The sequence below is a fragment of the Oncorhynchus kisutch genome, linkage group LG20, assembly GCF_002021735.2.
Source record: "Oncorhynchus kisutch isolate 150728-3 linkage group LG20, Okis_V2, whole genome shotgun sequence".
Taxonomy (NCBI): Eukaryota; Metazoa; Chordata; class Actinopteri; order Salmoniformes; family Salmonidae; genus Oncorhynchus; species Oncorhynchus kisutch.
Genome location: NC_034193.2, coordinates 14,720,720 through 14,789,100, shown reverse-complemented (window position 1 = coordinate 14,789,100; position 68,381 = coordinate 14,720,720). Strand labels below are relative to the sequence as shown.

The 68,381-nt window shown below is 42.3% G+C and overlaps 1 protein-coding gene across 4 annotated transcripts; it reads right to left on the bottom strand.

Moving 5' to 3' along the window:
- Positions 1-31,092: 31,092 nt before the first annotated feature.
- On the bottom strand, positions 31,093-67,285 carry LOC109865865 (probable E3 ubiquitin-protein ligase HECTD2). 4 transcript variants are annotated; one of them, XM_020454345.2, is made up of 21 exons: positions 66,785-67,285; positions 65,980-66,112; positions 64,617-64,767; positions 64,432-64,534; positions 61,620-61,709; positions 61,460-61,524; positions 61,249-61,297; positions 59,652-59,761; positions 59,232-59,380; positions 57,842-57,965; positions 57,442-57,538; positions 56,869-56,976; positions 54,464-54,596; positions 53,948-54,036; positions 49,676-49,834; positions 43,550-43,624; positions 43,335-43,422; positions 43,085-43,191; positions 33,029-33,144; positions 32,677-32,820; positions 31,093-32,507 (listed from the first exon to the last, which is right to left on the bottom strand). In XM_020454345.2, the coding sequence occupies exons 1-21, from the start codon at positions 66,878-66,880 to the stop codon at positions 32,387-32,389; spliced, it is 2,307 nt and encodes a 768-aa protein (XP_020309934.1). In that variant the 5' UTR covers positions 66,881-67,285; the 3' UTR covers positions 31,093-32,386. The 4 variants fall into 4 exon arrangements, with proteins under 4 accessions (XP_020309934.1, XP_020309935.1, XP_020309936.1 ...); XM_020454346.2 differs by having other exon boundaries at positions 61,249-61,294; XM_020454347.2 differs by having other exon boundaries at positions 65,995-66,112.
- Between the last annotated feature and the right edge of the window lie 1,096 nt (positions 67,286-68,381).

Sequence of the window (68,381 nt, the reverse complement as noted above, 5' to 3'; positions counted from 1 at the left end):
CAGATTAGGTTCCCCCACCCACATTATAATTCATGACCTGAGGGCCCAGCAGGAACGGGTGGACACAGCACTCAAGGGAGTGATTGAAAAAGCTTCTTCCACTTTCCCCAACGCACAAGTGATTATCTCCACCTTGCTACCATGAAAATACATTCACCTTACCACCATACAGCAGGTGAACGCAAGCATTTCCCGGGACTGTGCCTCAAAACCTAATGTCTACCTGGCCCACCACTCCACCCTGGACTTGAACAGCCTTTACGACCAGGTCCACCTCTACAAGGCAGCAATCCCAACTATTGCCGCGACCCTGAAGGAAGTCACCCATAACCGCAGCCCCAGCACCTCACACAGGAGCAACAGAGCAATGGACAACATGCCCAGACCAGCGAGAAACCCTCCCAGACCTGCAAGACCCACTTCTAAAGGACCTGCACTGAGAGAACCCTCGCCAAGAGGACCTACACCCAGTCCACAGCTTCACCAGCTGAGACCAACCTAAACAAACCCTGGGCTCACCCTATATAGGCCCCTCCAGATCAGACCTATGCCCCTTTGAGACAGATCCACTGGTTGCCCTCTAGGTTACAGAGAGCTGGTAGTCTTATCCACCAAACTACCAGGTGTGAAACAGGGAAGAGACTCAGGGGGTATGCTAATTTGGTATAGAGCAGACCTAACCCACTCTATTAAATTTGTTAAAACAGGAACATTTTACATCTGGCTAGAAATTAAGAAATTATCTCAACAGAGACAAATGTCCTCATGTGTGCTACCTATAGCCCCCCAATAGAATCCCCATACTTTAATGATGACAGCTTCTCCATCCTAGAGGGGGAGATCAACCATTTCCAGGCCACGGGACATGTACTAGTCTGTGGCGTCCTAAATGCCAGAACTGGACAAGGACCTGACACTCCCAGGACACAGGGGGACAAACACCTACCTGGAGGTGACAGCATTCCCTCCCAACTATGCCCCCCTAGACACAACTATGACAAAACAACAAAAATGGGTCACAACTGCTGTAGCTCTGTTGCACACTTGGTCTGTACATAGTCAATGGTAGGCTTTGAGGAGACTCCTATGGTAGGTACACCTACAGCTCATCCCTTGGCAGGTGTACTGTAGATTACTTTATCACTGACCTCAACCCAGAGTCTCTCAGAGCATTCACAGTCAGCCCAATGACACCCCTATCATATCACAGCAAAATCACAGTCTACCTGGACAGAGCAATACTCAATCATGAGGCATCAAAGCCAAAGGAACTGCACACTATTAAGAAATGCTATAGATGGAAGGAAAGTAGTGTAGAAACCTACCAAAAACAATTAGGCAACAACAATTTCAATCCCTTTTAGACAACTTCCTGGACAAAACATTTCACTGTGAAGGTGTAAACTTGGCAGGAGAATGTAACGCTTGTTGTCTGGGGAAGGAGAGGAGGACCAAGGTGCAGCGTGGTAAGTGTTCATATTATTTAATGAAATATGCAACACTAGACAAAACGACAAACAAACAGTCCTGAAAGGTGAAACAAAAACACTAAACAGGAAACAACCACCCACAAAACACAATGGAAAATAGGCTACCTAAATATGGTTCTCAATCAGGGACAACGATTGACAGCTGCCTCTGATTGAGAACCATACCAGGCCAAACACAGAAATAGAAAATCATAGACAAACTAACATAGACAACCCACCCAACTCACGCCCTGACCATACTAAAACAAATGACAAAACAAAGGAACTAAGGTCAGAACGTGACAGGGGATGAATACAGGCACTGTCTACGCCTTCACTATGATGAATCACTAAAACAATACAGAAATCACTACGGAAAAAGAAGGAACAGCACGTCAGAAATCCGCTCAATGTAATTGAAGAATCCATAGAATCTAATCACTTCTTGGAATATTGGAACACAAAAAAAATAAACAATACGAAGAGTTATCTATCCAAAACGGAGATGTATGGATAAACCACTTCCCCAATCTTTTTGGCTCTCTAACAAATATCAAACAGCAAAAATATATACATGATCAATTACAAATCTTAGAATCAGCTATAAAAAGACTACCAGAACCAAATGGATTCTCCAATTACGTTGAATGAACTACAGGACAAAATACAAACCCTTCAAACCCAAAAAGGCCTGTGGTGTTGACGGTATCCTACATGAAATGATAAATTATACAGACCACAAATTGCAATTGGCTATACTTAAACTCTTTAACATCATCCTGGCATCTTCCCCAATATTTGGAACCAAGGACTGATCACCCCAATCCACAAAAGTGAAGACAAATTTGACTCTAATAACTACCGTGGGATATGTGTCAACAGCAACCTTGGGAAAATCCTCTGCATGATAATTAACAGCAGACTCGTACATTTCGTCATTGAAAACAATGTACTGAGCAAATGTAAAATTGGCTTTTTACCAAATTACCGTACAACAGACCATGTATTCACCCTGCACACCCCAATTGACAAACCAAAACAAAGGCAAAGTCTTCTCATGCTTTGTTGGCTTAAAAAAAGCTTTTGACTCAAAATGGCATGAGGGCCTGCTATACAAATTGATGGAAAGTGGTGTTGGGGGAAAAACATACGACATTATAAAATCCATGTAAACAAACAGCAAGTATGCGGTTAAAATTGGCAAAAAAAACGTGAACAATTATTTCCACAAGGCTGTGGGGTGAGAGGGATGCAGCTTAAGCCCCACCCTCTTCCACATATATATCATCGACTTGGCGAGGGAACTAGAACAGTCTGCAGCACCCGGCCTCACCCTACTAGAATCTGACGTCAAATGTCTACTGTTTGCTGATGATCTGGTGCTTCTGTCCCCAACCAAGGAGGGCCTACAGCAGCACCTAGATCTTCTGCACAGATACTGTCTGTCCTGGGCCCTGACAGACCTGGGCCATGCCAGACCTGGGCCCTGACAGTAAATCTCAGTAAGACCAAAATAATGGGGTTCCAAAAAGGGTCCAGTTACTAGGACCACAAATACAAATTCCATCTAGACAACGTTTCCCCAGAGCACATAAAAAACGATACATACCATGGCCTAAACATAAGCGCCACAGTTAACTTCCACAAAGCTGTGAACGATCTGGGAGACAAGGCAAGAAGGGGCTTCTATGCCATCAAAAGGAACATCAAATTCGTAGGCAGACCTGGCTCTCAAGAGAAGACAGGTTATGTGCACATTGCCCACAAAATGAGGTGGAAACCGAGCCACATGTCCTAACCTCCTACCAAATGTATGACCATATTAGAGACACATATTTCCCTTAGACTACACAGACCCACAATTTTTTTAAACAAAATCACATTCTAATAAACCTCCATGTCTATTGGGTTAAATACTACAGTGTGCCATCACAGCAGCAAGATTTGTGAACTGTTGCCACGAGAAAAGTGCAGCCAGTGAAGAACAAACACCATTGTAAATACAACCTATATTTATGTATTTCCCCTTTTGTACTTGAACTATTTGCACATCGCTACAACACTGTATATAGACATAATATGACATTTGAAATTACTTTATTCTTTTGGAACTTCTGTGAGTGTAATATTTACAGTTCACTTTTTATTGTTTATTTCACTTTTGTTTGTCCATTTCACTTGTTTTGGCAATGTAAATATATCTTTCCCATGTCAATAAAGCCCCTTTAATTGAATTGAATGAGAGAGAGACAGAGAGAAATAGAGAGAGACAGAAACAGAGAGAGAGAGAGAAGACAGACAGAGAGAGAGAGAGAGTAGACCAGCCTGAACCTAAAAGCACTCCCTGCTCTAGCCCTCAGGCCTGCACAGCACTAAAGGGATGGGTGTGAATGGGTGACTGAGTGCCCAGTGTGTGCGCTTCACTGAGTACTGTGGCTCTATTCAATGTGACTGTGCCACACAGAGACACTGATGAATGTGGGATGGCAGATATGGCTTGGAAACTTTCCCATTTCTAAAAAGATGCACTCAGGGGAGCATGGATGATCTATTTCCTACCTCATTCAGTCAAGTGCCTCAAACTGAATGAGTATTGATCATGCCTAGATCATCCTCTCACTATAAAAATGTTGAATTAATGTCATCTCACCCAACCATCTCGATGTGTCCTAACGTTATTGGAGTCAGCCACGTTTCTTAGAGGTCATGCAGTGTGCTAGTAATGAAGTATTGCTTTGCATAACATCAGGTGATAGGTTGGCAGACTGCCTCCATAGGCTCCTCATGCCAGAGCATAGCCTTCTCTTCTTAACACTATGCTGTTTAGTCAAAGTAAACACAAGTCAAAAAGCCTGGGTCTACAGTGACAGGGCAATTACCAAAAGTGTGTGATCACTGGGTTTGAGCTCAGAAGCCCCACGAGTAGATTTTGTAGCAACTTGTGTAACAACTGTTTAGCAAGTACAGTATTTATACCAATGTATGAGTATAGTATTTATACCAAATGTACAAGTATAGTATTTATACCAATGTATGAGTATAGTATTTATACCAAATGTACAAGTATAGTATTTATACCAATGTATGAGTATAGTATTTATACCAAATGTACAAGTATAGTATTATACTAAATGTACAAGTATAGTATTTATACTAAATGTACAAGTATAGTATTTATACTAAATGTACAAGTATAGTATTTATACTAAATGTACAAGTATAGTATTTATACTAAATGTACAAGTATAGTATTTATACTAAATGTACAAGTATAGTATTTATACTAAATGTACAAGTATAGTATTTATACTAAATGTACAAGTATAGTATTTATACTAAATGTACAAGTATAGTATTTATACTAAATGTACCTGTATGACTAAAATGAAGAAAGAAAAACAATTATGTCCGCTACAAAAAATACATCAGGTTGGTTTAATTTACGTGGCTCGATCTAGCTCAGACTGTGTGGATACGTTTTTTGTTTTGTCCAACTTTACCTGTCCTGAGAGATAGCATTTTTTCTTTTACCTAAGTCCAAGCAGGAAATGGGCTTCAAAACTCTATCTCGCCAGAGGCAGATAACAAAACATTTTGGTCGGGAGTGGTGCTTCGTTGGAATGTCGTCGTCTTGACTTTTCTGCCTGCCTTTTCTTTTGGAAAATCCTTGGAAGCTCTGGAACAATTTGTTCATTCTAGAGTACCCTTTGACCATTGTCAAGGGCAGTGGGGTGGGGTATCCATTTTATAATCTGTTCACTCATACACCAGTATGAAAGAATTTACTCTATCCATGTGAGTTGTTAAATACCTATAATTTATCTAGAACATCATTTGGGTAATGGCTTGCAACACATGGGTTACATACAGTGCCTGTATTCATCCCCCTTGGTGGTTTTTCTATTTTGTTGCATTACAACATGTAATTTAAATGCATTTTTATTTGGATTTCATGTAATGGACAAACACAAAATCGTCCAAATTGTTGAAGTGAAAAAAAAAAAAACATGTTTCAAAAAAATGTAAAAAAATAAAAACGGAATACATATGTATTCACCTCCTTTGCTATGAAGCCCCTAAATAAGATCTGGTGCAACCAATTACCTTCAGAAGTCACATAATTAGTTAATAAAGTCCACCTGTGTGCAATCTAAGTGTCACATGATCTGTCATATGATCTCAGTATATATATACACTTGTTCTGAAAGGCCCCAGAGTCTGCAACACCTAAGCAAGCGGCACCACCAAGCAAGCTGTCACGTTCTGACCTTAGTTCCTTTGATTGGTCTTTGTTTTAGTATGGTCAGGGCGTGAGTTGGGTGGGTTGTCTATGTTCCGTTTTTTATGTTGTGTTTGCGTTTGGCCTGGTATGGTTCTCAATCAGAGAATGTTGTGTAAATCAAATGATACAAACCCCCCAGAAAATACATTTTAATTCCAGGTTGTAAGGCAACAAAATAGGAAAAATGCCAAGGGGGGTGAATACTTTCAGAAGCCACTGTAGGTGCCAATGAGTAATGGCTTGGAACACATAGGTGCCTTGTGTAACCCTTACACATGACAGACTCAGAAATAGCCATTCAGGATGATTTGTGTTGATGTACAGTACCAGTCAAAAGTTTGTACACACCTAGCCATTCAACAGTCCATCATTACTTTAAGACATGAAGGTCAGTCAATACGGACAATTTCAAGAACTTTGAACGTTTTTTCAAGGGCATTCACAAAAAAATGTGAGCGCTATGGGAAAACTGGCTGTTATGAGGACCGCCAGAGGAAAGGAAGACCCAGAGTTACCTCTGCTGCAGAGGTTATAAATTCATTAGAGGTACCAGCCTCAGAAATCGGCAATTAACTGCACCTCAGATTGCTGCCAAAATAAATGCGTGAATCAGGCCTTCATGGTCGAATTGCTGCAAAGAAACCACTACTAAAGGACACCAAAAATAAGAAGAGACTTGCTTAGGCCAACAAACAAGAACAATGGATATTAGACTGGTGGAAATCTGTTCTTTGGTCTGATAAGTCCAAATTTGAGATTTTTGGTTCCAACCGCCGTGCCTTTGTGAGACGCAGAGTAGGTGAACGGATGATCTCCACATGTGGTTCCCACCATGAAGCATGGATGAGGAGGTGTGATGGTGTGGGGGTGCTTTGCTGGTGACACTGTCGTGATGTATTTAGAATTCAAGGCACACTTACCAGCATGGCTACCACAGCATTCTGCAGTGATATGACATTCCATCTGGTTTGCGCTTAGTGGGACTATCATTTGTTTTTCAACAGGACAATAACCCAAAACACACCTCCAGGCAGTGTAAGGGCTATTTGACCAATAAGGAGAGTGATGGAGTGCTGCATCAGATGACCTGGCCTCCACAATCACCCGACCTCAACCCAATTGAGATGGTTTGGGATGAGTTGGACTGCAGAGTAAAGGAAAAGCAGCCAACAAGTGCTCAGCATACGTGGGAACTCCTTCAAGACTGTTCGAAAATCATTCCAGGTGACTACCTCATGAAGCTGGTTGAGAGAATGCCAAGAGTGTGCAAAGCTGTCATCACGACAAAGGGTGGCTACTTTGAAGAATCTAAAATCTGAAATATATTTTTATTTGTTTAACACTATTTTGCTTACTACATGATTCCATATGTGTTATTTCATGGTTTTGGTGTCTTCACTATTATTCTACAATGTAGGAAATAGTAAAAATAAAGAAAAATCCTTGAATGAGTAGGTGTGTCCAAACTTTGACCTGTATTGTATATTTCCACTCTGTGCATGAATCAGCGGTAGGCTGGGACTGTTTCCAAAATACAGTTTCCATAACAACTTGCTATAAATAAGTCTCAATCTTGCAGCCTCTCTCTGGGCATTGGGGTGGAAGCAGGGGCGGACTGGGACCAGAAATCGGCTCTGGCATTTTTAACACACCAGGCCATTTTATTCCTCGAGTTCCCCATTATTAGCCAAATAATGATCATTTTGCTCAAAACCCCCAAATTAAACAGGCCCACGAGGCAAAAAAATGTACCAGCCCATCTGATATTTTCCTGAAATGCCAGATGGCCAGTCCACCCCTGGGTGGAATATTAAACTGTTGTTTATCTGATTATGATTTCCCCCAACCAACCAGATGTGGGATGAAATTACTCATAGCTTTCCCACTTTAATTGGTATAAGGCCTTAGCTTGAATGTACAGTATGCACCGAGAAAACATGCATGCCAGCATAGACACACATTTAGATCCACAAGCCATAACTTCCTTTCACATACAGTCAAAGCTCATACCAAGGAAATTAATCCGAGCCATAGCTCAATAACACCTTCCCCCACAAGCAACACATGGGAAAGACACAATCATGTTCTGAAATGAATTCATACTAACTGACTGAGGCAGACGGGAGTCTTGTGAGGATTGAAAGTGGAGTTGAGACCGTGCACAAACTACAGTATATTTGACTCCAGGGCGTCGGGTGCATAGAGTAATGGCCAGGCACATGCCATCAGGCCTCAAATCAGGGAGATCTTTGTGAGGGCTTTCATGTGCCAGAAAGGAGGGTAAATGTGTACAATGTAGAACTGGACAAAAATCCATATCGCAATAAATTGCCTGAAATGGCGCGATAACGATAAATATAATTTTTATGATCCTTTAAACTACCACTAGTAGTTTGATAGTTGTATATTGTCCCATATTAGCAAAATTATTTCATATTTCTCTCGTATTTTTTTTATTTAACTAGGCAAGTCAGTGAAGAACAAATTCTTATTTACAATGACGGCCTACAAACAGTGGGTTAACTGCGTTGTTCAGGGGCAGAATGACAGATGTTTACCTTGTCAGCTCAGGGATTCGATCAAGCAACCTCATGGTTACTGGATCAACACTCTAACCACTAGGCTACCTGCCACCCATAGTATAGGCTACTTATCATAATGAATGATATCAGCAAAAGGCCTGTGATAAGTGATCGGTATGGTCGGTGTCAATCATTTTCTGTTTATTGAAATCCAGCTCTAATTGAACTGCCAACCCAAGAACAGATTCGTACACACCTTTGAGCTGTGACTTCAAGTAAAACCTGCCCTTGGGATAGTCAACCATTTGGATTTTGTTCTAGTGCCCCTGTTGCTGTTCAGGTCTGTTCACTGTCCACTCTAAAGATAGAGCCAGACAGGAAGGTCCGTGAGTTTTCCCTGACCCCATGACCTGCCCAGAAAAAAACTCTCGGTCCTATTTATGGGCTAAAGCCAGGGCCCAGAGTCTTTCCTGGTTAGATCATGTGATCAGTTAAAAACCTCTAACCCTACATGTAGGACAAACCTACAGGTATCCTACAGTACGCCTTCGTTATCATTTCTGGCTGTGTTTTGGTGCTGTTGCACAACTTTTTCAAGTTTTTTTTTTACAAGCACCTCAAATGTAATCTGGTAAGGAAGAGTATGTTGTGGGTTATGTTATATATTTTCAACATTAAAAAAGTCACATCCTATTTATGAAGTGTCTCCCCAGAAGAGAAGTGTCTCCCTCACATATCTCCCCAGGATGAGCTGTACATTGCAATAGTAAGTTACTAAGTAAACCATATTGCAATAGTAAGTTACTGAGTAAACCATATTGCAATAGTAAGTAATAGTAAGTTACTAAATAAACCATATTGCAATAGTAAGTATTAGTAAGTTACTAAGTAAACCACATTGCAATAATAAGTAATAGCTGCCCAGCACTCCCAAAAGCTGTAGAAGAACACTTCATTCCCACCCTGTTGATGTTGCGAGTGTCAACGTCATCGGAGAGAGAACTTATCGCACCACTTTGATATCATAACTTTCCCCATTGGTCTGTGACAAGTGGCTGACCTTCAAGAGTCAAGTACAGTACTCCCCTTTCAAGGCCTCAAGGTATTTCCAGTCTTCATCACATATTTGCTTGTCTCGCACGTAAACAATTTGCTCAATGATATTTCTGGTGCCTCTAGGCATATAGGGGGTTTTACTTTAGTTTCATTTTTCAGAATGGCATCTTAAGGTAATTGACAAAATATGGGAGATTCTGTAGTGGTGCGTTTTCAAAATAAACAAAACACCAAATTATATAATTTCTTGTGGAAGACTGGTGTCGCATCCCTCCAATAGAGTTCTAGACACTTCTAGAACTTCTAGTCTATGCCAAGGTGCATTGAATCTGTTCTGGTGGCTCATGGTGGCCCAACACCCTACTAAGAATGCCAAGGTGCATTGAATCTGTTCTGGTGGCTCATGGTGGCCCAACACCCTACTAAGAATGCCAAGGTGCATTGAATCTGTTCTGGTGGCTCATGGTGGCCCAACACCCTACTAAGAATGCCAAGGTGCATTGAATCTGTTCTGGTGGCTCATGGTGGCCCAACACCCTACTAAGAATGCCAAGGTGCATTGAATCTGTTCTGGTGGCTCATGGTGGCCCAACACCCTACTAAGAATGCCAAGGTGCATTGAATCTGTTCTGGTGGCTCATGGTGGCCCAACACCCTACTAAGAATGCCAAGGTGCATTGAATCTGTTCTGGTGGCTCATGGTGGCCCAACACCCTACTAAGAATGCCAAGGTGCATTGAATCTGTTCTGGTGGCTCATGGTGGCCCAACACCCTACTAAGAATGCCAAGGTGCATTGAATCTGTTCTGGTGGCTCATGGTGGCCCAACACCCTACTAAGAATGCCAAGGTGCATTGAATCTGTTCTGGTGGCTCATGGTGGCCCAACACCCTACTAAGAATGCCAAGGTGCATTGAATCTGTTCTGGTGGCTCATGGTGGCCCAACACCCTACTAAGAATGCCAAGGTGCATTGAATCTGTTCTGGTGGCTCATGGTGGCCCAACACCCTACTAAGAATGCCAAGGTGCATTGAATCTGTTCTGGTGGCTCATGGTGGCCCAACACCCTACTAAGAATGCCAAGGTGCATTGAATCTGTTCTGGTGGCTCATGGTGGCCCAACACCCTACTAAGAATGCCAAGGTGCATTGAATCTGTTCTGGTGGCTCATGGTGGCCCAACACCCTACTAAGAATGCCAAGGTGCATTGAATCTGTTCTGGTGGCTCATGGTGGCCCAACACCCTACTAAGAATGCCAAGGTGCATTGAATCTGTTCTGGTGGCTCATGGTGGCCCAACACCCTACTAAGAAACTTTATTTAGATGTTGATTTGGGCGTTTACCTGTAGATTTCACTAAATTAACAAGTGCACAGTGTGCTGGAGCAACAAGTCGGCAGTGTGCAGAAGCTTCTTTTCTTTGAATAGATCTCCATCTAACTGAAGACACTTTAGTCACCAGTGCTCATACTAAGCAGCATGCACTGTACCATCGTCACACTAGATAATACTGTTATAAACAACAGTCAATCAAAAGAGCACAGAACAATTATATGTGGCAGGTAGCCTAGTGGTTTGAGTGTTGGGTCTGTAATTGACAGGTTGCTGGTTCCGATTCCTGAGCCGACAAGGCTCTGTCAATGTGCCCTTGAGCAAGGCACTTAACCCTAATTACTCCTTTAAGTTGCTCTGGATAAGAGCGTCTGCTAATTGACTAACATGTAAATGTACAGCGCCTTTGGAATGTGTTCAGACCCCTTGATGTTTCCACATGTTGTTAGGTTATAGCCTTATTCTAAAATGGATTAAACAAATACATATTCTCACCAATCTACACACAGTACCCAATAATGACGAAGCAATATCAGGTTTTTAAAAATATTTATTGAGATAAAAACCACAAATAGCTTATTTACATAAATATTCAGACCCTTTGCTATGAGACTGGAAATAGAGCTCAGGTGCATCCTGTTTCCATTGATCATCCTTGAGATGTTTCTACAACTTGATTGGAGTCCACCTGTGGTAAATTCAATTGATTGGACATGATTTGGAAAGGCACACACCTGTCTATATAAGGTCTCACAGTTGAGGTCGAAGGTCGAAGGAATTGTCTGTTGTGCTCCGAGAAAGGACTGTGTCGAGGCACAGATCTGAGGAAGGGTACCAAATAATGTCTGCAGCATTGAAGGTCCCCAAGAACCCAGTGGCCTCCATCATTCTTAAACGGATGAAGTTTGGAACCACCAAGACTCTTCCTAGACCTAGACGCCCGGCCAAACTGAGCAATCGGGGGAGAAGGGTCTTGGTCAGAGAGGTGACCAAGAACCCAATAGTCTCTCTTTCAGAGCTCTAGAGTTCGTCTGTGGAGATAGAAGAACCTTCCAGAAGGACAACCATCTCTGCAACACTCCGCCAATCAGGCCTTTACGGTAGAGTGACCAGACGGAAGCCACTCCTCAGTAAAAGGTACATGAAGGCCTGCTTGGAGTTTTCCAAGATTCTCTGGTCTGATGAAACCAAGATTCAACTCTTTGGCCTGAATGCCAAGCGTCACGTCTGGAGGAAACCTGGCACCATCCCTACGGTGAAGCATGAGGGTGGCAGCATCATGATGTGGGGGTGTTTTTCAGCGGCAGGGACTTGGAGGCTAGTCAGGATTGAGGCAAAGATGAACGGAGCAAACTACAGAGAGATCCTTGATGAAAACCTGCTCCAGAGCCCTCAGGACCGTAGACTGGGGCAAAGGTTCACCTTCCAACAGGACAACAACCCTAAGCACACAGCCAAGACAACGCAGGAGTGGCTTCGGGACAAGTCTCTGAATATCCTTGAGTGGCTCAGCCAGAGCCCAGACTTGAACCCGATCGAACATCTCTGGAGAGACCTGAAAATAGCTGTGCAGCAATGCTCCCCATCCAACCTGACAGAGCTTGAGAGGATCTGCTGAGAAGAATGTGAGAATCTCCCCCAAATACAGGTGTGACAAGCTTGTAGCATCATACCCAAGAAGACTCGAGGCTGTAATCACTACCAAAGGTGCTTCAACATAGTACTGAGTAAAGGGTGTGAATACTTATGTAAATGTCATGTTTTTTTTGTTGCTTTGTCATTATGTGTAGATGTAGATTGATGAGGAAAAATAACAATTTAATACATTTTAGAATATGGCTGTAACCTAACAAAATGTGGGAAAATTCAAGGGGTCTGAACACATTCCGAAGGCACTGTATGTTCTTTAAGCGGCATGCGCTCACACCCACTTGTCAGATGCCAGGTGAAGAGAACAGTTCAAAGTAAACAAAATAAAACTGAACACTGATGTATGATTCCAGGTGATTTGTTTTCATGAGAACCAGGTCTCTCTTGGAAAAGAGATGTTATCTCAATGAGAAAAACCTGCATAAATAAAGGTAAAATAAAAATCAGGACAATGTCATTAGGACAAAAGCCTGACCTTTTCTCTCAACGGCCACTTCTAGCAACAGAGACGAATAGATGCAGCCATGAGCTACGTGCAGCTCTGCTTAACTTCCCTTTCAGAAGAGGCCACCCCCCCCCCCCCCCCCTCTCTCTCTCTCTCTCTCTCTCTCTCTCTCACACACACACACCCCCTCCAGTGCTCTGTTGTGGTCTGAGATCTGAATAGGACTAGGCAGGGTGAGTGCATTCCCTCACGCACCAACTGGCTGGATGGATGAGGCAGACAGAACCAGGGCAAGCCACTGCAGTTCAGTTTGCAGACAAAGGCTGTGTCTGAAAATGTCACTAGCTGTCAAATTCTTGCTTCCTCCGTCCTTGTTGTCAAATCCAGGAAGCAAGGAGTTGATGGCTAGTAATGATTTCAGCAGTGTTGGAGTAGTGAACTACATGTAGATCAATTAGTCATTAAATTACAGTAGCCTGGTGGTAGTTGAACTAAATTCAAATCTTCGTAGTGTTTTCAGAAGTTCATTACTTTTTTGCCATGTAGCAGTGTAGCTAACTACTGGAACTACACACTACGTCTTGTGCACAACAAAAAATATGGGTGAAGTAGGCAAGAATTTACTTTCTTTTTCGTCTTCAGATGACACTTGAAACATGGTTTTTGTGTTTAACATGATAAATTACACATTAATGTTAATATCTGACTACAGAGTGATCTGTTCTTGCAATTTGTATTGTATGACATTTCAGATTTAAATATGATCATTTTTCACAAAGTAGTTTGGATGTAGTGAACAACTTTTTCAAAGTAGCTTTAGTTAATTAAGTAAACTACATTTTTTCTTAAGGGAAGCTTTAGTGTCGCCTAACTTCTTACAGTAATTGGTATCTCGGTAAACTATATTTTCAGAGTAGCTTCCCCAACACTGGTTTTCAGACACAGTCAGTCTCTGTTAGGAGCAACAGCCTGCAGCCAGATCTCACAATCAATGTGGGGCAAAATGGTGGAGAAGGAAAGAAAGAGTAGAGCGGGTTAAAAACACCCCAGTTTGGGTTCTTTGGTAACCCAGCGTTGATTAAATATTGGACAGAACACATGCTGGGTTATTTTGACCCAGCCAATTGGATTGCTTGGAAAACCCAACATGTTGTGTTGTTGGAGTTACCCGGTTAATTTAATCCATAGGTTGGGTATTTTTTGCTTTCATGCTAAATTGACCGAGCAACTGGGTATTATTTTACGTAATCCTTAGGTTATTTTCAGGAGGCGTGCCTTATTAGCATCGTGGATTACAGATAGATTTAATTAACCACCTGTGAAAGTAAATGTCTTTTCATCATGTTTACATACAGCACATTTAAATGTTCCTTATAAAGTTGTGCATTTTACACATTCTAGAATATTAAGAGTATTTATTACAAATTATAATATGGTGGTATACAAAGAGTGTAAAAAACTTTAGGAACGCCTTCCTAATATTGAGTTGCACCCTCAATTTGTCGGGGCATGGACTCTACAAGGTGTCGAAAGCGTTTCAAAGGGATGTTGGCTCATGTTGACTCCAATGCTTCCTACGGTTGTGTCAATTTGCCTGAATGCCCTTTGGGTGGTTACTCATTCTTGACACACATAGAAACTGAGTTTGAAAAACCCAGCAGCATCACAGTTCTTGACACACTCAAACTGGTGTGACTGGCACCTACTACCATACCCCGTTCAAAGGCAGTTACAGTGCATTTGGAAAGAAACAGGTTGTTGTTTTTTGTACCTCTCATAAATAAAAGTAGTAATGAAGTCAATCTCCACTCAATCTCAATCTCCACCACTTTCAGCCCAGAGAGATTGACATGCATATTATTAATATTAGCTCTCTGTGTACATCCAAGGGCCAGCCGTGCTGTTTTGTTCTGAGCCAATTGCAATTTTCCTAAGTCCTTTTTTTGTGGCACCTGATCACACGACTGAACAGCAGTCAAGGTGCGACAAAACTAGGGCCTATAGAATCTGCCTTGTTGATAGTGTTGTTAAGAAGACAGAGCATCACTTTATTGCAGACAGACTTCTCCCCATCTTAGCTACTACTGCATCAATATGTTTTTACCATGACAGTTTACAGTCCAGAGTTACTCCAAGCAGTTTAGTCATCTCAATTTCCACATTATGTTTTATAAGTTTTAGTTTAGGTTTAAGGTTTAGTGAGTGTTTTGTTCCAAATACAATGCTTTAAGTTTGAGAAATATTGAGGGCCAACTTATTCCTTGCCACCCACTCTGAAACTAACTGCAACTCTTTGTTGAGTGTTGCAGTCATTTCAGTCGCTCTAGTAGCTGACGTGTCTGGTGTTGAGTCATCAGCATACATAGACACTCTGGCTTTACTCAAAGTCAGTGTCATGTCGTTAGTAAAAATAGAAAAAAGCTAGGGGCCTAAACAGCTACCCTGGGGAATTCCTGATTCTAACTGGATTCTATTTGAGAGGCTTCCTTTAAAGAACACCCTCAGTGTTCTGTTAGACAAGTAACTCTTTATCCACATTATAGCAGGGGGTGTAAAGCCATAACACATAAATTTTTCCAGCAGCAGACTATGATCGATAATGTCAAAAGCTGTCCACACAATCATTTTTTCTAATACATTTCTCTCTGCCAATCATCAGTCATTTGTGTAAGTGCTGTGCTTGTTGCGTGTCCTTACCTATAAGCATGCTGAAATTCTGTTGTCAATTTGTTTACTGTGAAATAGCATTGTATTTGGTCAAACACCATTTTTCCCCAGAAGTTTACTAAGGGTTGGTAACAGGCTGATTGGTCGGGAATTTGAGCCAGTAAAGGGGGCTTTACTATTCTTGGGTAGCGGAATGACTTTAGCTTCCCTCCAGGCCTGAGGGCACACGCTCTCTAGTAGGCTTAAATTGAAGATGTGGCAACATCGTCTGCTATAATCCTCAGTAATTTTCCATTCAGATTGTCAGACCCCGTGGCTTATCATTGTTGACAGACAACAACAAAAAATGTCACCTTTTCCACACTGACTTTACGGAATTCAAAAGTACAATTCTTGTCTTTCATAATTTGGTCCTATATACTTGGATGTTTAGTGACAGCATGTGCTGCTGGCATGTCATCCCTAAGTTTGCTTATCTTGCCAATGAAAAAGTAATCAAAGTAGTTTGCAATATCAGTGGGCTTTGTGATGAATGAGCCATCTGATTCAATGAATGAAGGCTTTTTTCCTCCCAAAATGTCATTTAAGATGCCCCGAAGCTTTTTACTATCATTCTTTATATAATTTATTTTTGTTTCATAGTGTAGTTTATTTTTATTTTTATTTAGTTTAGTCACATGATTTCTTAATTTGCAGTACTTTTGCCAATCAGTTGGCATGCCAGACTTAATTGCCATACCTTTTGCCTCATCCCTCTCAACCATACAATTTTTCAATTCCTCATCAATCCAAGGGGATTTAACAGTTTTTACAGTAATTTTCTAAATGGGTGCGTGCTTATTAGTAACTGGAATAAGTAGTTTCATAAATGCGTCAAGTGCAGCTCATTACATACCACAAACCAGCAAATATTATTTACATCATCAAGATATGAATCACTGCAAAACGCATTGTATGACCTCTTATACACTATATTAGGCCCAGCCTTTGGAACTTTGGTTTTCCTAGATATGGCTATTATATTGTGATCACTACATCCTATGGATTTGGATACTGCTTTAAAACAAATATCTGCTGTGTTAGTAAAAATGTGATCAATACATGTTGATGATTTAATTCCTGTGCTGTTTGTAACTACCCTGGTAGGTTGACTGACAACCTGATCCAGGTTGCAGGCACTGGTTACAGTTTGACGTTTTTCCTGAGTGGGCAGCTTGATGATAGCAGGTCAATATTTAAATCACCCAGAAAATATACTTCTCTATTGATATCACATACATTATCAAGCATTTCACACATATTATCCAGATACTGACTGTTAGCACTTGGTGGTCTATATCAGCTTCCCACAAGAATGGGCTTTAGATGAGGCAGATGAACCTGTAGCCATATTACTTAAACAGTATTTAACAGTAGATCCTCTCTAAGCTTTACAGGAATGTGGTTCTGAATATTGACAGCAACACCGCCTCCGTTGGCGTTTCAGTGTTTTCGGTAGATGTTATAACCATGTATTGCTACCACTGTATAATCAAAGGTATTATCTAAGTGAGTTTCAGAGATAGTCAGAATATGAATATCATCTGTTACAAGCAAGTGATTGACTCATGGGCCTTGTTTCTTAGGTTACATATGCTAATATGGGCTATTTTGAGCAATTTTCTGGGTTGCTTGATTGTTTTTAATGCTTTACTGGGAAGCTTATCAGAGGTAGACTTACTCATGTTATTTACATTGGAGCTGATAGTGCAGGGTGAGTTTCATAAAGTGGTCTTCCTATTATTGAACACCGTCTCTGTGCTAACAGTGTAACTCTGGTGTATAGGCTCATGATTACGGCTTACAATAGCTGTAGGATAAACAGATGTATTCGGTGAAATTATGGGTGCATAAATTAAATTACTTGCCTTGTGTCTGCCAATGTTCCTAAGATCATGTACATTTGGTGCAGTATTATGATGACGTATTGTCACAGTGGTAGTGATTAACTGAGCTGGTCCTGGATCATTTACCAGCAGTCTCCTAAATCTTTCACATCCGCGGCCTAACGACGGTATTGGACCTGAAATTATTGGACGTTTTTGGAGTCTTTCAATGCTAAAATTAGTTCTTTAAAATCAATTTTCAATGTCCCGAGCTAGCCCTCCTGATGCCGTTTGATCCCACATGGACTATGACAGTGTCAGCTCCCGGCATCTGTGGTAGAAAAGTCGGAAGCAGCCTTGTTATGTCCTGTACTCGTGCTCCTGGGTAACACAGGGTTTTTGCCTTGGGGACCGAGATGTTTCTCACCTGAGCAGGTCTCAATTAAGGATCTCTCTGTGCTTTTCTCTGTTCATCTTTCCCTTGATCCTGACTAGTCTACCTGTCCCTGCCCCTGAAAAACATCCATGCTTCACAGTATTTAACTTTTTAAAAAACCTTTATTTAACTAGGCAAGTCAGTTAAGAACAAATTATTATTTACAATGACAGCCTACCCCAGCCAAACCCAGATGACGGTGGGCACCGCCTTATGGGACTCTCAATCACGTCCGGATGTGATTCAGCCTGGATTCAAACCAGGGACTGCAGTGACACTTCTTACACTGAGATGCAGTGCCTTATACCGCTGCGCCACTCAGGAGCCCACCATAGGGATGGTACTGGTCAGGTGATGAATGGTGCCTGGTTTCATCTAAATGTGATGCTTGCCATTCAGTCCAAAGAGTTCAATATTGGCTTCATCAGACCAGAGAATCTTGTTCTCATGGTCTGAGAGTACTTTAGGTGCCTTTTGGAAAGCTCCAAGCGGTCTGTCATGTGCCTTTTCCCCAGGAGTGGCTTCCGTCTGACCACTCTACAATAAAGGCCTGATTGGTGGAGTGCTGCAGAGATGGTTGTCCTTCTGGAAGTGTTATGAGGATTTCGTTATCAATGTCCATAAACATCAATCAATCTACTCAGTCTGCAACCCAGAGTTTGTAAGATTCTGGTTGAATGAAACAGACAAGAGTCTCAGCTTACAATAGTCAAAATGTTTATTCACGAGAGTACTCCGAAGTCCATTATACAAAGACATCCATTTTATACTTGCTCCTTACTTACGCAAATACTTTCACACAAACAGTAGATATCCTACGCACATACATACACACGAACAGTAGGTGAGTTGTATCCTTCTCCATAGTTCTCACCACTGTGTATCACTACCCAGCCGACAGTTCCATTCCCCCGAGATTAGGGAAACCTTGAGAAGTACTCCCTGTCCAATCATAAGTTTCTCAGAGTTCTAGCCAGGTCAAACACAGTTGAATTGTTCTCTGTATTTTCCTAGGCACACACATACACACACATTTATCTCCCTCCCAGTCCAACCTAGTTCGACTTATGTTTAATACTTTAATTATTTCTAATGCGTGCTACATAACTATAATCCCTAATGGTTAAGTTTCAGGGTCGAATTGTTTAATCATCTTCTATCTCCGCAGAGGATCTATGGAGCTCTGTCAGAGACCATCGGGTTCTTGGTCACCTCCCTGACCAATTCCCTTCTCCCCCGATTGCTCAGTTTGGCTGGGCGCCAGCTCTCGGAAGAGTCTTGGTGGTTCCAAACTTCTTACATTTAAGAATGATGGAGGTCACTGTGTTCTTGGGGACCTTAAATACTGCAGACATTTTTTGGTACCCTTCTTCAGATCTGTGCCTTGACACAATCCTGTCTCAGAGCGATACGGACAATTCCTTCAACCTCATGGCTTTGTTTTTGCTCTGACTTGTACTTTCAACTGTGGGAGCTTACAACAGGTGTGTGCCTTTCCAAATCATGTCTAATCAATTGAATTTACCACATGTGGACTCCAATCAAGGATGATCAATGGAAATAGGATGTACCTGCACTCAATTTCCAGTCTCATAGTAAATAAGGTATTTCTTATTTTTGTAGTCTTTGCAAAACGTTCTATTTTTTTTTTCGCTTTGTCATTATTGGGTATTGTGTGTAGATTGATGAGGAAAATGTTTTATTTCACAAGTTTTAGAATAAGAATGTAACGTAACAAAATGTGGAAAAAGTGAAGGGGTCTGAATACTTTCTGAATGTAATGTAAATATTTTGTCTTGCACATTCACTATCTGAATGGCACACATACACATTCCATGTCTAAATTGTCTCAAGGCTTAAAAATAATTATTTAACCTGTCTCCTCCTCTTCATCTACACTGATTGAAGTGGATTTAACAAGTTACATCAATAAGGGCTCGTAGCTTTTACCTGGATTGACCTGGTCAGTCTATGTCATGGAAAGAGCAGGTGTTGCTCATGTTTTGTACACTCACTGTCTATCCCAACAATGGGATTTGCATAGACTTTTAGGGAACTCAAACACTTCTGTAAGTGTAGAGGACATGAGTCGGGCACGGTTGTCATGGTAATGTGATGAGGTAGCCCCGCCTGCAAACTTCAAAACCGGTGTGTGCCATCGGACCAAGACGTTGGTTGCTCCTGTGGGAGACTGGGTCATATCCCATGTCAGTGGAGGCTCCTCAGTGGAGGACCATCCTCCTCAGTGAATAGATAAAACTATAGTAAATATATTCACGTCACTGTTTTGCAATGAAGGTCTACAGTAGCCTCAACAGCACTCTGTAGGGTAGCACCATGGTGTAGTCGGAGGAAAGCTAGTTTCTGACCGCTGGGTACAGTAACTTCAATGTAAAAGTGAGGAGACTAGTGATTCTCATCCCCTTCCATAGACTTACACAGTAATTATGACAACTTCCAGGTGACATCCCCCAACCTATCAGAGTTCTTGCAGCATGAACTGACATGTGGTCCACCCAATCAAAGAATCAGAGAATGACTCTAGTACTGAAATAATAAGATACAGCTAGCTAGCACTGCAGTGCATAAACTGTGGTGAGAGAGAGAGCTGTATTTTTTCCACTTTCACTTTTTTTTCTCACTTTCACAAAATGATGATATTGTAATGGGATCTTTACATAAAACATTGTTAATTTTGAATGCAGTTATAGATTTTCTTTTGTAGTTTCTAATTTCAAGTGCAAAAAAGTAACTTGTGTTTTTTCCCCCTCTTCAATCCATTTGGCTCTTGACCTTACAAAGGCGCCCTTTGCCAGATCCGTGTAAGTCTGTTCTAATTCTAGTTGTAAAGACCTGAACACAGACTCCTCTTCTTCAGATAGAATATCTTTCTTTAGAAAACTGTCAAGCTTGCTCATCATCTCCTTTTCTCTATTGTTCTTTAATTGCATCAGCTCTTTGGTCGCGTTTAATGGCTACCACTCTGACTTTATGTTTGAAAAATTCCCATCGACTTCCACGACCCAAGTCTTTCCTAGCAAAAATATCTTTAGATAATGATTTGATGTTTTCAATGAGATCAGTATCTTTAAGAAGTGTATTGTTTAATTTCCAATATCCTCGAGTACATTTTGATTTTTTAGTAGCTTGTAAATTCAGGGAAAATCAAGTGATGATCAGAAAAGGGAGCCAACGGATGATTTACATCTATAACAAATTGTAACAAAAAAAGGGGAAATTAGGAATAAATCTATTCGAGATTTACGTGACATAGTTTTGTTGGTCCAGGTATATCCCTTAGCATCCGGATTGAAATAACGCCAGGCATCCTCAACACAGAGATCCTTGCATAATGTAATGATAATGTTACTATTTTGAAGGTTTTGACTCGTTCTAGGAGGAAAACGATCAGCAGATGCATCAGGTGTTTCATTAAAATCCCCTGAAATAATTAGAAAAGCCTCAGAGTATTTGTTGTTTAAATCCTGTACTTTCCTGGTAAATTGGGTAAAAAGGGTCGTATTAGGAGCATTATGTCCGTATACATTACAGATGATGAAAATAGCATTGTCAAGTTTAACAGTTACTATGACCCATCGCCCATCTTGTGAAGATGTGGATTCTAGAATGTCACCTTTAAACTTGTGAATAAGTGTCAAAACACCAGCAGAATGGTTTGATCCATGACTGAAATAGGCCATATCTCCCCATTGTGCTTTCCAAAATTTCAAATCACTTTCACCCGAATGAGTTTCCTGAACAAGGACAAAATCTGCATTACTGCGTTTACAGCATAAAAATAAAGCTCTCCTTTTTGTAGGATTTCTCAAACCCCTAACATTCAGACTAACGATATTGGGTGAATTGAAAACGAACTCCTGCATTAAAAAAGAAAGAACACAAATTAGATAACAAGTATTAATGTGAACAATAAAACAAACAGTGAACCTTGAGAGGATTACTCGATGGAAAACTACGCTCAGATGAGGTAGCGGTGGTTAACAGAATAACAAATCTATTTACTTCCTTTTCTTTGGCAAGTGTTCATCAGTTGTAGTTCGAACGGTACATGTATAATTGGCAGTACATTAACTGTACTCATGGTAATACTCACAGTTCCAATTAGCTTAATGTCAACAGAGTTACCCAGTAATCATTCTTCCTTCGATAAACGCGTGTGGGCCCTTGAACCCCGCCTTCTTTCCTTCTTGTCGCGCCTTCTGTATAAGCGGCCACAGTTTCTCTCTGGCAGCCTGATCCTGCAGTGTCAGAGCTTCTTTGATGCGGAGTTTCTTCTCGTCCAGAAACTTGTTCCCCTTGTTCCCCATTTTCCATATGATGTCCCTGTAATGGCGCATAGTTAAGCGCAAGATGATATTGCGAGGGGGTCCATCAGATCTTCGTTTCCCAAGTCGATGTACCACATCAATCACGTCTCTTAGCCTGTCTTTGATGCACGGTGCCACTTTTCCCAGGATATTAATGACTACTTCTCTAATATCCCCTCCCTCTACCTCTTTTACACCTTGGATTTTCAGATTCCACCTGCGAGAGTTCCTTTGAAGTTCAGCTACATTCTCACACAGCTCATTATTTTGGGATTGCATTTTCTTCAGCTCATTCTCTAGGAACGTTATCTTTCCCTTGTTCTCACTCACAATTTTGTGTAGTTGATTGACAGTTTCTGACAGATTATCGATCTTCTTTGATGTTTCTTCTGTAGCCCGCTCTATGATGGACACTTTGGAGAGCGTGGCGTCTTGTTTAGTAGACCGGGACTGGATTGCAGAGAAAAGTTCCGACATGGAAATGTCTTCTTTTACCGGTGGATTTTTACTTGGGGTCTGAGGTAAAGAGGTTGCAAGGATTTCATCCTGGTCAGTTTTGTTCTTTCTCTTGCTTGAGATCGTGGCTTTTTGTGTATCCATGCTGCTCTGGTCCTCGTTGTGGCTAGCTAGCATGTCAGCCGTCTTCTGTGAGACTTGGATATTTAGTCTACTTTTGTCTTTGTCGTGTTCTTCCCTTTCAACTTGACAAAAACTAACTATAAACTTATCCCATGTCCGTAAAAAAGTTATCATTAGTTTCTTTCAATATTAATAGCCAATATTTGACTGTTAACCACCTAACCCTCAATATTGCTTTGAAGAGCGGAAAACTCTCTCACAGCGACGCCATCTTGGAGTCTTTACTAAGCGCATTAGTTCTAGTAGCTATGTTGACTGACATCATAATAGGGTGACAATGATGTAGGCTGTGTGTAGCGGTTAGCGGTTTTGATATGAAGGTTTGACTTGAAACGTAATTTTTTTTGCCTAGTCACAGACAGCTGATGTGTTGTGCACTGAAGTCCACAAGCAAAGGGAAAAGGTGAGAGGAGGAGAGCGCATAGATGCAAGAAGAAATTATACAATGATCAAAGGGATCATGCTGTTCACTGCTATGAAAGTGAACTGTGTTTGTGTGTAATCAGGGTGTATTCATTCAACGTTTCTTAAATGGAAGCAAATGGAACGAAACGATGATAAACATACCTGAATTTGCTTGTTTGCAACTGCTGGACTAATGATTACACCTTAAATCAGCTAGATGCAGGCAAGAGTGTGCAAGTCGGTATTGAATTTGTCAATGTCTATCACCTTGATTACTCAAATTTCTCTCGACCTGTGCATCTTGCGTACATTGTAAACTTTCATTCATATGCTAGGTTGTAGCAACCTCATGATTGGTGCAACACTAACTCAAAAAAGTTCTGGGACACTGTAAAGTCCATGGAGAATAAGAACACCTCCTCCCAGCTGCCCACTGCACTGAAGATAGGAAACACTGTCACCACTGATAAATCCACCATAATTGAGAATTTCAATAAGCATTTTTCTACGGCTGGCCATGCTTTCCACCTGGCTACTCCTACCCCGGACAACTGCACTGCACCCCCAACAGCAACTCGCCCAAGCCTTCCCCATTTCTCCTTCTCCCAAATCCATTCAGCTGATGTTCTGAAAGAGCTGCAAAATCTGGACCCCTACAAATCAGCCGGGCTAGACAATCTGGACCCTTTCTTTCTAAAATGATCTGCAGAAATTGTTGCCACCCCTATTACTAGCCTGTTCAACCTCTCTTTCGTGTCGTCTGAGATTCCCAAAGATTGGAAAGCAGCTGTGGTCATCCCCCTCTTCAAAGGGGGGGATACTCTTGACCCAAACTGCTACAGACCTATATCTATCCTACCGTGCCTTTCTAAGGTCTTCGAAAGCCAAGTCAACAAACAGATTACCGACCATTTCGAATCTCACCATACCTTCTCTGCTATGCAATCTGGTTTCAGAGCTGGTCATGGGTGCACCTCAGCCACGCTCAAGGTCCTAAACGATATCTTAACCGCCATCGATAAGAAACATTACTGTGCAGCCGTATTCATTGATCTGGCCAAGGCTTTCGACTCTGTCAATCACCACATCCTCATCGGCAGACTCGACAGCCTTGGTTTCTCAAATGATTGCCTCGCCTGGTTCACCAACTACTTCTCTGATAGAGTTCAGTGTGTCAAATCGGAGGGTCTGCTGTCCGGACCTCTGGCAGTCTCTATGGGGGTGCCACAGGGTTCAATTCTTGGACCGACTCTCTTCTCTGTATACATCAATGAGGTCGCTCTTGCTGCTGGTGAGTCTCTGATCCACCTCTACGCAGACGACCATTCTGTATACTTCCGGCCCTTCTTTGGACACTGTGTTAACAACCCTCCAGGCAAGCTTCAATGCCATACAACTCTCCTTCCGTGGCCTCCAATTGCTCTTAAATACAAGTAAAACTAAATGCATGCTCTTCAACCGATCGCTACCTGCACCTACCCGCCTGTCCAACATCACTACTCTGGACGGCTCTGACTTAGAATACGTGGACAACTACAAATACTTAGGTGTCTGGTTAGACTGTAAACTCTCCTTCCAGACCCATATCTAGAATTGGCTTCCTATTTCGCAACAAAGCATCCTTCACTCATGCTGCCAAACATACCCTTGTAAAACTGACCATCCTACCAATCCTCGACTTTGGCGATGTCATTTACAAAATAGCCTCCAATACCCTCCTCAACAAATTGGATGCAGTCTATCACAGTGCAATCCGTTTTGTCACCAAAGCCCCATATACTACCCACCATTGCGACCTGTACGCTCTCGTTGGCTGGCCCTCGCTTCATACTCGTCGCCAAACCCACTGGCTCCATGTCATCTACAAGACCCTGCTAGGCAAAGTCCCCCCTTATCTCAGCTCGCTGGTCACCATAGCATCTCCCACCTGTGGCACACGCTCCAGCAGGTATATCTCTCTAGTCACCCCCAGAACCAATTCTTTCTTTGGCCGCCTCTCCTTCCAGTTCTCTGCTGCCAATGACTGGAACGAACTACAAAAATCTCTGAGACTGGAACGAACTACAAAAATCTCTGAAACTGGAAACACTTATCTCCCTCCCTAGCTTTAAGCACCAACTGTCAGAGCAGCTCACAGATTACTGCACCTGTACATAGCCCACCTATAATTTAGCCCAAACAACTACCTCTTTCCCAACTGTATTTAATTTTATTTATTTATTTATTTTGCTCCTTTGCACCCCATTATTTTTATTTCTATTTTGCACATTCTTCCATTGCAAAACTATCATTCCAGTGTTTTACTTGCTATATTGTATTTACTTTGCCACCATGGCCTTTTTGCCTTTACCTCCCTTCCCACCTCATTTGCTCACATTGTATATAGACTTGTTTATACTGTATTATTGACTGTATGTCTGTTTTACTCCATGTGTAACTCTGTGTCGTTGTATCTGTCGAACTGCTTTGCTTTATCTTGGCCAGGTCGCAATTGTAAATGAGAACTTGTTCTCAACTTGCCTACCTGGTTAAATAAAGGTAAAATAAAAATAAAAATAAATAAAATTGGTACAGGGAAAATGTGAGTATCATGCAGTAGTCTAAACCTATCGATGTTACATTGAGCTGTGTGAATGGAATATGAATGACAGTTATCCAAAAATACCTTCCTCTCTCGTCTTAAACGGCCCCGACAGCCACTGTACCAGGTGTTACATAAGGCGTATTGAAGTTACAAAAATGTCAATGTTCAACCTTAACATGTCATAACTATAAAACAGAACTGATGAACAGGAATAACATTTACTCTCACAGGTGGACAAAAAATAAATATCTAAAAGCCACGTGCCTAATAAGATATGCCTCCAGTCTTCTGATCTGACCCGCTGGGTCATATCTCAATAGCCTGGCACCAATAACCCAGCATCATCAACCCAACCTTGCTCTTTTTAAAGTTACCCAACACCTGCAACCAAACAGTGTATTGTAGTGTATTCACATCTAAAAGGCTTTGTGCAGGTGTTGGATATTGTTTATTATTTTATTTAAGAAAAAACCAACCATCCTCTTAGAAATGCAAGAGAAAGTTCATATTGACAATTAGCTCCCTGGATGCAATTCTTATGGCTTCCACAGGGTGTCAGCAGTCTATGTTCAAGGTTTCAGGCTTGTAACTTGTAAAAACTAATAAGAAATATCAGTTTTAGTAGAAGGACACAGTTTTGGAAATTCGTGTTTGCGCGAGCCATGAAGTCATTATCCACCTGCTAAAATCGGTTTCATATTGAACATCATTATTGAATATTATAGTTTGATTACATTTTAGTGTATCTGAGGAGTAAATAGAAATGTATTTTGACTTGTTGAAACAAAGTTTAGGGGTAGATTTTCAGATTCCTTTCTCTGCAAGTTGAACGAGTGGATCACTCAAATCGATGGCGCCAACTAAACTGACTTTTTGTGATATAAAGAAGGATTTTATCTAACAAAACGACACTACATGTTAAAGCTGGGACCCTTTGGATGACAAATCAGAGGAAGATTTTCAAAAAGTAAGTGACTATTTAATCGTTATATGTGAATGTGTGAAACTGTGCCGGTGGAAAAATATTTTGATGTGGGGCACCGTCCTCAAACAATGGCGTGGCATGTTTCCGCTGTAATAGCTACTGTAAATCGGACAGTGCAGTTAGACTAACAAGAATTTAAGCTTTCAGCCAATATCAGACACTTCTATGTACCTAAATGTTTAAAATCCATAATATTTATGATCATTTATTTGAATTGCGCGCCCTCCAGTTTCACCTGAAGTTGGGACACCGATCCTTAAGAAGTTTTTAAGGAGCTCCTTTAGCACCTCGGACTCAGTGACCGCCTGCAGGGAGAAACTTTGTAGTGACACAGGGAAAAAGAGGGAGGAGCATCGGGGATACTTGCATTAGAAGGGTTGGAAGATGAGGAAATGTTGGACAGGCAAGGAGGCATGGCTGAGTCAAATAAGAATCCTGACTTAATGAAGTGGTGATTAATTAAAGAGCTCAGCCATTTGCTTCTTGTCAGTAACAACCACACTGGTCCTGGAGCCTCAGGCCGAGGGTGATTGACAGTTATTTTGTGTTTCTTCCATTTGAGAATAATTGCACCAACTGTTGTCACCTTCTCACCAAGCTGCTTGGCGATGGTCTTGTAGCCCATTCCGGCCTTGTGTATGTCTACAATCTTGTCCCTGACATCCTTGGAGAGTTTGTAATCTGATTGCTTCTGTGGAGAGGTGTCTTTTATACAGGTAACAAACTAACAAACCACTTATTTCCCTCATTAAAATGCAAATCAATTTATAACATTTTTTACATGCGTTTTTCTGGATTTTTTGTTGTTATTCTGTGTCTCACTGTTCAAATAAACCTACCATTACAATTATAGACTGATCATTTCTTTGTCAGGTGGCAAACATACAAAATCAGCAGGGGATCAAATACTTTTTTCCCTCACTGTATATGCTCGGCCTCTAACTGTGCAGCTCTGAGCTGAGGTTAACTCAATCATTTAATGCTGGGACATTGATCGCAAGATATTAGCTCTTTGTCTCTCAGCCTGTTAATATTAGGGTTATGTTGGACACATGTAACTTAAAGTATTCCGAGTGGTGACGCAAGGCTCGCTACTTTGACTAGAACCATCGGATTCGCTTATGGGCCTATAGCATTCACATGATAATGGAGTCCGATATTCAGTTTCATATTCATTGCATAGTCTTATTACGGGTTTGGGTGTGAGGTACTGTATATAATATAGCCTGTATGATAAATGTCACTTCACTACAATGGAATCTGTGAACGCCATGTACAGTGCAAAACAACATTCAGAACCTTTTTTATGTAGATGGTTAACTGACACATTAATGCGTGTGCAGTACTAGAGCATTAGATTAAGCAAAATAAACATGTGTCACCAATACTCTGTACAACCTTATCATTGACCCTGAAAAGTTTACCTTGCACTACATGTTTTTAAATTGATTTTATTTAACCTTTATGTATCTAGGCAAGTGAGTTAAGGACAAAGTCTTATTTTCCAATGACGCCCTCCCCTGACCCGGTCGACGCTGGGCAAATTTTCCACCGCCATATGGGACTCCCAATCACGGCCGGTTGTGATACAGCCCGGGATCAAACCAGGGTCTGTAGTGACACCTCTTGCACTGCCTTAGTCCCCTGCGCCACTCGGGAGGCAATAACCTATGGATGAAAAGTGAAAACATTCATAATTTCCCTCCTATTATGCTGGTCATAGGCTGGGGGAGTGTGACAACACGTTCACAGCCATGTAGTTAAGTCAATAAAATGTAAAAGGGAAGAAGTTGCTATTGTGAAGAACTGGGACATAGCAGGCTATACAGTAGAACTACAGTAGCAGACAATATGGAATGAAAACAGATACTTGTGGATATGAATTTGGTTTCATGATAAGTACATTTTTTGCATGATGTGGAGTGGTTTCAGTGAACTTCGGACATAAGGTTCTTATACTCTTCTCTACCTGAGAGCAATCAGTTAATCTACAATTCGTTGCACTTAGCAATGGTGTAGGTTTGCCAACCTGTGCTAGTCTCGGAAATCCCAGACCTGGAACATTGGTACATTGTGGGAGGTAACCCGTCTGTCTAGAGAGACTAAACCTGTGCCAGTAAAAAATGGGTTATGACAGTGGTTCCCAACCTTTTTCGGCTAATATACCACCAAATGAATTTCGCTCTGCCCGGAGTACCCCTGAAGTACCCCCTCATGTGCATTTTACCAGTAAGCCAATGATCTCATGAGTTTTCTCAAGTGGATAGGCCAAATACCTCCAGGGGTCCTAATACCCCTGGTTGGGAACCACTGGGTAATGTGAGCCAAGGAGTCACAGCTGAGGTATTCGGGCAGCTGTCATGAGTGAACATACCTAGGCCCTGTTGTGACCTCGCTTGCAAGTACTGGTACTCAGATGTAGGATCTTAATTAGATCACTCTTTTGTTGCTGAGAATTTTCCTGCTCTGCAGGAAATGCAGATGAGCTTCATCAGTTACATAAATTCCCCGAAAACACGCACTAGCACACAGTTATATTAACAGTATTCCGCTTTTCATGTAGCCTCGTTTTGACCAGATAATAACCTAACCACAGCTCAAGCAACATTATGGATAAAAAGTTTGGAATAATTTTGCTGCGACACTGCAGGTCAAATTAAAATCCTATGCCTGTACGTGTTTTCAACCAGTCCACGCTCAGGTACATTGGGTTTATATCAATATTACGTTCAGTTCTCAGAGTACAGCAAAGGCACACAAAAATGGGAGCACCTTTTTACTCTGCTTGTCGACACTCTACCGTTCTAAGTCGAGTCCTCTGCTGTAGGAACCCAACCTGTCCAACCCTGTTCGTCAATCAGCAGTGGCCTGGCATGCCTCGAAGGCATTCTGAATGCGATAACTGTCTTTTTTCCAGTTGCAATCCAAACTATGAATGTACACATTGTCACTTCAGAAACCGGGCGGTTGGTGATCTGATGAATGGCGGTAACCTTTATAAAGTGTTTTTAACACGCCTCCGATGGCATGTGGTGAGGTGTTATATGGCCTTGATCAGACAAATATGAAGGTGGCCCCTGGCTATTGAGTTCTCTGGTCTACCTTTGGCCTGATTCTTGATCTGGACCAACCTTGAGGTGTGAGACAGAGGAGGGCTGTCATTCACTCGGGGCCAAACTGGACACACATAGCTGTCTGATTGTAGGAAGGTCAAATAGATTACTGAGAGACTCAACCTTCTGATCAGCCATGTGATGTGATTGCGTCATCTACAACAGTCTCTATGGTTTATCATGTGAGTATGGTTGCTGACTGACTGGCTATCTGATAACCTTTATGATAGGGGTCCATTCTCAGCTGGCTACAGTACAAAGTTGTACATAGACTAGAGAAAGTCTACAGAGACTGTCTATACATAGATGCTTTTAGAGGTTCCTAGCAGCAGCTGGGTCCAGATTTAAATGGAAGGCTAGTAGTCATTTTATTTTTGCTGGGGGACCCCTCCTGTGATTGGGGGACTGGTCTATATTTTCACAAGCTTGGCTACTGCTTAACACTTTCCCAATTTAAAGCATTAGCTCATCATGTCAACTATGCTAAAAGGCTTCTCCGGAAGAACATAGTGCACATGTTTAAAATCAGCAACAGGCCACATGATTAGTAGGTTTTCTAGAATGCAGGATAACTTACAGTGCATTCAGAAAGTATTCAGACCCCTATACTTTTTCCACATTTTGTTATGTTACAGCCTTATTCTGAAATGGATAAAATAATTCAATCTACACTCAATACCCCATATTGACAAAGCAAAAACAGTTTTTTTGTACATTTTTGCAAATGTATTTCAAATAACAAAATGAAATATGACATTTACATAAGTATTCAGACCCTTTCGTATGTTTTCTAGAGTGCAGGATAACTTAACCACAGGAGGTTGGTGGCACCTTAATTGGGGAGGATGGACTCGTGGTAATGGCTGGAGAGGAATCAGTGGAATGGTATCATTCCACTGAATGGAGTGCCATTCCATGCACTCCATTCCAGCCATTATTGTGAGCCGTCCTCCCCTCAGCAGCCTCCACTGAACTTAACTGTGACTAAATCCCCATGTCCAACATATACATTCAATGATGAGATGTAAATAGTTATCTATGCAGTATACTTTAAATAACTTCCATTACATCACAGTTGGTGGTATGCATTGCAACTTCACTTCCTCACTGTTGGGGAGAACTATAAACGGTTGACCTGGGCTCATAAATCCAAACAACCGATTGCTCCTGTTAGAGAAGCACAGGCAGACAGTGTCCATTACCTGAGGAGAAAGAGTGATGAGGGAGGACTCAATGTAAGGCAAGATCGTCTAAGCCTGGTAACCTTTGGTTAATTGGACACCACATGCAACAGGAGTGACACATGCAACGGATCTGTTTCAACAAAGACCTTATTTTTATTTTCAAGATTTTAGAGGAATCATACAGTCCATGAAATGTGGACATCCTGAGCGAGCTAACTACCACACAAGTGTCACCACTTTACAAAAGAGATCCCTTTACAACAGCATTAAATCACATGACATAGTTCCCGATACTGTACATTTCATGAATCCATCTCATCGTTCTAACCTGCAGGTGTGCGAAGTCCACCGAACTCATACTTGCCTTGATATCAATCGTGATCTCATTGGTGTTTTGTAACTATTTCATACCTCTCCATACAATATGCCAACTGTACCAAGAGAAGTAATCTGTACCGAGAGGCATCACCGGCAATGTGGGAGTAAGCAAACAAGGTACACAGTAAGTTCCCACATCAATAATAGCCATATACCAGCACAACTACTGTATTTATTTATCCTTTATTTAAGTAGACAAGTCAGTTAAGAACAAATTCTTATTTACAATGATGGCCTAGGAACAGTGGGTCAACTGCCTTGTTCAGGGGCAGAACGACAGATTGTTACCTTGCCAGCTCGGGGATTCAATCTAGCAACCTTTCAGTTACTGGACCAACACTAACCACTAGGCTACCTGCCGCCCCAACATGATAAACCTTACCGAAGCTTGATTCCCTTTCATGCTCTACATGAAAACATCCAGAAAGGGTCGTCTAAAAACTCTGCTCCCGAACAACATAACGGAAACGTCTTCCAAATGTTTCAAAACTTCTGAGACCTCTGAAAACAAAATATATTAGTATAAATACCAACAAGATAATATCTGTGTTCATAATTTACCATCAGACTCGGAATGATTTAAATCTTAGGCCTGAAAAGGCCTTTGTCAAAGAGAGGCGGTACAGGAACTCAGGAGGAGAGATGGGCTCTGTCACTTTAAGAGCTGACACCACACTACTGGCAGACTGTTTGTCTAACTATTTTATCACAGACCAACCCAGCCCTGTTCTGACCTACATTCAACCTCTTACTTTAATAAACAACTCCATTGCTTAATGGACTGGGCAGAACATTTTCCATGTCCATGTTGATATCCAAAAGGCAAGTTATTTATAGCACAAACGGGGGAGCTTTGAAGGCTATACTTGTAATGTAACTTTTCACTCAATATTCTACAGAAACAGATTGGTTAATTAAGTATATTGTTAAGAAATACTGAAGCTGAGAGATTACTGGTAGCATATCTGAACATGTTCAAATATACACACCCTACTGACCACGAACCAAAGATAAATGGCAGTTTAACCATTGTCGTTATCTGAGTTCACTCCAGTCCAAATCCCTCCGCATTTGAAATGGCAATAGTTAACTTCTGCTTCAGTTCTTTTTTGTTTTTGTATGGTGGCAGGCAGATCTGGTTGAAACATGTGTGAGATATAGGCAACCTGGAAGGAAGAAAAGGTCAACGATAAATTCACGTTTGTTCACAGTTGCTGTTCTGTATAAATCAAATGCGACAATAGCAACTGAATAAAGGAGGTCTGCTTTTAGTACATTTCAACATGTTTACAATGAATAAGAAAGAACACAGTGAGGACATCTGCAGTATCTCACCATTCGGTGGAGGCATCAATCTTGGAGATCTTGAAGTTGAGGTCGGCCATTCCTCCCACGGGGACGCGGTCACTTCCTGTTGAGAAGTGGAGCAGCCTTTTCTGGAACTTCAGAGGGAAGCCCAGCACCACGTCCCAGAACGCCCTGACCACGTAGACGGAGCAACACATTAGATTATTTACTTTAAGGTTAGGGTTAGGCACAATCATTAGGACCTACTTTAATTAAATGCACCATCTGGGATATTTCCTGCTGTTCAATGGTAATTTAGAAACTCTGGATTTTGGCTTTAATATCTATAAGACATCAGGCCTTTTACACAATGAATGATATAATGATGGGTTTACAGTACCTGATGGTGGGGTCAGTCTTGCTATAGCCCTCGTACTGGGCTGCCTTCTGCAGAGAGCTCATGTCCAGGTTGGGACTGCCACACACCAGGATCTCCACCTCCTCGGGCCTCAGTAACTACAACGAGAGGGACATGACACAGAGTCACTATCGCAATAATCTGAAAAACTGTAAAACTGCAGGATATGAAACTACAGGACACAATGGGATTCCAGTGAAACTGCAGGACTTCACAAGACAACCAGTGTGCACTTAAACAGAGCAGTGCATGACTATGGTAGTGTCATGCATGGATTGTTGTGTCACACACTGTCTAAAGTATTAATCAGACAAATTATACAAGCATTATCAAGTTTGGAAACTTGATACATTTGGCCTCATTTTGCAAACTAAATAGACATAGTTGCATATTTTCTCTGTATTACTCTGTCCTTGACCACCTTTAAGTCCCATACACTCTTCCCAGCTAGCACATTTGGTTCCTTGGATGTTGTGGAAATGTACGTTTTTGGTTTTCCATTGGTTCTGGGAACGAAGCCATAAGTGTCCTGACCGGTAAAGCTGAGGTTCTGAGAACTTTACTATGGTTCCCTGGATGTTTTCCTGGGAGGTTTTATTAAAGTAAAGAAATAACATTCTGAGAACATGTTTCAATAAGACTTTTAATAACACTGCTAGCTAGCATGAACTGTTTTAATAACACTGCTAGCTAGCATGAACTGTTTTAATAACACTGCTAGCTAGCATTAACTGTTTTAATAACACTGCTAGCTAGCATTAACTGTTTTAATAACACTGCTAGCTAGCATTAACTGTTTTAATAACACTGCTAGCTAGCATTAACTGTTTTGAACTCTAAGCACAGATAGGTCACATGGAAATTAATTAGCATTAATAATGCAAACACATACACATACATTGTGGCATGGTATATGTGAGACTTGAACCTTCTGTTCACTAATCATGGAATAGTCCACTGCACCACCAGGATGTTGCTAGAATGCCATGTTTTTTTACTCATACAAAGCTACTCATGTTAGTCTATTCAAACAGACCCCATTTTAAAGGAAACAATCACTTATTAAGATCAGGTGTGGCCAATTAGTGGGCGTGGCCAACACACCTGAACACACTTAACATGGGAAGAGGCATTGCTCTGATTTCTTGATATCTCAGTCAACCAGACAGGTCCTAGTTTTGTGGCACCTGGAATACTGTCCAGTTGTGTGGTCAGGTGCGGCAAAGAAGCACATAGGCAAATTGCAGTTGGTCCAAAACAGAGCAGCACGTATTTCACTTAGATGTACACAGAGGGCAAATATCAATGACATGCACGTAAATCTCTCCTGGCTCAAAGTTGAGGAGAGATCAACTGTATCACTATTGGTCTTTGTGCGAGGTGTTGATGTGTTGAAGATACCGAACTGGCCTCCCGGGTGGCGCAGTGGTTAAGGACGCTATACTGCAGCGCCAACTGTGCCATCAGAGTCCCTGGGTTTGCGCCCAGGCTCTGTCGTAACCGGCCGCGACCGGGGGGTCCGTGGGGCGACGCACAATTGGCCTAGCATCGTCCGGGTTAGGGAGGGATTGGTCGGTAGGGATATCCTTGTCTCATTGCGCACCAGCGACTCCTGTGGCGGGCCGGGCGCAGTGCGCGCTAACCAAGGTTGCCAGGTGCACGGTGTTTCCTCCGACACATTGGTGCGGCCGGCTTCCGGGTTGGATGCGCGCTGTGTTAAGAAGCAGTGCGGCTTGGTTGGGTTGTGTATCGGAGGACGCATGACTTTCAACCTTCGTCTCTCCCGAGCCCGTACGGGAGTTGTAGCGATGAGACAAGATAGTAGCTACTACAACAATTGGATACCACGAAATTGGGGAGAAAAAGGGGTAAAAAGGGGTAAAAAAAAGAAGATACCGAACTGTCTGTTCAAGCAGTTGGCACACAGTTTTGACACTCATCAGTACCACACGAGACATGCAAACAGAGGTCTCTTCACAGTCCCCAGGTCCAGAACAGAGGCTGGGAAACACACAGTATTAAATAGAGCCATGACTAAATGAAACTCTCTGCCACCCCAGGTAACTCAAACTAGCAATAAAAACAGATAAAATAACACCTTACGGCATGACAGGTACTGTGATGAGACACAGGCCATTTTTATGCATTTTGTATTGTATTATGTATTGTTTAATGCATGTGATACGTGGTTGGGATACGACTGTGATACGTGGTTGGGATACGACTGTGATACGTGGTTGGGATACGACTGTGATATGTGGTTGTCTCGCCTTTCTATCTTAAGATGAATGCATTAGCTGAGGGTCGCTCTGGATGGGAAATTCTGCTGAATGGCTAAATTGTAATGTAAATGTAGTGCTATGTATATTTATGTATATTATGTACTTTATTTGTTGTGTTGTTTCCTGTTTCAATCCCAGGAACAGTAGCCTCTGCCTCGAATCCGAATAAATACTAAAAGATCGAGGATAGCGAGAGTTTTGTTGACGCTGAGAATGGAATGTTTTAAAATAATATTCTTAAAACTTTCTTTGAATGTTACTAATGTTCTCTTGTGTTTTTTATGGAAAGTTTTCTTAATGTTCAGAGAACATGAATTAAAATAGAACCTGCAGAAAACATTATGCTGAAGTACTGAAATTCCGACAGAAGAATATTGTTTCTTAATGTTCTCTGAACGTTCTGAGAACATGACTTTAAATAGAACCATGAGGAAACCTGCAGAAAACATAGTACTAAAATTCCCACCGAAGAAACATATGGTTCTCAGAACGTTATGTGCTAGCTGGGTATCCTGCACCACTCCCAGAACATTGTGGCAAGGTTATATGCCAAATAACTATAGGACAACCACGCTCTCACCAAGCGCAAAGAAACATATGGTTCTCAGAAAGTTGTGTGCTAGCTGGGTTATCACATCATGACTCCACTTTATCAAAACACACCCAGACAGCAGTGTCAGGCAGTGCACGCTCTGCAGGACTGCCTCACAGCAGCACAGTTTCACCTTGTTCATGAAGTGCAAACAGAAATGCAACCCGATGACTAGCTAGAGCAAGCCAAGCCAATGGCAAGATCCAGCTGAGGTATAGAGTTACTGAAGAATCTGGGACAGACCAAACTGTGGTCTGCTACACCTTCTTTCCCCTCTCTCCCCCATTCTCCCTCTCTCCCCTCACCCCACTAGACAGCCAGTGAGTTATTGCTGTCACAGCAGTGTTGCATAATTAATGCAAGCGTAGACAACCATTGCGTAACTGTATCAAGGAGCTGGTTTGAAAGCCGATTGCATTCACTGGCGTGGGGCCATGTGGGGGCTAAAGCTGACTTTTCCTACATGTACAGTACATGTTTCTGTCCCACTTTCACTGACCAGCATGAAAATACATGTACAATATGAGCCTGTTCATATGAGCATGCACTGCCTTTGAAAGGTAAGAGGAAAAATCTAATAGATTGCACTAACAGAACTAAAAATAGAAGCAGTACTGAATATATCTAACTACTGGCAAGTTATATGTTGGTGCTGGTGCAACAAGACCATATTAAGTAGCAAGTCCTACCAAGATTGAAAGAGGGATTTTTGTTTTAGTCTCAGTGCAAAAACAAAAAGCTCAGGGACATTTGTCATTTGAGACCCCGTCAAGTTTAGTCATTGCGACAAATGACATAGTATTACTGATTCTGATATTGCACTTCATTGCATTCTGTTGAAAATGATATTCCTGTTACATTCTGATGGGTTCTGAGTTCTAAATTGAAAATATGAAGTTTCCTTATTCATGTCACTGAGGGAAAGAGGGGAATTTAGACCGTTTACATTCTGTCAGAATATGTTGTCTTTGGACATCAGGGATCCTATGGGGAGGAGTGAGGAATTTGGGGCCGAGGTCAGGTCAGATGATGTAAGGAAGAACAGATATCACTAAGGTTCTATTAGCAATAGAGATGTATTGGCTGTTCAGATGTGTAGGAGACTCAGCATAGGAGAAAGGGTTAAATACCAGTACATGTGTGAATATGTTTTTGGTCTTATGCAGCTGTAGGACCAAGCGGGTGAATAAACTTGGTTTGAGCTTTACTAAGCGTCCAGGTTTTTTTATTCGGTTTATTTAGAACCAAACAATGCATATTAGATTCCTATTTTTGTGTTTCTTTTCAATCTCCATTATCCAAAATGGATAACTCAGCATGCATGCTAAAATTACTGCACCAGGAAAATAATTGAATGAATGTTTAACTGTGGTTTGTGGTCGGTTCAGCTGTGGCATAAATACCAACTCTGGCATTCAGTGACACGTTCAGCAAACAGATAATTGAACAGTCAAATATTTGTTTTTGCAAGTGCAGCAGAGTCCTTGCCCAGACAGATACCAATGACCGCAATACAACAATGAGGGAAATTTCCATCGCTGTCAGCTCGTCTGAAAGTTCACTACACTACAGTTAATTGCAGTACACCAGTGTGTTTTAATCATGTAGAAGACGACACCATTCTATATACTTTCGGCCCTTCATTGGACACTGTGCTATCTAACCTCCAAACAAGCTTCAATGCCATACAACACTCCTTCCGTGGCCTCCAACTGCTCTTAAACGCTAGTAAAACCAAATGCATGCTTTTCAACCGATCGCTGCCTGCACCCGCATGCCCGACTAGCATCACCACCCTGGATGGTTCCGACCTAGAATATGTGGACATCTATAAGTACCTAGGTGTCTGGCTAGACTGCAAACTCTCCTTCCAGACTCATATCAAACATCTCCAATCGAAAATCAAATCAAGAGTCGGCTTTCTATTCCGCAACAAAGCCTCCTTCACTCACGCCGCCAAGCTTACCCAAGTAAAACTGACTATCCTACCGATCCTCGACTTCGGCGATGTCATCTACAAAATGGCTTCCAACACTCTACTCAGCAAACTGGATGCAGTATATCACAGTGCCATCCGTTTTGTCACTAAAGCACCTTATACCACCCACCACTGCGACTTGTATGCTCTAGTCGGCTGGCCCTCGCTATATATTCGTCGCCAGACCCACTGGCTCCAGGTCATCTACAAGTCCATGCTAGGTAAAGCTCCGCCTTATCTCAGCTCACTGGTCACGATGGCAACACCCATCCGTAGCACGCGCTCCAGCAGGTGTATCTCACTGATCATCCCTAAAGCAAACACCTAATTTGGCCGCCTTTCGTTCCAGTACTCTGCTGCCTGTGACTGGAACGAATTGCAAAAATCGCTGAAGTTGGAGACTTTTATCTCCCTCACCAACTTCAAACATCAGCTATCTGAGCAGCTAACCGATCGCTGCAGCTGTACATAGTCTATTGGTAATAGCCCACCCATTTTCACCTACCTCATCCCCATACTGTTTTTATTTATTTACTTTTCTGCTCTTTTGCACACCAATATCTCTACCTGTACATGGCCATCTGATCATTTATCACTCCAGTGTTAATCTGCAAAATTGTTATTATTCGCCTACCTCCTCATGCCTTTTGCACACATTGTATATAGACTCCCCCTTTGTTTTCTACTGTGTTATTGACTTGTAAATTGTTTACTCCATGTGTAACTCTGTGTTGTCTGCTCACACTGCTATGCTTTATCTTGGCCAGGTCGCAGTTGCAAATGAGAACTTGTTCTCAACTAGCCTACCTGGTTAAATAAAGGTGAAATAAAAAAATAAAAAATAAAAATGTCAATTTGAATTGATTCTAATTGATTGATTACTTGGTGTAGTCCAGGGTTACTCAAATACAATTTGAAAAGGTCCAGTCACACAAATGTCCTAGATGGAAAAGGTCCGGATTGATATTGACATTTATCAGTGTAGTAACAAACTCCAACCCCAACACAAGCACTGTCCACGACACACACTGATAACATTGCTCTTGTTGTTGGAGAGAAAATGTTGTAGTTTTAAAGCTTATTTCCTGCAATTCTATGTTCATATGTTATCTGAGTGACTCAAACATTACAACAAAATTGTATTTTTTGATGGGGACCCGTGGTCCGTACGGGTCTGGATACAGACCGTGGCCTGCCTATCAAAGACGTTTGGTGTGGTCCATCTTTCACTCATTGTTAGTTCTACAATATGCCGTTCGGTTTCTGTCATCAGGTCAGCAAGGAAACAGTTAATTAACTAATGGGAAAGCAATTGATAACGGCCAGAGATCCTCCCATGTCAAACCATGCAAATCTAACCATAAAGCTGGCCTGGTTCTGCATGAATACAGAAGCTTTGTGGTCTGTCTGATTTATATTCGTGGAAGGACGTCACTCTCGTCATTTATTGTGGTTCCCACGTACACTTTCTATAGGCCACTCATACGAGCCTCCCCCTTATGGCCCAAAGAGCCCTGGTTACAGGGTAGAGACAGAGTACACAAAAATCCCTGTTAGGAGGCCTATGTCAAGAGAGGGGGAGGGGAGCTCTGTGAACACATTTAGCAGGCAGCGAGGAACAGTACACTCACTCACACACCCTCATGCACACACAGCCAAGTCCCAACTCCTCATTGCCTCTCTGTAAAATGCAAATGCAAAATGGACCTCACGTTTCTCCCTACGCTGCCTAATCAGGAACTTTCTACATGAGTTGAACACTATTGACACTTCAAGCAGGACCAGCTGGCACTGAAATGCTGCACAACAAATGATGTCCTTTCAGTGATACACACTAAAAAATAATGGTTCTAAATAATACCAGATAGGGGTTATTTGGCTTTTAACCCTAGCAGAACCCTTTTTTGAAGGTTCTAAATGGAACCTGTAAGCTGTTATAAATAACTATTTCCTAAGGTTCTATAAAGAACCATTAAAAAAGTTATATATAGCACCAAAACATGGTTATAACCCTTTTATGTCACACCCTGATCTGTTTCACCTGTCTTTGTGATTGTCTCCACCCCCCTCCAGGTGTCACCCATCTTCCCCATTATCCCCTGTATATTTATACCTGTGTTCTCTGGTTGTCTGTTGCTAGTTCATTTTGTTTCGTTAAGCCTACCAGCGGTTTTCCCTCGGTCTCTCTCGATTTTTCCTGTTTTCTAGTTTTTCCGGTTTTGACCTTTTCTGCCTGCCCTGACCCTGACTGCCGCCCTGTACCTTTGCCCCACTTATCTGGATTACAGACCCTTGCCTGCCCTTGACCTGTCTTTTGCCTGCCCCTATTGGATTAATAAACTGTTGTTAATTCGACGTTGTATGCATCTGGGTCTTACCTCAAATGGGATATTTTTGGGGATATATAGAACCCTTTCTATGGTTCTTTAAAGAATCGTTATGGACAATGGTTCTACAGTTTGTCACGCCAATTAGGATTAATTTATTAATTCATTTTGACATTAAAAGTCTTTACATTTTCTTTTTGTAAAAACATTTCTACCCCTTTTTTGTGATATCCAGGACTCAGGAGAGGAGAAGGTCGAGAACCATTGTCACGTCCTGACCATGGAGAGCCCTTGGTTCTCTATGGTATAGTAGGTCAGGGCGTGACTAGGGAGTATTCTAGGTGTATTATTTCTATGTTGGTGCTCTTGGTATCGTTCCCAATTAGAGGCAGCTGAGGTTCTTTGTCTCTAATTGGGGATCATACTTAAGGGTTCCCTGTTTCCACCTGCTGTGTGGGATATTGTTTTGAGTTAGTGCATGTTGCACCTCTGATGTCACGGTTCGTAGCTTTTTTTTTTTTTTTGAAGTTTCGCTTAAATAAATATGTGGAACTTTAATCACGCTGCGCCTTGGTCCGTCTCTCCACACATCCGTGACAGAATATCCCACCAACAAAGGACCAAGCAGCGTGAACATGAGGTGAGGAAGTTTTGGACTTGGGAGTACATGAGAGGATGCGAGACCCTTCCTTGGCGGCAGACGGAAGGTTATGAGGGAGGATGGCGACGACGCCGGGGCCACAGAAAAGACAACCCCAAGATTTTTTGGGGGGGAGGGCACAAAGGGTGGCCGGTTGAGCTGAGGAGAGTGCCAGAGCCCGAATGGCAAACTCTGGAGGAGCGTGTCATCAGATCCCGGCCACAGAAACCCCAATATTTTTTGGGGGGGGAGGGGGCACATGGAGCTGGCGGCTGAGCAGAGGGAAGAGCCAGAGACCACCTGGGAGGAGATAGAGAGGTGGTCGGTCGACCCAAGGAGAGTACCAGAGAATGGAGTTGGCTAGGAGTATGTGGCAACGCAGGCATTAGGAGGAACGTGTCATCAGTCAGGTGAAACCTGGGCCGTCTCCACGTAACTGGCCTCTAGTGTGCCTCCCCAGTGCGGTACGTCCTGTGCCTGCTCCTCGCACTCGCCCTGAAGTGCGTGTCACCAGTCCGGTGCCACCTGTGCCGGCTCCACGCACCAGACCTCCAGTGGGCCTTCCCAGTCCGGTACGTCCTGTACCTGCTCCACACACTGGGCATCCAGTGCGCATTCACAGTCCAGAGCTTCTGGCGACGGATCACAGTCCAGAGCTTCCGGCGACGGTTCCCAGTCCAGAGCTTCCGGCGACAGTTCCCAGTCCAGAGCTACCGGCGACGGTTCCCAGCCCAGAACTTCCGGCGACGGTTCCCCGTCCAGAGCTTCCGCCGATGTTTCACAGTCCGGAACCTTCTACGATGGTCCACAATCCGGAACCTCCTGCGACAGGTCCACAGCCCGTAACCTCCTGCGATGGTCCACAGTCCAGAACCTCCTGCGACGGTCCACAGTCCGGAACCTCCAGCGACGGTCAAAGGTTTGGAGAGTCCAGGCACGGTGCCCAGTCCAGCTCCATGGCAGGAGTCTTCCTCTGCACCGGTGCCCAGTCCAGACACGGTGCCCAGTCCAGGTCCATGGCAGGAGCTTTCCTCTACGCCGGTGCCCAGTCCAGTCACGGCGCCCAGTCCCGCTCCATGGCAAGAGTCTTCCTCTGCACCGGTGCCCAGTCCAGACACGGTGCCCAGTCCAGCTCCATGGCAGAAGATTTCCTCTGCGCCAGTGCCCAGTCCAGGCATGGAGTCCAGTCCCGCTCCATGGCAGGAGCCTTCCTCTGCGCCGGTGCACAGTCCGGGTACGGCGTCCTGTCCCGCTCCAAGGCCGGAGCCTTCCTCTGCGCCAGTGCCCAGTCCAGGCACGGCGTCCAACCCAGCTCCATGGCCGGAGCCCTCCTTGGCGCCGATGCCCAGTCCAGGCACGGCGTTCAGCCCGGCGCCATGGCCGGATCCGGGGTCTGGACGGGGGCTACAATCTGCACCGGAGCCGCCACCGACACGAATCACTCCCCTACCCTCCCAAGTTGGTTTCAGGTTTTGTGGCCGGACACCGCACCTTTGGGTGGGTACTGTCATTCCCTGACCATGGAGAGCCCTTGGTTCTCTATGGTATAGTAGGTCAGGGTGTGACTAGGGGCTGTTCTAGGTGTATTATTTCTATGTTGGTGCTCTTGGTATGGTTCCCAATTAGAGGCCGCTGAGGTTCATTGTCTCTAATTGGGGATCATACTTAAAGGTTCCCTGTTTCCACCTGCTGTGTGGGATATTGTTTTAGGTTAGTGCATGTTGCACCTCTGATGTCACGGTTCGTTGTTTGTTTCTTTTTGTTTGGAAGTTTTGCTTAAATAAATATGTGGAACTTTAATCACGCTGCGCCTTGGTGCGTCTCTCCACACATCCGTGACAGCCATGCATCCTCTGAAACATGACCCTGCCAAGCCACACTGCTTCTTGACACACTGCTCACTAAACCCGGACGCCAACAGCACCAATGTGTCGGAGGAAACACTGTACAACTGGAAACCATGTCAGCGTGCATGCACCCGGCCCGCCACAGGACTTGCTATAGCACAATGGGACAAGGACATCCTGGCCGGCTAAACCCTCCCCGAAACCCGGACGACGCTGGGCCAATTGTGCGCCGCCTCATGGGTCTCTCGGTCGCGGCCGGCTGCAACACAGCCTGGGTTCAAACCCGAATCTGTAGTGACGCCTTTAGCACTGGGATGCAGTGCCTTAGACCACTGTGCCACTCGGGAAGCCCAAAAGTCTTGACATTCTTACCATCAAAGCGTCGGAGGCGCACACACTGTGGAAGCCATAGTAGAAGGTAGTAAACTGCCTGTAAATGGACTTATTCAGCAGGAAATCTACGTACAGCTGGACATACTCTGCAAAGACAAGAATAATCAAACAATCAACTATGAGAGAACAAACAATTGCCACATAGTCTGAAAGGCAGTGTACTGTTAGATATCCCAAGCTACTGCAGGACAGTGATCTTTTCTCTGGCATCTGTCTACTGCTCACTTACCCTTCCTGTTCTGGTTGGTGACAGGAATCTTATCTCCTCCCGGTTTCAGATTGTAGGACTTGATCACACCTAGTTCTTCCTGCGACACCTACAATGACATTCATCACATTAGTGGAGCGCTTCCCGTGTGCTGTAACAGTATGTATTATATGGTGATGTCAAATATATTATGTTTCACAAGTGTTATTGTGTGTAAGAATGTGTGTTTTTCCCACCTGAAAAGTAGTACAGAAGTCCTCCTCCACGTTGCCTTCATAGCTGAGAAGTTCTGCCAGCCCATGAGAAAGATCCTGAAACACAAGATCAAATCTATAAGCATGGCTTTTTATATAGATTGTAACCACTCTTTATGAAGCATATATGACTTCTTCTTCTTATAAATCCGTGAAGAGGAGAAAAAAAACATCTTGCCATTTGAAAGTGCCACGGTGGAAACTTCTGCCTCATACAGCACAGAACACTATGTTCATAGAATGTTTTGTGGAGGAAAATCTGACTTCATTTCATCATTGATACTTCTAATGACTGACTTGTCTTTTGTGTGACATTGTCAGAACAAACAGCAAGAGCACCATGTAAAGCCTTTACAACTACACAATCTAGAACGCATATTGAGGAAACAAAATAACCATTATATGGTGTATGCATGGAACATGATCTGTTGTTGTTGATTTGATTAGGATCCACATTAGTGCCACAAAGAGGAACTTGGGAAAATGACAACTGGTCCAGAACAAGGCAGCACAGTTGGCTCTTAAATGTACACGTAGAGCTAATATTAATCATTTGCATGTCAATCTCTCATGGCTCAAAGTACAGGAGTGATCGACTTCATCACTACTTGTTTTTGTAAGAAGTTTTGACATGTTGAATGCACCGAGGTGTCTGTTTAAACTACTAGCACACAGCTCAGACACCCATGCATACCCCACAAGACATGCCACCAGAGGTCTCTTCACAAGTCCAGAACAGACTATGTAAGCCGCACAGTACTATATAGAGCATGACTACATGGAACTATATTCCACATCAAGTAACATACAGTAGCAGTAGAAAACAGATAAAAATATACGTTATGGAACAGCGGGGACTGTGAAGAGACACAGGCACAGACACACGATAACACATGGATTTTGTATTGTAGATATGTGGTAGTAGAGTAGTGGCTGAGGGCACACACGTAATGTGTTGTGAAATCTGTTGTGAATGTATTGTAATGTTTTTAAAATTGTATAACTACCTTAATTTTGCTGGACCCCAGGAGGAGTACATGAGAGTACAGCTAATGGGGATCCATAAAAAAATCCAAATCCAAATTAGCCAACGCCAATGGCGGCAGGTAGTCTTACTGGGGTCTGCCACTTAATGACAATACATCTTGCAATTACACATACATTATATATATAAAAGTATGTGGACACCCCTTCAAATTAGTGGATTCGGCTATTTCAGCCACACCTATTGCTGACAGGTTTATAAAATCTTTGCACACAGTCATGCAATCTCCATTGACAAACATTGTCAGTAGAATGGCCTGACTGAAGAGCTCAGTGACTTTCAACGTGGCACCGTCATAGGATACCACCTTTCCAACAAGTCAGTTCGTCAAATTTCTGCCCTGCTAGAGCTGCCCCGGTCAACTGTAAGCGCTGTTACTGTGAAGTGGAAACATCTAGGAGCAACAACGGCTCAGCCACAAAGTGGTAGGCCACACAAGCTAACAGAATGGGTTCGCCGAGTGCTGAAGCGCGTAAAACGTTTCTGTCTTCGGTTTCAACAGCGAGTTCCAAACTGCCTCTGGAGGCATCATCAGCACAATAACTGTTCGCCGGAAGCTTCATGAAATGGTTTTCAATGGCAGATCAACCGCACAAAAACCTAAAATCACCAAGTGTAGTGCCAAGCGTCGGTGTAAAGCTCACAGCCATTGGACTCTGGAGCAGTGGAAACAAGTTCTCTGGAGTGATGAATCACGCATCACCATCTAGCAGTCCGACTGAAGAATCTGGGTTTGGCGAAAGCCAGGAGAACGATACCTGTCCGAATGCATAGTGCCAACTATAAAGTTTGGTGGAGGAGGAATAATGGTCTGAGGCGGGTTTTCATGGTTCGGGCTAGGCCCTTTAGTTCCAGTGAAGGGAAATCTTAACACTACAGCATACAATGACATTATAGACAATTCTGTGCTTCCAACTTTGTGGCAACAGTTTGGGGAAGGCCCTTTCCTGTTTTAGCATGACAATGCCCGATGCACAAAGTGAGGTCAAAATAGAAATGGTTTGTCGAGATCGGTGTGGAAGAACTGGACTGGCCTGCACGGCGTCCTGACCTCAACTCCATCCAACACCTTTGGGATGAATTGGAACGCAGACTGCGAGCCAGGCCTAATTGCCCAACATCAGTGCCCGACCTCACTAATGCTCTTGTCGCTGTATGGAAGCAGGTCCCTGTAGCAATGTTCCAACATCTATTGGAAAGCCTTCCCAGTAGAGTGTTTGCTGTTATAGCAGAAAAAGGGAGAACAACTCCATATTAATACCCACGATTTTGGAATGAGATGTTCGACGAGCACGTGTCCACATACTTTTGGTCATGTAGTTTACATGTCAGTGCATGCACACAAAAAGTAGGCCTTGTGCCGTGCGTGATGTGTTGCTTTATTTGTTTAAAAAATAAAAAGTTTGCTGTTCACTTGTGTTCCATGGCTCTGTATAATGCTGTACATTTCCTTGAATTTGTTCTGGACTTTTGGGGAATGTGAAAAGACCCCTGGTGGCATGTCTGGTGGGGTAAGTGTGTGTGTCAGTGCTGTGTTTAAGTTGACTATGCAAACAATTTGGAACATGAATGTGTCTTATAAAAAAAACTCAGCCTTAGCCAAGAGAGACTGGCATGTATAGTATTAATATTAGCCCCCTGATTACAGTGAAGTGCAAGCTGCAGCTTAACTACTGTATCTCCTTCTTTGCAGCACTTGATTATATATTTTTATTTAACTAGGCAAGTCAGATAAGAACAAATTCTTATTTACAATAACAGCCTAGGAACCGTGGGTAAACTGCCTTGTTCAGCGGCAGAACAACATGTTTTTACCTTGTGGGCTCGGGGATTCAATCCAGCAACACTTTCGGTTACTGGCCCAATGCTGACCACTAGGCTACCTGCCACCCCATATGACTGGACAATATCAAGATAAGATAAAACTAGAGCCTGCAGGACTTGCTTTGTGGAGTGTGGTGTCTCTTTATCACGGACAGACCTCTCCCCATCTTTACAACCATTGATCGATGTATTTTGACCATGACAGTTTACAATCTAAGGTAACACCAAGTAATTTAGTCTCCTCAACGTGGTCAACAGCCACACCACTCATTACCAGATTCAGCTGAGGTCTAGAACTTAGGGAATGATTTGTACCAAATACAACGACATCACTGTGATTATGATATTCCGATCCATACCTTAGAACATAGTCACACAAAATACATTTTACAATGCAAAAGCAATCATTCGAAGAACAATGACGTGTGTTTGACGTCAGTGTCTTTTTAAAGAACTTGCGGCAGCTTTTCACTGTCCTCCTCCAATTTAGGAAAAAGTATTCAACAGAGGCCGTTATGTAAGCTAAGACAAGGCCAACTGCCTAAAAACCAACATCTGGCAAGGCTGTGCATCGCAATGTTTATTAATTTAACTAGGCAAGTCAGTTAAGAACAAATTCTTATTTCTAATGACGGCCTACCCCGGCCAAACCCTTACGACGCTGGGCCAGTTGTGCGCCGCCCAATCTCAGCTGGTTGTGATACAGCCTGGAATCGAACCAGGGTCTGTAGTGACACTGCTAAAACTGAGATGCAGTCATTTAGACCGCTGCGCCACTCGGGAGCCCAATGAGATACGATGCATACTGAATAGAAAGCTACACAATTACACCTAAAGAAGTTTAATACCAGTCTTAGTGACAGTAATGTATTGTGTGCATACAAGTAAACAGTATATAATTAACATAGATTTGAGTTTGTAGAGATTGCAAGTGGCGATGTGCATACGTTAGGTTTGAGCGCCCTCTGCTGGTGAGTATTGGAAAATGTCAGTACTTCAATCACTTTCAATAGCAACTCAAAAATCTACATATTATGTGAAACTACATGATTATATAAGGAAATATTATGTCAACAAAGCATAACATTGATGGCAATTGCAGAACATGTCATGCCACGTGAAGTGTATCTCACCTCCCTAACTACAGCTGGCATCATTCAACCCCCCTGATCAATAAAAAACGCTGCCATCACCAGGAGAGCTTCATTAGCAGTTTTAGACTGCTAGGTGTGACATCTGTGGGTAGGAATCTATCACTGGTGCGTCTGAGGTGATGGTGGGAGTCCAGCCTGGCATCTCTGAGACCTAGCCAAATCACTCTCATCTCACTTTGGCAGCAGCCACACTGTTATGAGACTGGTGGCAGGGTGAGACTGGGACCGTATTGAGTGTGAACATGGTTGACTATCTCACACTCCTGTGGCGCACGGCACAAACACTTTGACACCATGCGTCAACAAATAGCACAATATATGACTCCCTAAACTACAAGCACATTACTGACATTATGATGCCTTTATTCCTTCACATATTGTTCAGCTATAAGTAGGAACAGGGGCAAATTGGAGTTAATTTTAGCACACTATATAACTTCTTAGTCTAGCAACCGTACATACAGTTGAAGTCGGAAGTTTACATACACCAAAATACATTTAAACTCAGCTTTTCACAATTCCTGACATTTAATCCTAGTAAGAATTCCCTGTCTTAGGTCAGTTAAGATCACTAATTTATTATAAGAATGTGAAATGTCAGAATAATAGTAGAGAGAATTATTAAGAATTATTATTATTAAGAATTGTATTTCTTTCATCACATTCCCAGTGGGTCAGACGTTAACATACACTCAATTAGTACTTGGTAGCATTGCCTTTAAATTGTTTAACTTGGGTCAAATATTTCGGGTAGCCTTCAACAAGCTTCCCACAATAAGTTGGGTGAATTTTGGCCCATTCCTCCTGACAGAGCTGGGGTAAGTGAGTCAGGTTTGTAGGCCTCCTTGCTCACACACGCTTTTTCAGTTCTGCCCACAAATTATCTATAGGATTGAGGTCAGGGCTTTGTGATGGCCACTCTCATTGTGTTTACTTACCTACACAAATAGCTAGCTAAAACAAAGTGTTAATAAGATAAAAAATTTATTTAAAAGATTTACCAGCAAAACAAATAAAAAGACCTTGACTTTGTTGTCCTTAAGCCATTTTACCACAACTTTGGAAGTATGCTTGGGGTCATTGTCCATTTGGAAGACCCATTTGCGACCAAGCTTTAACTTCCTGACTGATGTCTTGAGATGTTGCTTCAATATATCCACATAATTTTCCTTCCTCACAATGCCAACTATTTTGTGAAGTACATCAGTCCCTCCTGCAGCAAATCACTCCCACAACATGGCGCTGCCACCCCCGTACTTCACATTTGGGATGGGTGTTCTTCGGCTTGCAAGCCTCCCCCTTTTTCCTCCAAACATAACGATGGTCATTATGGCCAAACAGTTCTATTTTTCTTTCATCAGACCAGAGGACATTTCTCCAAAAAGTACAATCTTTGTCCCCATGTGCAGTTGCAAACAGTAGTCTGGCTTTTTTATGGCGGTTTTGGAGCAGTGGCTTCTTCCATGCTGAGTGGCCTTTCAGGTTATGTCGACATAGGACTCGTTTTACTGTGGATATAGATACTTTTGTACCTGTTTCCTCCAGCATCTTCACAAGGTCATTTTCTGTTGTTCTGGGATTGATTTGCACTCTTCGTACCAAAGTACCTTCATCTCTAGGAGACGGAACGCATCTTCTTCCTGAGCGAAATTCAACTTAGTTTATGTAAACTTCTGACCCACTGGAATTGTGATAATGTGAATTATTAGTGAAATAATCTGTCTATAAACAATTGTTGGAAAAAATACTTGTGTCATGCATGAAGTAGATGTTCTAACCGACTTGCCAAAACTATAGTTAGTTTAGAAGAAATTTGTGTATGTAGACTTCAACTGTACATCCATATTCATATACTGTACAAATCAACACAAATCTTAATCATTCTAAAATGTCCTCTCATAAGCATCACGTCCATTCATTTGATTGTAGAAATAATGATCCTTAAACAGAGGAGTACTTGGCATGTATAGAAATGTTTCTTTGACCATTGCAATCAATATTCTTGTACTTGTGATCGTTAGGAGGAGAGTGCAGTGTAATGGGAAAGAATGCCAGTGAGAGTCACAGCTTGTGTTGTGTACATACAGGCATGACCTGCTGCAGGTCGTCCAGGGTGAGGGTCGCATTGCCAACGGGGAGATCGAGGTCACACGGCACCACGGGCGGGGTCAGCAGCTTCTTGTAGACACAGGGTGGGAAGCTGATGTCCAGAGTGATGCTGTTGTAGACGGCCAGTCCCATGAGCTGACACATATCAAGTTGAGGGTGTATCAAAGTCTATGGTAAGGCGGTAATCATAGATCCTTTGCAAAAGAAAGCAATTACCTTCCAACACCAAATGACTCAGGGTTATCATTAAGAGAACTCATATACACCACTAGAAGAACAGATTCAAATGTGGTTAGTTATATTCCTTGAATGTAGCATAGCAGTATTGTGCTCCTGAGTTCTTCATACTTCGTAACAATAACAGCATTTTATACTAGCTTCACAGACCCTGCAGCGTGTGGTAATGATCACAATTATCACTCGATTAACACAGTATTTTGCCATGTATATTGGCTAGTAGCAGATCTGAAGAGCAAATTTAAAAAGCAGGTGTATTATGCATTTACAATGAAATTGGACGGAGCCTGAACTCCTAAAGTGGTTCCAGCTGCTTCTGGCAGATCTCACTTCATGTGTCGCCCATATGGAACTTCTGTGGGAGAGGCTAAGCTGCAGAGCTCCCTAGCTTGCTAAATAGATGAATAGAGTTTGGGGAAATGCTTCAACTTATATTGGCGCAGACTTGGGGAAAATTCCATGGGAACTGAGAGGCGGAGAATGAAAATCAGACCACTCCAGCCAGACTTGCAGCCCACAAAATAAGACAAAACAGAACCTTTCCGTTTTTATCACTATCTCTCTCTCTCTCTCTCTCTGTCTCTCTTTATTCTCTGTTGTGACACAGCATTTTTCATCACTCCGCCCTCCCTGTGGTGTTGGTTGCACAGTTTCAGACAGAGACACATAGCCACTTCAGTGTCGGTCAGTGTGCAGTAATTCCAACCCGAGTGGCAGACAGACTGGTGAGGTGGAAGGGGTGTAGGGGTATGTGGGTGGACTAGCTCAGGCTGGCTGAACATGCCTCAGGCAAGGAGGGGACAGCAGACAATGGAGAGAGGTAAGGCCAGGACACGGCCCTGGCTCCTGGCTACTGGCTGCCTCTGTGTCTGCCTCATCACTTGTGATTGTGCAACTTGGCGAGATTCGAGTCAGCCGTACCCAAGGGGAGAGCCACGTGCGCACAAGCTGCGACTCCCAACGCACACTGACTGTCGTCTCTGTAGAACACCCAGAAAGTGCTGAATACATGGTAGTGTCATTCTACCAATAGAGGGCCCTTTGGGTAGTGTTATTCTGCAAACCTTTTTAAATATATACAGTAGCAGTCAATGTTTGGACACACCTATTCACAGGTTTTTCTTTATTTTTTTACATTGTATAATATTAGCGAAGACATCAAAACTATGAAATAATACATATGGAATCATGTAGTAATCAAAAAAGTGTTAAGCAAATCCAAATATATTCAAAGTAGCCACTCTCTGCCTTGATGACAGCTTTGCACACTCTTGGCATTCTCTCAACCAGCTTCATGAGGTAGTCACCTGGAATGCATTTCAATTAACAGGTGTGCCTTCTTAAAAGTTAATTTGTGGAATTTCTTTCCTTCTTAATGAGTTTGAGCCAATCAGTTGTTTTGTGACAAGGTAAGTGTGGTATACAGAAGATAGCCCTATTTGGTAAAAGACCAAGTCCATATTATGGCGATAACAGCTCAAATAAGCAAAGAGAAACAAGAGTCCATCATTACTTTAAGACATGAAGGTCAGTCAATACGGAAAATGTTAAGAACTTTGAAAGTTTCTTCAAGTGCAGTCGCAAAAACCATCAAGCGTTACCTCTGCTGCAGAGAATAAGTTCATTAGTTACCAGCCTCAGAAATTGCAGCCCAAATCAATGTTTCACAGAGTTCAAGTAACAGACACATCTCAATATCAACTGTTCAGAGGAGACCGCATGAATCAGGCCTTCATGGTCAAATTGCTGCAAAGAAACCACTACTAAAGAACACCAATAAGAAGAAGAGACTTGCTTGGTCCAAGAAACATGACCAATGGACATTAGACTGCTGGAAATCCGTCCTTTGGTCTAATGAGTCTAAATTTGCAATTTTTGGTTCTAACTGCTGTGTCGGTAGGTGAACGGATTGGGTGAAAGGATGATCTCCGCATGTGTGGTTCCCACCGTGAAGCATGGAAGAGGAGGTGTGATGGTGTGGAGGTCCTTTGCTGGTGACACTGTCTATGATTTATTTAGAATTCAAGGCACACTTAACCAGCATGGCTACCACAGCACTCTGCAGCGATATGCCATCCCATCTAGTTTGCGCTTGGTGGGACTATAATTTGTTTTTCAACAGGACAATGACCCAACACATCTCCAGGCTGTGTAAGGGATTTTTGACCAAGAAGGAGAGTGATGGAGTGCTGCATCAGATGACCTTGCCCTCCACAATTACCCGTCCACAACCTAATTATTATTATTTTTTAAACCTTTATTTAACTAGGCAAGTCAGTTAAGAACAAATTCTTATTTACAACGACAGCCTAGGAACAGTGGATTAACTGCCTTGTTCAGGGGCAGAACAACAGATGTTTTACCTTGTCAGCTCGGGGATTCAATCTAGCAACCTTCTGGTTACTAGTCCAACACTCTAACCACTAGGCTACCTACCGCCCCAATTGAGATGGTTTGGGATGAGTTGGACCGCAGAGTGAAAAAAAAGCAGCTAACAAGTGCTCAGCATAGTGGTAACTCCTTCAAGAATGTTGAAAAAGCATTCCTCATGAAGCTAGTTGAGAGAATGCCAAGAGTGTGCAAAGCTGTCATCAAGGCAAAAGGTGGCTACTTTGAAGAATTTGTTTAACACTTTTTTGTTAACTACATGATTCCATGTGTTATTTCAAAGTTTTGATGTCTTCACTATTATTCTACAATATTAGAAAATAGTCAAAATAAAGAAAAACCCTTGAATGAGTAGGTGTGTCCAAACCTTTGACTGGTACTGTATTTCATCTCATTTTAAAAGTAGACTCAGCGATATAACGTAGATGTAGGAAGTAAACAGCATAGTTGGTCAATTTCCGCAACAACTAAGAGTGTGGAAACGTGGCTACCACACTGTGAACAGCGTAAAGTGAACAGATACTGTGTGTGACTGTGTGAGAGCGAAGTCATGCATCTCACTCATCTCAATATTTGCTGTGTTTCCCGTGGCACCTTTAGCATTCTGTCATAAAGAGAACATGGTCAACGTCACAACAAACATATTTTCCCATCTACATAGGTTCAACTAATAAAAATGACTATAAAAAGTGACAATTAAAGTAACAGGGTTGACAGGGTCATCTTAAATCAACCAGGGGGAATGGAAGCTTGTTGTGTACAACAGCGAGGGGCAATTGAATGCAAACCCCCCCAGTGTACTTGTTAAAACATCTATGGGTAACAGGGTTTTCCACCACAAAACACCAGAAATTGTCCAAAAAGAGTAAACAGCTCACCTGCTTTTAAACTATGATTTAACTATTAGATGTTCAATGTTTCTTTTGAAAATTTTTTTTTTAAACAAATAGTTGTACCATACTAAAAAGAGTTCATTTCACAACAAGGGCTTTACAATTATGGTGAAAACCTGGGAAAATGTGGGTCTCTTCAAAGAAATCTGACAAACATGGAGATTTTATGAGAAAACAACTAATTGATTTGAATGAAAACAAACTACTATTGAAATGTTAACATGATTTAGCTTCGTTAGAGTGTAGGTGTATATGATCTAGCTGTTACATTTCGTTTTTGATCTAAATAAACACTATGTCACAAGGATATAAAAGACACGCACTCTATTCATGGGACGACCCGGTAACTTAAAACATTCATATTCTGCATGCTTTAGTTACTCTATTAGATTACATCAGATTGCAATGTGCCAAATAGAAAAGCCCTGCAGAGTCTCCTCGGTTTAGAAGATGACAAACTGAAGAATTACCACAAAATTATAGTTCTAAAACTAAAGCTATCATCTGCAAAGCAGCAATTAACCTGGCATAGGGAGAGTGGAGAACCTCGGAGTATCTATGGTAAATGTGCAAAGATTCCCATGAGTTCTTCCTCACTACGTGACCTGACTAAAACTCCAGGCGCCAGTTAGAGTACAACATGAGGACTCCAGCTGTATGTTGAGAATCTGTTTACAGTTCGCGAAGGGCCACACGGTACCGTAAATCACGGTATGGTACAAAAGGATACGACTCCGACCAATCGGAACTCGGAGAAGTTGTCACACTTCCAGCTGCTGAACCAGTGACAGTGGGAATCATTGAAGAACGTAAACATGCCTGCAGAGAGGAGACACAAATACACTCTGCTTAAACACAACTCCACCCAGACATGACATAGACATAGAACACAGGCCTCCGGTCAAAGAGAGATAACAAATGTTCTGAATAGAGTACGTGGGAATTTCGTTTTTTGGACTGTAGGTCCCAGACCAAATGGGAGTTACTGTAAATAGAATGGTCATCTATTGCTACATATCTGTCCCAGAACATGAAGATCATACATTTGAGATGTTTTCTTAATTAACAGGTCAGCATTCTTAGTCTGGGCACTGGTTGAGACTGCAGGATGAAGAATAAAAAGCCAGGGCTAAAGGAGAAATACATCTCCTGAACGTATACTGTTATCTATAGAGAAAATAGCATATTTGCAAACAAATCTATATGGCAACACATACACCTGATCTGTTTGTCCCATATGTCTCACCGTAGTCTGTGTGAAAGATCTGTCGGATGAGAAGGAGAAACCACTCCTTGGTCAGACCACCCATGTCTAAACCAGCCTCCCCCACAAACGACACTTTCAGCTTCTTCTTCAAGTCTGCTCGATTTCTAGTCAGCTAAATGCAGGAGAGCAAGTTAAGCTGTGGCCAACTTTCTTGAACTCATCAGAACAAGGCATGCCGCATGTCTGAACTTATACAGTTGAAGTTTAAACTTGTTTTTCAACCACTCCACAAATGTCTTGTTAACAAACTAAAGTTTTGGCAAGTCAGTTAGGACATCTACTTTGTGCCTGACACAAGTACATTTTCCAACAATTGTTTACAGACAGATTATTTCACCTATAATTCACTATATCACAATTCCAGTGGGTCAGAAGTTTACATACACTAAGTTGACTGTGCCTTTCAACAGCTTGGAAAATTGCAGAAAATTACATTATGGCTTTAGAAGCTTCTGATTGACATCATTTGAGTCAATTGGAGGTGTACCTGTGGATGTATTTCAAGACCTACCTTCAAACTCAGTGCCTCTTTGCTTGACATCATGGGGAAAACAAAAGAAATCAGCCAAGACCTCAGACAAAAAATTTGACCTTAGACCTCCACAAGTCTGGTTCATCCTTGGGAGCAATTTCCAAACGCCTGAAGGTACCACATTAATATGTACAAACAATAGTACGCAAGTATAAACACCATGGGACCACGCAGCCGTCATACCGCTCAGGAAGGAGAGGTGTTCTGTCTCCTGGAGATGAACATATTTTTGTGCGAAAAGTGCAAATCAATCCCAGAACAACAGAAAAGGACCTTGTGAAGATGCTGGAGGAAACAGGTACAAAAGTATCTATATCTGTCACGCCCTGGTCGAAGTATATTGTGTTTGTCTTTATTTATTTGGTCAGGCCGGGGTGTGACATGGGTTTATTGTGATGTGTTTTGTCTTGGGGTTTTGTTAGGTATTGGGTGTGTGGCTTAGTGGGGGTATCTAGCAAAGTCTATGGCTGTCTGGAGTGGTTCTCAATCAGAGGCAGGTGTTTATCGTTGTCTCTGATTGGGAACCATATTTAGGCAGCTATATTCTTTGAGTGTTTTGTGGGTGATTGTTCCTGTCTTTGTGTTTGCACCAGATAGGGCTGTTTTGGTTTTCACATTTCATTAGTTTGTAGTTTCTTCATGTATAGTTTTTTCCTTCATTAAAATATCATGAATCATCATCACGCTGCATTTTGGTCCGACTCTCCTTCACATCAAGAGAACCGTTACAATATCCACAGTAAAAACGAGTCCTATATCGACATAACCTGAAAGGCCACTCAGCATGGAAGAAGCCACTGCTCCAAAACCGCCATAAAAAAAGTCAGACTACGGTTTACAACTGCACATGGGGACAAAGATCGTACTTTTTGGAGAAATGTCCTCTGGTCTGATGAAACAAAAATAGAACTGTTTGGCCATAATGGGCATCGTTACGTTTGGATAAAAAAGGGTGAGGCTTTCAAGCCGAAGAACACCAACCCAACCGTGAAGCATGGGGGTGGCAGAGCCATGTTGTGGGGGTGATTTGCTGCAGGAGGGACTGATGCACTTCACAAAATAGATGGCTGCGTGAGGAAGGAAAATTATGTGGATATATTGAAGCAACATCTCAAGACATCAGTCAGGAAGTTAAAGCTTGGTCGCAAATGGGTCTTCCAAATGGACAGTGACTCCAAGCATACTTCCAAAGTTGTGGCAAAATGGATTAAGGACAACAATGTCAAGGTATTGGAGTGGCCATCACAAAGCCCGGACCTTAACCCTATAGAAAATGTGTGGGCAGAACTGAAAAAGTGTGTGTGTGAGCAAGGAGGCCGACAAACCTGACTCAGTTACACCAGCTCTGTCAGGAGGAATTGGCCAAAATTCACCCAACTTATTGTGGGAAGCTTGTTGAAGGCTACCCGAAACATTTGACCCAAGTTAAACAATTTAAAGGCAACGCTGCCAAATACTAATTGAGTGTATGTAAACGTCTGACCCACTGGGAATGTGATGAAAGAAATAAAAGCTGAAAGAAATAATTCTCTACTATTATTCTGACATTTCACATTCTTAAAATTGACCTAAGACAGGGAATTTTTACTAGGATTAAATGTCAGGAATTGTGAAAAACTGAGTTTAAATGTATTTGGCTAAGGTGTTTGTAAACTTCCGACTTCAACTGTACATACCTTGGATGTTTCAGTTTTGAAATGCACTGAATGGAAAGCAGTGAAATATCTGAATTTACATGAAATGAATTGGCTAATACATTATTGCATAACAGAAATAGTAATCAAGCCTCTCTTCCAGGGCTGTCTTCTTAAATAATGTTTTTGTATGTCTGTTAGATGGGAAATGGTATTACCTCATCCATTGAGTCACTGACCAGCTGCAGCCGTCTGACTTTGATGTTGAGAAAGAGCAAGCTCATGTCCACTCGCTGTCTGCGAGACACTTTGTCCACCAGGCTTTGCTGAAATAAATAACAAGAGCCACTCCTTATGTTGTTACCACAGTACATGATGTTTAAATTGGACCACTGCTGCCTGAGAGGGAGACCGTATGCTTTCAGTCTGATTCAGTGAGATATACACTGTAAATATTGTAAACTTGTTGTTCTTGGTTTTTCCTGACTACAAGATGGACCGGGAAAAACTTGAGGACCTATACAGTATACACTCCAACATACATAAATTATTTTTTTCTAAAGATTAAACATATATATATATATATATATACAAAATAATATATACAAAATTATATATATATATATATGCATTCTCTGTACATTAACACTAGAAAGTCAATATGCCAATATGAAGAATGGTAATAGTTAGTCTGAGAATGTGATGCATTGTCTGTGCTTTGACAGTGCAATACAATGACCCTGTCATAGATGGATGACAAGGACCCATGTGGGCAGTGACCTCTGTCTCACCCTGGCCATGCTGATCATCTGCTGTTCAGAGTCCTTCTGGATAACGGCCTTCTTCACCACCGTGGACAGAATGAAGGCGAACTGGCAGAATGTAAACCTGGGGACGGGGAGGAACAGGGAGGAATATTTGGTTATCATACGGAAATAATGTTTTGGTTTCATCAGGGATGGTGTGATTTTGGTGTATGATACTCATTGAAGATAGCTGCTGGATATATTTGATGTTGCAATCTGATATCATAAACAAATAATCTGTTGTGCTAATGCTGAAAGCTGACACAAGAGGGAGCTCCATTTAATTTACAGGGAAATACAGGAACCAAAACAGCAAGGGCTGTGAGGAGAATTGAAGAGCACTGGTCAACATAAGCTTTGCTCTGACAATATTGTCCTGTCACACCTGGTAGAGTTTCCCTGAGTCTGCCATATTCGATAGTCTTCCATGAAGTCAGTGTGGTCCAGTGTGGGGTTGTAGAAGTCAACAAAGGGCAGGATAGGCGTGCTAGAAATGATATTGGCTGCATCTACAATGGAGAAAAAAGAGAAACAGTATCGAGTTCTCTTGGAGACTGATATATTCTCATGAACTTTGACACCTCTTCTGACCCTCAAACAACGTCTACCCCAGACACATATGGGTAGATAACCAGACAAATATGGTTAGGAAAACCAGACAAATATGGGGAGATAACCAGACAAATATGGGGAGATAACCAGACAAATATGGGGAGATAACCAGACAAATATGGTTAGGAAAACCAGACAAATGTGGTTAGGAAAACCAGACAAATATGGTTAGGAAAACCAGACAAATATGGTTAGGAAAACCAGACAAATATGGTTAGGAAAACCAGACAAATATGTTTAGGAGAACCAGACAAATATGTTTAGGAGAACCAGACAAATATGGGTCGAGAACCAGACAAATATGGGTCGAGAACCAGACAAATATGTTTCAGAGAACCAGACAAATATGTTTAGGAGAACCAGACAAATATGGGGAGATAACCAGACAAATATGGTTGGGAGATAACCAGACAAATATGGTTGGGAGATAACCAGACAAATATGGTTGGGAGATAACCAGACAAATATGGTTGGGAGATAACCAGACAGATATGGGTGGGAGATAACCAGACAAATATGGGTGGGAGATAACCAGACAAATATGGGTGGGAGATAACCAGACAAATATGGGTGGGAGATAACCAGACACATATGGGTGGGAGATAACCAGACAAATATGGGTGGGAGATAACCAGACAAATATGGGTGGGAGATAACCAGACAAATATGGGTGGGAGATAACCAGACAAATATGGGTGGGAGATAACCAGACAAATATGGGTGGGAGATAACCAGACAAATATGGGCGGGAGATAACCAGACAAATATGGGCGGGAGATAACCAGACAAATATGGGCGGGAGATAACCAGACAAATATGGGCAGGAGATAACCAGACAAATATGTTTAGGAGAACTAGACAAATATGGGGAGATAACCAGACAAATATGTTTAGGAGAACCAGACAAATATGGGGAGATAACCAGACAAATATGGTTAGGAAAACCAGACAAATATGGGGAGATAACTAGACAAATATGGGCAGGAGAACCAAACAAATATGGACAAGAGAATTCAATCTCTGTAGAAAGTGAAGTTTAATCCATTACAAGGGATAGACCGACCCCCCTTTTCCCTAAATCTCCACACCACTTCACTAACATCCCCCTGCCCTGACCATTGCCCCATCTCTGTGGGGGTGGAGATAGAAGACGTCCTACTCACTGAGGAGGGAGAGGACCTTGGTGGCGGAGGGGATCCACCAGGAGCACTTGGCCATGGGGGGCAGCTCCTCAGGCTTGACTGGGAACAGACGGGTGGAGATGAAGAGGTGCAGCCGCTCCACCAGCTGTTTGAACCGCTTCTGGGACAACCTGGGTTAGATAATCATCATCAAGGCATTCTCACCATGGCAAGGAATACATTTTAACTTTCAAAACAGATTGTCTTTGCTTGAAAGCTATGACTGCTCAATTCCTACCAACTCCTACTAAAACAATTTGGAAAACGTCATTTATTTAACTTTCCTGCATAAAGAATAACAACATGGTTTCTTTCTGAGGACTGTGTTTACTTTGTGGATAACAACTACAGCCTGGAAAAGCATGGGACTGCCTAAGACAGAGGAACAATTCCGACTCTTACTTCTTAAACCAGTGCATCAGGAAATAGTGGTCTGCTTCCGCCAGCGCGGCTATTTGCCTCAGTAAGTGTGCATAGATGACATATGTGGCTGGGCTGGTGCACTGAGGGTTCTGCAACAAAGAGAAGCTTTTTCAGCAGTGGCACTGCACTTCAAAAAGGAAATAAAGCTTTACAACAGAAGAAGTCTGGCTTCTAATAAAGACTGGCATTACAGAGGAAACCAGACTATTTTACATCAAACATGACCTCATCCGTTCCCCCGGCAGAGAGAGAGAGCGAGAGAGCGGGAAGAGAGAGAGAGAGCGAGAAAGAAGAAAGAGAGAGGAGAATAATACCACTGGTATTATAAGGGTCTGACTGACATCAACCAAGCGAATCAGACACATTTACCAAGGCTGCTTCCCACATGGCACCATATTGCTTATATAGTGCACAACTTGATCAGAGGTGCTATGGGCCCTGGTCAAAAGTATTGCACTACTCTATGGGCCCTGGTCAGAAGTATTGCACTACTCTATGGGCCCTGGTCAAATGTAGTACACTACTCTATGGGCCCTGGTCAAATGTAGTACACTACTCTATGGGCCCTGGTCAAATGTAGTACACTACTCTATGGGCCCTGGTCAAATGTAGTACACTACTCTATGGGCCCTGGTCAAATGTAGTACACTACTCTATGGGCCCTGGTCAAAAGTATTGCACTACTCTATGGGCCCTGGTCAAATGTAGTACACTACTCTATGGGCCCTGATCAAATGTAGTGCACCATTTAGGAAATAGGGTGTTAATTGTGATACAAACCCTACAATGAATTAATTAATTAATACTTGTCTTGTCCCTTTCAATTTCACAGGATCTGTCAGAGAGCCTATCAACAGCCCAAAGACAAATCACATTAAATGTAGATGAGAGAACTGGAGAGACTCAATGACCACAAAAAGTTGCTGGCAAGAAAGGGATGGAAGACTTACTTTTTAATTTACGGTCCTATAAACCCCATAAAACGTCTGAAACAATAATTAAACCATGAATGGGATAGAGACAAGAGTCTCCAACCAAAGTCTCAATTTCTAGCAGACAGAAATCATCCCAGTTCAACTCAGCCATTTCCCAGTCTGCCTACCGAGTCTCTCCCAGGCTGTTTGTGTCCATATTTGGCCGGTGCCAAGCCTACCTCTAGTCTGTTGGTCATGTGTAAAGTAAACACTCTGCTCTCCTTATATCCAGAGCCTGACTGAGACTGACTGCTTGGGCTATGACTGGAGTCAATGGGCCATGTGGTGAGGGAGCGCATCAAGAGTTTCCTGTGTTTGCCTTTAGACTGAGGGCTGAGGGGGGCATGTGGTGAGGGAGCGCATCAAGAGTTTCCTGTGTTTGCCTTTAGACTGGGGGCTGGGGGGGTAATGCGTATATTTGAATGCAGAAACGGCCTCACTTCTAATGAGGAAATTGCTGTTATTACTGTTACATAATGAAAGGAGTTTGTTATTTATAGCGTGGAATTAAGTATCAGCGGTCGAAAGAGCACATCAGTCAAATCTGTGTGTCATTTGTACCAGTAGTGTGTACATATACAGCATGTGATGCATGACGTTACCTGAACTAGAATGAAATACGCTCTCAGGTCATCCTTCGTCCGTCGACTGCTAAACAAAGCAGACAATATGAAGTTCATTTCATTTCTCATCCAGTATGTAACATTTGCATCAATATTCAAGTCACAAAGTATAGAGCTTTACTATGTAGAGAGGAATCCTTTGGTTTGAGTGGCAAATAAAAGAGCACTACACTATAAGAATGCCACACACCCCTTCCATTCTCTCAACAAGCTGTTAATGATCCCCTTCAGCACTGCTCTCTGGGCATCAGGAGGCTGTTGGATCAATATTAGATCAAAGTTAGTGAGAGGTTTTCATTTCAACAACCTAATATAAACATGGCTATTCGTTGCTCAATCATTCTACATACCGTGAGCGATAATGCGTCATAGACAGCATTGATGAATTTGGTATTGATTCCTGAGTCTTCAATCGTGTTGAACGAAGGGCTTGCATCTTTCTGGAAAGAGAAATTAAGAGCACATTTAGATTAGGACTAACACATAGGTTAGTTTAGTCTACAGTCGTGGCCAAAAGCTTTGGGAATGACACAAATATTAATTTTCACAAAGTCTGCTGCCTCGGTGTCTTTAGATATTTTTGTCAGATGTTACTATGGAACACTGAAGTATAATTACATGCATTTCCTAAGTGTCAAAGGCTTTTATTGACAATTACATGAAGTTGATGCAAAGAGTCAATATTTGCAGTGTTGACCCTTCTTTTTCAATACCTCTGCAATCTGCCCTGGCATGCTGTCAATTAACTTCTGGGCCACATCCTGACTGATGGCAGCCCATTCTTGCATAATCAATGCTTGGTGTTTGTCAGAATTTGTGGGTTTTTGTTTGTCCACCTGCCTCTTGAGGATTGACCACAAGTTCTCAATTGGATTAAGATCTGGAGAATTTCCTAGCCATGGACCCAAAATATCGATGTTCTGTTCCCCGAGCCACTTAGTTATCATTTTGCCTTATGGTAAGGTACTCCGTCATGCTGGAAAAGGAATTGTTCGTCACCAAACTGTTCCTGGATGGCTGGAAGAAGTTGCTCTCAGAGGATGTGTTGGTACCATTCTTTATTCATGGCTGTGTTCTTAGGCAAAATTGTGAGTGAGCCCACTCGCTTGGCTGAGAAGCAACCCCACACATGAATGGTCTCAGGATGCTTTACTGTTGGCATGACACAGGACTGATGGTAGCGCCTCACCTTGTCTTCTCCAGACAAGCTTTTTTCAAGGATGCCCCAAACAATCGGAAAGGGGATTCATCAGAGAAAATGACTTTACCCCAGTCCTCAGCAGTCCAATCCCTGTACCTTTTGCAGTATATCAGTCTGTCCATGTTGTTTTTCCTGGAGAGAAGTGGCTTCTTTGCTGCCTTTCTTGACAGCAGGCCATCCTTCAAAAGTCTTCGCCTCACTGTACGTGCAGATGCACTCACACCTGCCTGCTGCCATTCCTGAGCAAGCTCTGTACTGGTGGTGCCCCGATCCCGCAGCTGAATCAACTTTAGGAGACGTTCTGGCGCTTGCTGGACTTTCTTGGGCGCCCTGAAGCCTTCTTCACAACAATTGAACCGCTCTCCTTGAAGTTCTTGATGATCTGATAAATGGTTGATTTAGGTGCAATCTTACTGGCAGCAATATCCTTGCCAGTGAAGCCCTTTTTGTGCAAAGCAATGATGACGGCACGTGTTTCCTTGCAGGTAACCATGGTTGACAGAGGAAGAACAATGATTCCAAGCACCACACTCCTTTTGAAGCTTCCAGTCTGTTATTCGAACTCAATCAGCATGCCGGAGTGATCCCCAGCCTTGTCCCTGTCACCACTTACACCTGTGTTAACGAGATAATCACTGACATGATGTCAGCTGGTCCTTTTGTGGCAGGGCTGAAATTCAGTGGAAATATTTTGGGGGGATTCAGTTCATTTGCATGGCAAAGAGGAACTTTGCAATTAATTGCAATTCATCTGATCACTCTTCATAACATTCTGGAGTATATGCAAATTGCCATCATACAAACTGAGGCAGCAGACTGTGAAAATTAATATTTGTGTCATTCTCAAAACTTTTGGCCACGATTGTACACTTATTAGTGACTCGCTCAGTTCAAGTCTGGATCCCTTTGGGGGAAGGCTAATATTCTATATTATACACTGGGTGGTTTGAGCCATGAATGCTGATTGGCTGTCAGCTGTGGTATATCAGACCGTAGACCACGGGTATGACAAAATATTTATTTTTACTGTTCTAATTACGTTGGTAACCAGTTTAAGCAATAAGGCACCTCGGGGGTTCGTGGTATATTGCCAATATACCACAGCTAAAGGCTATATCCAGGTACATGTTGCGTCATACCTAAGAACAGCCCTTAGCCATGGTATTTTGGCCATATACCACACCCCCTCTGGCCTTATTGCTTAATTATAAACTGGGTGGTTCGAACCCAGAATGCTGATTGGCTAACAGCCGTGGTATATCAAACCGTATGACAAAACATTTATTTTTACTGCTCTAATTATGTTGGTAACCAGTTTATAATAGAAATAACGCACCTCGGGGGTTTGTGATATAAGGCCAATATACCACGGGCTGTATCCAGGCACTCTGTTTTACGTTGTAAATAAGAACTTAGTCATGGTATATTGGCCATATACAACACCCCCTTGGGCCTTATTGCTTAATTATACTTTGTTATGACATAATTATCCTAGAACCTCTAGGAAGCAATGCAAAACGACCATGACACATGCTAAACATTTACCCAACTGTTGCGTATATGATCATACGTTCTCTTATAGGTCCTGCTCTTATGAATAACCCTCTCTATGGATACCAGGCACAGGTGCTTTTTCCCCCGACTCTGTCAATGACTTTATTCATTTACAAACTCAATAACAACTCTCCAAATTCCCCTTTACCTGGCTACCAGAAATACTTTATTCACCCGACTATTAATACCAAAACAATGATCACCTTTTATTTGCGTTGATCAGTCACATTACAAATTTAGCACATTTGCTTTAGCAATTTTACCATCACACTTATCTATACAAATGAATTGACATAGTAGTGCAATAAGTCCTTATAAATCATGCTGTATAAATAGCACTGGCTTGACTGACAATACAAATACAAAACCTCAGAATTGAACATGGCACAGACATGGGGATTACCCACCTTAAAGGCAGCATTCAGTTCTAAAAAGGAGCCGAACGTGGTCAAGTAGAAATCGTGGACGTGTTTCCAATCGCCTGAGACTGTTGCCCTCTCAATGTCCTCCCTAGTAAACATTAGACAAATATTAAAAGTAATTTCTGAATGATAATAATGTGTGTGTGTGTGTACTTACTGTGTGTACTTACTGAAACTCTTTGACAGTCTTGGTGCGGAGGGGCATGACTGGGTCAGTGGCAAAGCGAGCCCTAACCTCAGGAGGCAGATTGTCAACAGTGATGCGATGTTGATGTTGATGCTTCAGTCTGACATTAGGACAGATGGGGGGAAGCTCTCTACCTGCAGGCGGAGTAACAACACACACATATATATTTTTTTAAACACACAAACACTATCATCCCTGAAAATACTGTTATATATTAAAGATGCAATATGAAACTTTGTGGGTGACCCGACCGAATTCACATAGAAATGTGAGTTATAGACTCCCGAGTGCCGCAGCGGTCTAAGGCACTGCAGTGCTTGAGGCATCACTACAGATCCGGGTTCGATCCTGGGCTGTGTCGCAGACCGGGAGACCCATGAGGCAACGCACAATTGGCCCAGCGTCATCCGGGTTAGGGGAGGGTTTGGCTGGCATGTCCTTGTCCCATCGCGCTCTAGCGACTCCTGTGACGGGCCGGGCGCATGCACCCTGACACGGTCTCCAGTTGTACGGCGTTTCCTCCGACACATTGGTACAGCTGGCTTCCAGATTAAGCGAGCATTGTGTCAAGAAGCATTGTGGCTTTTTTTTCTTCTCATATCACAACAATGAGCAGCATAGGGCAATGAACTCTGCATATTTTCAAGTATAAGTGACAGCAATATATTAACATATTTTGAAAACTTCCGTCGCCAGCCCACACAACGGTCGTGTTCATTACACCCAGAACAAGTTCACCCTATAAAGGAACAGCAGTTCTGAATGGGCCTTTGTCTCCCTCATCTGCATCAAGTATTGATGCTCAAGTCTCCTCTAACATCTTTGATCTCAAGAATAGGAAGCCACGACAACACATCTGCCTGGAGCATTGCTCATTAATTCAAAACAGCCTGTATGGGTCACTTTGAAATTGAAACTAGCCTTTCTTTTGGGAGCGCTGTGTGAAAATGATTTCCTTTTAAGCCTCAGAGTGTTATTATTAAGTCTCAAAGTGTACCCTGTACCTGAAGGTAACAATATCAAAAGTGTGTTAGGTAGCCATATTGATAGCACATGATAGATAATACTTGAGTAAATGCTTCTTGCCGGCACTTTGATAGTGGTTCACTATGGCTGCGTTTACACAGGCAGCCCAATTCTGATCTTTTTTTCCACTATTTTATGTTTTGCCCAATCGGCTCAGATCTTTTCACATCAGATATTTTTCAGAGCAATTAATGAAAAAAATAATTGCGTTGCCTGTGCAATTGGGCTGCCTGTGAGCTTCAGAAATCTCAGTTCACAAAAGACTGTTGCTTACTATTCAAGTTGACTCTTGAATGAGGTAATGTGAACATTAGGGTTACCATGACGGACCATACCATGCCGTATGCCAGGAAGGATAAACTGGGAGGAGATGCTGTGGCTACCATCCTCCTTTCTGTGGTTTGAGATGAAGTTGAGAGACGGATATGGCAGCTTTGGTCCACGATCAAGTCCCTGTGATAAAAATCACAATTCATTTGACAGACATCATTGTTTGCGTTTAGACAGGCGGCCCAATTCTCATCTTTTTTCCACATATTGGTCTTTTGACAAATCACATGACATCTTTTCACATCAGATATTTTTCAGAGCTGATCTGAATGGTCAAAGGACCAATCAGTTAATAAAATAACAGAATAGGCTGCCTGTCTAAACACTGCCATGAGTCTTGGATGTCCAAAAATTTATATCAGGTCCTGAAATTTTAATAACAGTATCGATTAGAACTATAACAGTATATAATACTATTCATTCACAGCAAGTACTGTAGCACATTGGCCACCAAAATAAAAGTTTGCTACATAAACAAAATGTACAGTATAATGTTTGGGCTTTGTTGCAGTGATAATGTGGTATATTACTCACAAAGCTGCTATGCTGTTTTATAACATAAATGGGTTAGGAAGAGCTGGCCAAAAGGTCCCACCCTTAGTTTTAACATCAACACATTTCCAAAAGGATAAACCCTGAGGTCATTGAAATGGTTAAGTTATCATTATGCAATGAAATAAATTGACATTTTATGTCTTCATTGTTACATTGATCCCACATGAAACATGAAAACACATTGGACATGAAAACACATTTAAAGAATATGAAAAATATTTTAAAACATTTCATACTAACAGAGCTGGAATGACTGGAAATTGGAGGGAGTCTATCTCTCTCCCTTTCCGCCTGATGCAGTGGTGTGTGGTTTTCTCTCGTAATGTTGAGTAGCATTTCTTCATCAGTTGAAAAGTATCGTTTAGGTCGCAGTCACATTGCTCTTTTCTTAACTAAAACAAGTTAAAAGAACTCAAAAGACCCTCATACGCGGTACCCGCAGTAACAAAATATCAAATAATTTGAAACTAACTCTAAAAGAACATTCAGGACCTGAAACGCTCTCTCGTCTTCATTGTAAGCAGGTGAGCTCGCGCGCAGAGACCCGAGTCTGATGCTGTGGTCAAAGTGAACAGGCACGAGCGTCCGCATTCGATAGGTAATGTCGCCGAAGTCTAGTTTAGGTGCTACACTTAGGTAAGCATAAGTTAATTATTTTCCACCTAACTGGATGTATCGTCTATATTTGCAGTGCAGCTGTACACATGCGCCATGTTGTCTAAGAGGAGGTTCATAGTTACGAGCTTGGATACCATGGATGTCCTTACGTAAGTGTGCGGTGTTGCTGTGACTGATTTACTTCGCCCAGGCAGGGTCTGTTTAGACTTCGAGGAAACGGCTCGAGAAATTAATTTATCACCAGGTACTGCTAGACTTCATTTGAGATGTTTTTCTGTAGGCCTACTCAATGAATCCAAGTGATAAGGTATCCTACTACCCTGCCCTACTTATAGACAACACGATTTTATAACTGTGTTATTACACACGATGACTTGACCTTGCATCACCTTGCTTTTGCCTTTTCTAATAAATACAGTACTGCAAAGTTGATTGTGAAGATAGAGACACTTTCAGCAGCAGTAGGCTACTGGTAAGTTCCACTGGTGAGATCAGAGAAAGCCTTCTCCACCCTTTTACCACAACCTTATCATTAAGGCCATCACAAACTTCAGATGAGCGCCAGTCACATCATGAACATGTACCAAGCCTTAAATCATCTGGCAGATGAGTAGTGAGGAGGATAATGACAGCCTCTTCATCACTGTGGCGTGGGATTATTGCTGCTGATGCAAGCAAATTGCTGTTATGTTATGGAACTTATCGCTGACAGAGAGGGATCCTCACAACTTCATCACTGGGCACTGAATCAGAGTCGTACAGTATATGCTATAGCCATTCCCCCATCCACATGTTCAAGCCCACATGTTAGAGATGTTTGAGTGTTTGTTTTTTAGCAGGTTGGCATTTATTGAGATGACTCATGTACTGGATGGAGAAAACTATGTAGAGGTCACTAGCCGGGACAGCCACAAAGTGGGAAAAAAAAACGTTTTAAACCTAACCTTAACCCTAAACTTAACCACACTGCTAAATCTAATACCTAACCTTAAGTTAATACCAAAAAGCACATTTGAGTTTTTATGATTTTTTTTACAATATAGACAATTTTGACTTTGCAGCTGGTCCATCTCCGCAGAAACCGCTCAACTCTGCCTCCAGGGCAAGATTCATGACAATAAACGTCAACCTGCGTTTTCCTACACAGCCAGAGTGGGGCAGAGCCTGAGCGTAGCCACTAGACTAGACTACTGATTAGCACCACACTGTGGTGAAGAGC

Excerpts from the sequence above, each read along its gene's own strand:
- LOC109865865 (XM_020454345.2), bottom strand. The coding sequence starts at position 66,880 with ATGCTACTCAACATTACGAGAGAAAACCACACACCACTGCATCAGGCG. Across the intron at positions 56,977-57,441 it reads AGATGATCAGCATGGCCAGG|CAAAGCCTGGTGGACAAAGT; the intron begins GTGAGACAGAGG and ends TATTTATTTCAG. Across the intron at positions 43,423-43,549 it reads ACTTCTGTACTACTTTTCAG|GTGTCGCAGGAAGAACTAGG; the intron begins GTGGGAAAAACA and ends ATGTCATTGTAG.